Below are 72089 nucleotides of genomic sequence, written 5' to 3'. Positions count from 1 at the left end.
TGGTAGTTGACTTCCGAGATGCAGCACGACGCGACACTATTCGTGATTACGACAGTACTAGCCCACGAGAGTAGAAATGTAAGGGCTTATATAGCCCTGCAATGACGGGTGGTACTTGTCAGTACCCTTCAAGTGAACATTCGTATTTTGTCAACGACCAGTTGGTCGTGCGTACGTTTGGGCCCTAAACTAACCTAAACAATTATGTAGATTTATCTAGGGAAAAACTCTGTTCGTTTATCTAGGACGGTTCCTGCCAGAGATGATATTGAACACCTGTTCGTCATCCGTAACATTATTGTATGATAAATTTAATGAAAAGAAGTTAGATAAGATTTTAGGGGTTAGTTATAATAAAATATTGTATTTACAAAAAATATACCCTTTAATAAATAAATGATTTTTTAATATACATATAATAAAATTAATAAAATTATATATAATTATATTAATTTATTTATTGTTAATTAATAAAGTAAATTATTATTTAAATAGCTTAAAAAAAGTTTAATATTGAAAATATTAAGATAATTAAAAATTTTTAAATAAATTTATAAATTTATAATTAATTTTATATTGAAAATATAATGTTTTTATTAAACTATATAAATTAAAGAAATACAAATTTAAAAATTTTTTTAAGAATTAGAAGTTCTTAACCTATATATTTCTTTAATTGGAAATGTAAATTTCAAAATAATTATTAACAATAATTTACCTAAGATTTGGTTTCAATTAAGATATAATAATTATTAATTTTAAAATGCAATTTTAATGTTATATTTTAACTAATATCCTTAATTTATATATGGTAATAGATACCCTAAGTTTAAGTCGAAATTAAATGTAAATTTTACTTTATATAATTTAATAAATTCATTTAAGTAAATTACAAAATCATTCGATTCAAAGTCTAATAATTAAAATTATTAAAAAAATGAATAAAGTGTAGATTGATGTTAATGAAAGATTATTTAATAAATTTAAAATAGGAAGAATTAAAATAATTTCTACATCAAAAATTAAAAATATTAAAGTTATAATATAAAAATGGATAGAAAAAGGTAGACGTGCTCTAGTAATAGGGTCAAATCCACATTCAAATGGTGTAATTTTTTCACGATCTTTTTTTAATGTTTTTGAAAGTAAAAAATTAATTAAAATAATTATTATTGAAATAATAAATGAAATAGAAATTATTAAAATTATATTATAAATTATATATATATGTAAGCCTGTGCGTAATCAAGCTTGGCTTCATCGCTTGTCGACACGCGCGTGAGAGTCAGTATGTAACAAGACTCCGAGCTGTTAGCATCGATGTTATTGTATCGATGTATACAAAGGTTTGCTATCGGCAATTGTATTGATTCAGGTTAGTTTTAAGCTTACTCGTTTACTGTAATATTTCTGGACTCCGCTAATTTGTACATATTATTAATATTACAGTTGTTTACTGCATCATATATGTGCTGAATCTTACCCAAAACTTCGCTCTAAATTGTAACTCACAATCAATACAATGGAGTTTAAGGCAAAGTTTTATTTTGTCTCGGAGGCCGGTGCAGATACGAAAAGCACCGTAGTTAAAGTGAAAAGAATTCAGCTGCTTGGTCGAGAGGAAAGTTTTTTGTTTCCAGCAGATAAGCAGACGAGTGTTCAGCATGGAAGGCTTTTTGAAAATCCTATCGTTAAAAACGTAGTTAAAAGTTTGAAGGTTCGCAATAAATTTCGCAATGTGGTGTTGACTTTATCTGGAGACCTTCAGAAAATTTACTTGGATACAGAAGGCAACGTTGTGTTGTATGACGAATATCTGGAAGAGGCTAATATCGAGCAAGAGTCAAGGCCAAACGAACAGTCAACAATCACAAGTGAAAGAAAAACAAGTGCCTTGGTAAAGGATATAGTGATCGAAAAGTTCGATAGTGAAAATATAAATGCGAGCGCTTGGATTAATTTATTTGTGCAGGAGTGTGACAGAGTGGGGATTGCCCAAAATAAATACGCTGAAGTAGTACGATTGTTTCTAGAGAAATCCGCATTAGATTGGTATAATGTTTTTGTAAAGCAGAACTCTTTGTTAAATTGGGAGGCATGGAATAACGCCTTTATTGACACCTTCTCTGCACAGTCCTGGACAGATATAGCGTATGCTTATAATTTTAAATTCTATAACGGCTCGCTACTAGAATACGCGTTAAAAAAAAGAAGATTATTGATAGAAGCGGATGATAGCTTGTCTACAAACACACAAATTAACATGATTGTAATTAGTTTACCAAAATTTATTCAAAATAAGTTAGATAGAAAATCCATCATAAATATAGAAAATTTAATGTCAAAATTAAAACAACTCGGTAAAATTAACGATTCGAAAAATGACAATGTAAATAAGAGAATGCTAAGTGAAAAAAGACCATGTAGCATTTGTGATAAGTTAGGTTTCAAAAATAGATTGCATTCAGAAAGTATATGCCGTAATAAAGATAGGCAAATTAAAAATTTTAAAAATGAAAATATCAAGGTTACAAATAATAACGAATTGCAGGAAGTAGTAGCAAGTTATGAGGAGGCAAAAAACGAATAGTTCTCCCACTTATAAAAATTAAGCTTTTTGCAAATGGTTGTCCAGCAATTGGTTTATATGATTCGGGATCCAACATCTCCATGGTTAATAGCACCTTTATAAACGATAATAAAAATATTAAACAAATAATAGGTGGGAGAGATACTATTAAATGCGTAGCTGGAACGGCGAAAACGGAGGGGATTGCAATAATACGTACTAAAATTGGTAACTTAGAAGAGGACTTTCCGTTTTTCATAGTTAAGGAAAGTATTGATTGTGAATTTCTATTAGGACTAGATTCAATAACAAAATTCAAGCTCTGCCAGGATGAAAATTTGAAGATATCACAAAAACAACAGAAAAATAAAAATTTAGATAAGCAAAGTAACATGAGTGAAACAAGCACTAATAGTATAGAAGATATTATAAAAAAAAATGAAATAATTTTTGCCAAATCAAAGTTTGATATAGGAACAGTAAAGGATTATGAAGCCACAGTGAAACTGACAGAAAATAGATATATTTCAAAGAAACCTTATAGATGCTCTTTTCAAGATAAATTAGAAATTGAGAAACAAGTGGAGGATTTGTTGAATGCAGGTTTAATAGAAGAGTCAAGCAGTCCTTATGCAGCTCCTGTAACCATGGTTTTTAAGAGAGAAGAAGGGAAAAGATCACGCTTGTGTATCGATTTTAAAGAGCTCAACAAAATAGTAGTGCCAGAAAGTCAGCCTTTCCCAAGGATAGATGATCTTACGGTACGCGCCAGAAATAGTAAGTTTTTTTCAAAATTCGATGTGAACTCGGCGTTTTGGTCGATTCCGGTGCGTGCGAAAGACAGATATAAGCTGGCCTTTGTAACCCATCATGGCCACTGGCAGTGGAGATGTTTACCTTTTGGTTTGAAATCTGCTCCCGCTATCTTTCAAAGAGTCTTAGCAAGCGTGATAAGAAAAAATAAATTGGATTCTTTCACAGTAAATTATATAGATGATATATTGGTGTTCTCTAAAACTTACGAAGAACATTTATATCATGTAGAGCGGGTTCTGCAAGCATTATATGAACAAGGTTTCAAACTGAATAAAAAAAAATGTCAGTTCGTCCAAGAAAAGATAACATATTTGGGACACGAAATTGGAAACAATATGATTAAACCAATAAACGATAATTTAATGGCTATTAAGAAGTTTCCAATACCTACAACAAAAACACAAATCAGACAGTTTTTAGGCAAGATTAATTTTTATTTGGAGTTTATACCAAATCACGTAGCCTTACTGGATCCTCTAAGAAATTTGTTAAGGAAAAATGTATCCTTCGATTGGTCTGAAGAGTGTATGAATAGTTTTAATTTAACAAAAGAATATTTGTGCACAGTTCCTGCCTTGGCAATATTTGATCCAGAGGCCCCAATATTTATTTTCACTGACGCAAGTATCGAAGGAGTGGGAGCAATATTGAAACAGCCACAGGAAGATAACTCCTTGAAGTCGGTGTTTTTCTTTTCTAGAAAGTTGACAGACGCTCAGAAAAAGAAGAAAGCTATTTTTATAGAATGTTTAGCCATTAAAGAAGCCATTTTATACTGGCAATTTTATTTGATAGGAAAGAAATTCGTAGTATTTACGGACCATAGACCATTGGAAAATTTCAATATAAAAAAAAGTAATGATATGGAACTGGTTCAGATTTTGAATTATATTTCACATTTTGATTTTGAAATGGTATATAATCCGGGTAAAGAAAATACTGAAGCTGATTGTTTGTCTAGAAATCCGGTTTTGGACTCACATGAGGATACAAACAGTGATTCTGTGATTAAAACCTCAAATTTACTGAAATTGAACGATATCAAAGAAAATCAGAAATTGTTAAAAGTTGATGATAAATGCATTATTAAAGATGATATAATTTATAAAATTCTAAATAATAGAGAGAAAATATGGATTACTGAAGAATTCGGAAAGTTTCTTATCACCGAGGTACACGCTGATCAGGGTCATATAGGCACAAAACAGTTAATTTTAACCTTTGGCCAAAAATTTTATTTCAAAAATATGTATAAGCACATAAGATTGACTTGTAGATCTTGTGAAACTTGCATTAAAAATAAATCGAGAATAGGTATCTTTAAAGCCCCTTTATCTCAACTTGGTCCAGCAAAGGAACCTTTCGAAATAGTGTCGATTGACACAATAGGAGGTTTCAAAGGTAATAAAAGTACAAAAAAATATTTACATTTGGCGGTGGATCATTTTACAAGATTTGCATACATAATAACCTCAAAGACTCAAGTTGCAAAAGATTTTATAAATCTAATCAAGAAAGTAGAAAAAAATGGAAGTATTAAATTGGTTTTCGCAGATCAATATCCTGGTATAAATTCAGCACAGTTTAAGCAATATCTAAATAAACAGAAAGTAGCATTGGTTTTTACAGCAGTGGATTGTGCGTTTTCTAACGGATTGAACGAGAGGACAAATCAGACTTTGGTAAACAGAATACGATGTAAAATTTATGAAAATAAAAATAAATCATGGCCTCAGGTAGCAGAGGAATGTGTAAAGGATTACAACAACACAATTCACAGCTCGACCGGATTTACTCCTAATTATCTGCTGACAGGATTAAACCACTCATTTTTACCTGACGAAGTGAACGACAATAATTTGACAAATTTAGTCAACAATAGAGAAATAGCTTTTAAGAAATCAAAAGAAATTCACAATCAGAATAAAGAATATTATGATAAGAATGTAAAACAGATAAATTATAAGGTAGGAGATTTAGTTTATGTACAAAACGCTAATAAATTGAATAAAAATAAAATAGATCCAATTAGAGTAGGTCCTTTTAAAATTAAAGAGAAAATTTCTGATGTAATGTTCTTGTTAGATAGTAGATTAAGGAAAAATGAGTCAAATATTTTTCATGCTAGTAAGATTGTTCCTTTCACCGATGGAAGGGACCCTCGGTCTTAAAAAGGGGGGATGTAAGCCTGTGCGTAATCAAGCTTGGCTTCATCGCTTGTCGACACGCGCGTGAGAGTCAGTATGTAACAAGACTCCGAGCTGTTAGCATCGATGTTATTGTATCGATGTATACAAAGGTTTGCTATCGGCAATTGTATTGATTCAGGTTAGTTTTAAGCTTACTCGTTTACTGTAATATTTCTGGACTCCGCTAATTTGTACATATTATTAATATTACAGTTGTTTACTGCATCATATATGTGCTGAATCTTACCCAAAACTTCGCTCTAAATTGTAACTCACATATATTTTTAATTAAATCTTTTAATTGGAAATTAAATATATTTTTTATACTATATATATATATATATTGTGACGTTGCAACCTTTGCGACGTCCCTTCTCCGTTAATTCCGCGCATATTTGAGAGCGATAAGGGACCGGACCGCCCTCTAACGGGACACGTTACCGATACAGGATTCGAGAGCGCTCCTCTAAGAGATTCCGATATTATCGAGGACCTCCTAATGACATCTGTCGCGCGTGCCGAGAACGGCAAGTTTCAGGGCCGTATATGGAACGCGCAGAAGGAACCACCGATCGTCCGAATTGTCACGGGAAATGAACAATCGCCCCAAGGCCAGGAAGCTCCCGACGGAAAAGCGAATGGCCGTTTCGAGAAATTAGAGCTTGGTGCGAGGACACTCGGCCAACAAACCGGAGGCGCCGCCAGGACAGAAGCTCTCTTAAACATCTCGTCCAAGGTGACGCACTGGAAGACCTGACGCCGTCTCGCCCCGGCAAGGGAGAGCTACCCCGGGGTCGGTGCCCTCGTAGCCAAGAAGAGGAAGCCCCTCCGCTGGTCAAGTCGAGCGATAGGCTCCTTGACCAATTTCGTGATTGCCCGGGGCCCTAGGGCGCGAAGAGGGAACGCTCCTGTGCCGCAGAGTTACGCCGTGGAAACACGCCATAGGCAATTCGGAAAAGCGGTCGAGTGGGGGGAACCGAGTTCGATCCGCTAGATTGCCGAAAATCGATGGATCACTGTCGCGCTGGCTCTCGTTATCGCATGTCGTGCGTTCTGCACTCGCGTTGCGAACTAATTGTAACTTAGCGTCGGGAAACCGAGAAGTGCCCGTTGGAGGTTTTCGTGGTGTCTAGGATGAAGTCCACCTACGCTCCGGCCGTGCCTCACGCTCTATCGAGAGCAGTTCCGAAGAAGGGCATCGAAAACGAGAAACGGTAAGCCGCACTTGTGATCCATTCGGTATTTCGTTGCGCGACGGCTCGACCTTCGTCGCGAGAGGACGAATGCTTCCCATTCCGTCCTCGATAATTCGCTCGCGTTCGTTTCGGGAATGCTTTGAGATTTCGAGATTATTTTGAGAGTTTTCGTCTCTAAATTACGTGCGAAAGAGTGTCCTAAGAGGAGTCGCGTTTCGTGAGAGTAAATCTTTTCGGTCTCTTCGTGTTTCTCGAATCCTGTGTCTCTCGCCGAACATCGTAGGGTTTTCGTCGGCGTTCGATCGCGTAATTGTTAGCGTACGCGTCGGGGCGAATCACGGGCGGAAGTCATCGCGACAGTCTCGCAGTTCGCCGGTCATCTGCGCCTCGCGTTTCCGAAGTTCGTTGCGAACGAAATCACGGTAATTGTCAGCGGTATCGTGCGAGCAAAATCGGTAAGACAACCGCGCGGCGAACGACCATCTTCTCGCTATCTGGTATGAAGAGCGCGGGCTCTCGGGTCGCGGTCACGTGGCCGCAGATTTTGTAATTTAACGACTGCTACAATAAATAGCTCGAGACCATATCGTAGTCGAATTACTCGATTCCCTGTGAGATCCGTCCTGCCGAGAGGGCTGTCCTAGTCATCCCGTGTTCGAGCCATCTGGCCCCGTCGCGACGTCGTTTTCGATCCGCGTATCTCGAAGATTCGACTCTCGACCTCGGCTTCTCCGAGCTCGAGCCTTGTTCCGCGTTTCGTGTGGCATCCTTGCGGTGCCTGGCGCCCGAACCTTTCGTTTGTCGTGAGGAAATCGTCGAATCCTCGAGTCTCGTTTGTCTCGGGCGGACCGCGTGTACTCGGCTTGCACGCGGCCTGGTCTCAGCGCCTGCAAGGCCCGAAGTTGACCGGCTTCCGCGAGTCAAACCGCTCGTCGGAAAAAGGTTAACGTGACAAATTGGCGCCCGAACAGGGACCTCTCTCTCGAAAGGGTTTTCCCTGAACACGGAGAGAGGCACGGGTTGACGAAAGACTCTCACAGGGCAGATCACGGTTCGATCTTCCGGCACGCCGTGATCGCTCGAGCGGGATTATAAAAATCGACGGGAATTGCGAGACACAGGATAAGCGATTAAGGGAAAATTAAAACGAAGCGCGAGATTGCTCTCACGAACGTAGCGAACGGAGGCCACGGACAACCACGTTCCGTTGCTTTGCGTGCTTTCCGTGCGTTCTTCGTAAAAGAGGAAGATTCCGGCGAGCCAGCATGATAGTAGCGGTTGTGGTGTTGTATTGTTTGAGATTATCTAAGATGGTAGAATTGGTTATATTCAATTAAGGAAGTACGTCTTCCGGTTTCGGAAACATTTTCTCGGGAATTTCAAACGTTGGTGACCGTTGGTAATTTCAACCGAGTAATCGTTACCCTGTTCCTCATCGGAAGGTCAGATTGATTTTGGAAATTTTTTTTTCGGAGGTAATTCCGTTTGTGTTCGAACGGAAGCGCGATCGCTCTCCGAAATGGTAGCCGTATTGTTGGCATTCCGCGACTTCTGTATTGTATGGTACGAATCAAAGTCGCGAACGATAAATACCGCGTAGGTAAAATATTTACGGTTGACAACGACGGTTTGGCCTTTCCAGTAACAGTTTTCGTACAGTAGCGAAACATTGGGGGGAAGGTAGCGCTCGGACGCCCGGCGTAAACACCGCGCGGTCGAGAGACCTTGGGGTCGAGAAGTCTCGTAGTAACGTCTCGTTAGCGAAAACAAATTCGAAATTCAGGCCGACATAACGGGTGTCGCAGAAATTGATAAGTCGACGCAGTCGGAGGAGGACGGGTCGAATAACAGCGCCTACGAAACGGACCCGGGGGTGGAGGACGATGGGTCCGGCCTAACAACCGACCCTGACCCCTCCTACCGATCCAAACGTAGAGACCTTGCAAGTATCGACGGGACTAACACCCCCGAAATTAAGAAGACCAGATACGGTAACGACGGAAAACGATCCTCCTCCGGACTATTATTTCGGACCAACATCGGCGTACGAGGGCATGCGGAAATGACGTGCGTTTTCGGCCACTTGGTCAATCCGGTGTTACGGCGCATTTCGTTGCGCATACAATACCGCGTACCATACAATACTGCAAGCTTCGCTCGCGTTTTGAACTTCGGACGAGAACCGAGCCCGGCACGGGGCCGCTATGCGAATCGAGACCCGCCAGTTGACCTTACGGTAACACCTCTCGGGGGGTGAAAAACGAAACGGTACGACCTCCGTCAGAAGGAGACACGCTTATTAGAGGGGGATTTCGTTCTTAGGCGGCAAAGCGTAGTAAATCCGCCGCACGAAAAACCGCGGCGGAAAAGTGTCGTCGATCGGATACCAGTCGAGTGCCCCGGAGGGGAAGGACGTCGAAGGTAACTGTCACCGATACCGCCGCAGGAGGTGACGACCGATTGCTAAACCCCGCTACCACCAAGGGGGGAGACAGGGTAGGAACCAGCGGAGCTGCCCGTCGACCGCCTAACCCCGGTTCCGCCGCAGGAGAGGACGGCTGACCAGCCGACTCGCTATCGCCGCGAGAAGAACCGCCAAGCGACCCCCGACGAGGGCAGTGACGCTCAGGGTCTATCGTAGACCCTTGACGAGTACACCCTCGTGACCGGAATACACGAGCATTCGAGTCCCGTTTGCGAGAACTGAAAAGGTCAACTGACGCTCGCGCCTCTCGTCCGAAACCCAGACCGGGTCTGAACAATTTGATTTTTCGATTGCAGGAGTTGGGTATTTGTAGGGCGTGTTTGTCACTTCGTGGTGAAGGCTCCGTTTTGTAAAGGACATCTCTTAGGGAGGAACGCTCTCTCACCTGTCGAGCCGCGGATCACGGGGGCGACGAAACCGTGTCGGTCCGGTCCATTTTAAGGGGGGGGGAGTTGTGACGTTGCAACCTTTGCGACGTCCCTTCTCCGTTAATTCCGCGCATATTTGAGAGCGATAAGGGACCGGACCGCCCTCTAACGGGACACGTTACCGATACAGGATTCGAGAGCGCTCCTCTAAGAGATTCCGATATTATCGAGGACCTCCTAATGACATCTGTCGCGCGTGCCGAGAACGGCAAGTTTCAGGGCCGTATATGGAACGCGCAGAAGGAACCACCGATCGTCCGAATTGTCACGGGAAATGAACAATCGCCCCAAGGCCAGGAAGCTCCCGACGGAAAAGCGAATGGCCGTTTCGAGAAATTAGAGCTTGGTGCGAGGACACTCGGCCAACAAACCGGAGGCGCCGCCAGGACAGAAGCTCTCTTAAACATCTCGTCCAAGGTGACGCACTGGAAGACCTGACGCCGTCTCGCCCCGGCAAGGGAGAGCTACCCCGGGGTCGGTGCCCTCGTAGCCAAGAAGAGGAAGCCCCTCCGCTGGTCAAGTCGAGCGATAGGCTCCTTGACCAATTTCGTGATTGCCCGGGGCCCTAGGGCGCGAAGAGGGAACGCTCCTGTGCCGCAGAGTTACGCCGTGGAAACACGCCATAGGCAATTCGGAAAAGCGGTCGAGTGGGGGGAACCGAGTTCGATCCGCTAGATTGCCGAAAATCGATGGATCACTGTCGCGCTGGCTCTCGTTATCGCATGTCGTGCGTTCTGCACTCGCGTTGCGAACTAATTGTAACTTAGCGTCGGGAAACCGAGAAGTGCCCGTTGGAGGTTTTCGTGGTGTCTAGGATGAAGTCCACCTACGCTCCGGCCGTGCCTCACGCTCTATCGAGAGCAGTTCCGAAGAAGGGCATCGAAAACGAGAAACGGTAAGCCGCACTTGTGATCCATTCGGTATTTCGTTGCGCGACGGCTCGACCTTCGTCGCGAGAGGACGAATGCTTCCCATTCCGTCCTCGATAATTCGCTCGCGTTCGTTTCGGGAATGCTTTGAGATTTCGAGATTATTTTGAGAGTTTTCGTCTCTAAATTACGTGCGAAAGAGTGTCCTAAGAGGAGTCGCGTTTCGTGAGAGTAAATCTTTTCGGTCTCTTCGTGTTTCTCGAATCCTGTGTCTCTCGCCGAACATCGTAGGGTTTTCGTCGGCGTTCGATCGCGTAATTGTTAGCGTACGCGTCGGGGCGAATCACGGGCGGAAGTCATCGCGACAGTCTCGCAGTTCGCCGGTCATCTGCGCCTCGCGTTTCCGAAGTTCGTTGCGAACGAAATCACGGTAATTGTCAGCGGTATCGTGCGAGCAAAATCGGTAAGACAACCGCGCGGCGAACGACCATCTTCTCGCTATCTGGTATGAAGAGCGCGGGCTCTCGGGTCGCGGTCACGTGGCCGCAGATTTTGTAATTTAACGACTGCTACAATAAATAGCTCGAGACCATATCGTAGTCGAATTACTCGATTCCCTGTGAGATCCGTCCTGCCGAGAGGGCTGTCCTAGTCATCCCGTGTTCGAGCCATCTGGCCCCGTCGCGACGTCGTTTTCGATCCGCGTATCTCGAAGATTCGACTCTCGACCTCGGCTTCTCCGAGCTCGAGCCTTGTTCCGCGTTTCGTGTGGCATCCTTGCGGTGCCTGGCGCCCGAACCTTTCGTTTGTCGTGAGGAAATCGTCGAATCCTCGAGTCTCGTTTGTCTCGGGCGGACCGCGTGTACTCGGCTTGCACGCGGCCTGGTCTCAGCGCCTGCAAGGCCCGAAGTTGACCGGCTTCCGCGAGTCAAACCGCTCGTCGGAAAAAGGTTAACGTGACAATATATATATATATTAATATATTCATCAATAAATTAAGATATATAAAATAAGTCAAATAATATCTACAAAATGTCAATATCAAGTTGCAGCTTCAAAATTAAAATGATGGATTTTAGAAAAATGATTTATATTTATACGAATTAAGCTTGTTATTAAAAATATAATTCCTAATATTACATGAAGTCCATGAAATCCAGTAGTTATAAAAAAAATTGATCCAAAAATTCTATCATTAAATGTAAATGGGGCTTCTGAATATTCAATTATTTGAATAAATGAAAAATAAGTCCCTAAAATAATGGTTAGGGTAAGAGGAGTAATGGAATTATTTTTGTTATTGGTTAATAAATTGTGACTCCATGTAATTGTAAAACCAGATGAAATTAAAATAATAGAATTTAATAAAGGGATGTCATAAGGGTTAAATATAATAATATTTTTAGGGGGTCATATTATACCAATTTCAATATTTGGGGCAATAGCACAATGTAAGTAAGTTCAAAAAAAAGAGATAAAAAAAAATAATTCTGAAATAATAAATAAAATTATACCAAATTTTAATAGTTTTAAAATATTTAATGAATGACATCCTTGTATAGTTCTTTCACGAATTACATCTCGTCATCATTGAAATAAAATTATAAATAAAATTATAAGATTGAATAGTGTTAAGTAAAAATTTTTAGAATTAAATCAGTAAATTATACTTAATAAAATATTTAAAATTCTTCAAGAAGATATTAATGGTCAAGGACTAATTGTAACTATGTGGAAAGGATGATTATGAGAAATTTTCATTAATTAGATTCATTAAAATAAAGTAAGGTTAAAATTGCAAATACATAAGCTTGAATAATGGATACAGAAATTTCTAAAATAACTAATAAATTTTGAATTAAAAATAATAAAATTATATAAGGTATTGATTCTAAAGTAGACCCTAATAGTGATAAAAGAAGATGTCCTGCTAATATATTTGCAGATAGTCGAATAGCTAGAGTTCATGGGCGAATAAAATTTCTAACAGTTTCAATTATAATTATAAAAATTATTAATATATTGGGGGTGTTTATTGGGAGTAAATGAATAAATATTTTATTAGTATTAATTATTCATCCATATAATATAAATCTTGTTCATAATGTTAAAGATAATGAAAGGTTGATAGAGAGATGCCTGGAAGGAGTAAAAATATATGGTATTAATCTTAATAAATTTATTATTATTATTAATATTATAATTGTTAAAAAAATAATAATATTAGAAGCAATTTTTTTTTTTGTAAGTTTAATAAATTCTTGAAAAATTATATTATATATTAAAAATCAAAATGTTCTTAATCGTGAAGGGTAAAGTCAATAAGATCAATTAAATAAAAATAAAGGGGTAAATATAGCTAATCAATTTAAAGATATAAAATTATTTGTTGAAGGATCAAAAATTGAAAACAAATTTAATATCATATTATTAATTTTAAAATGTTATTTTTTTTTTAATTTTAGGATATTTTTTTAAATAAGATTTATTATAATAATTTAATATGGGGGTAAAATATAATATTGACATATAAATATAAATAATTATTAAAGTATAAATTAATAGGAAGGTTCAGTTTATGGGTCTTATTTGAGGGATAAAAGAATACATATATATATATATATATATATATAATCATTAGAAGTAGTTGATAAATTACTATATTTTGGTTTAAGAGACCATTTCTTTCTTTCAGACATCTAATGAAAGAGTATTATTATATAATAATTTTAAAATGACAATTTAATGTTATTTTTTAACTAATTCTTTAAATTATTTTATTAGTTCAATTGATAAAATTTTTAAAGTTAGTTCTTTCAATTACAATAGGCATAAATCTATGGTATGCTCCACAAATTTCTGAACATTGACCAAAATATAAACCAGGTCGTAAAGAAATTAAAGATATTTGGTTAATTCGTCCGGGGGATGCATCTATTTTAATCCCTAAAGAAGGAATTGTTCATGAGTGAATTACATCTATAGAAGTTACTAAGAGGCGAATTGGGGTTTTGAATGGGATAATAATTCGATTATCAACATCTAATAATCGAAATTGATTTAAAGTTTCAATAGATTTAATTATGTAAGAGTCAAAAATAATGTTAGAAAATTCAGGATATTCATAACTTCAGTATCATTGGTGACCAATAGATTTAATAGTAAAATAAGTAGGGTTTCATAATTCATCAATAAAATATAAAGTTTTTAATGAAGGGATAGAAATAATTAATAATATAATTATGGGGGTGATAGTTCATAAAATTTCAATATTATGATTTTTTAATAGTTTTAAATTTAAAAATTTATTATTTAAAATAAAAATTAATATATATAAAGTAGATATAGTAATTATTATTAAAATAATTATAGTAAAATTATAAAAATAATATAGGTTATCTGCAAATGGGGAGTTGGGGTCTTGAAAGGAATATATATTTCATGTAGCAATATTTTATATTATTTAAATAAATAAGTGTATGGTTTATAAACCAATAATAAATTAATTTTATAAAATAGTTTAGGTATTAATTAAAATAGTGATAGGTTAATTTATTAATAAATAAAATAAAGTATTAAATTTTAATAAAAATTAAAAATTTTTTAAATGAATCTTAATTTCATTGCACTATTCTGCCATATTAAAATTTAATTATAATAATAGGTAATTCATTATATGAATGATATAATGGTGGGTAATTTTGAAGTCATTCTAATGATGATTGATAATATTTAAATATAATTATACGTTTTGAAATTAAACTTTCTAGAATAATATAAATTAATATAATTATTCTATTAAAGGAAATTAATGATCCAATTGATGAAATAATATTTCAACAATAATATGCATCAGGGTAATCTGAGTATCGTCGTGGTATTCCTATTAAACCTAAAAAATGTTGAGGGAAAAAAGTTAAATTTACTCCTGAAAATATTATAATAAATTGAATGTTTAATATTTTTTTATTTAAAGTTAACCCAGTAAAAATTGGGTATCAATGAATTAATCTAGCAATAATGGCAAATACTGCTCCTATAGATAAAACATAGTGGAAATGTCCAATTACATAATAAGTATCATGAAGTATAATATCAATTGAAGAGTTTGATAATATAATTCCTGTTAATCCTCCTATGGTGAATAGAAAAATAAATCCAAGAGATCAAATAATAGAAGGGGTTAAAATAATTTTTGACCCACAATATGTGGCAAGTCATCTAAATACTTTAATTCCTGTGGGGATAGCAATAATTATTGTGGCAGATGTAAAGTATGCACGTGTATCTACATCTATCCCTACAGTAAATATATGATGAGCTCAAACAATAAATCCTAAAAATCCAATCCCTAATATGGCGTAAATTATACCTAAGTTCCCAAAAATTTCTTTTTTCCCTCTTTCATTAAAAATAATATGTGAAATTAATCCGAACCCAGGTAAAATTAAAATATATACTTCTGGGTGTCCAAAAAATCAAAATAAATGTTGGTATAAAATAGGGTCTCCTCCTAGGGGTCAAAAAATGATGTATTTAAATTTCGGTCAGTAAGAAGTATAGTGATAGCTCCTGCTAGGATGGGTAAAGATAATAATAATAAGATAGCAGTAATTTTTACTGATCATGGGAATAAAGGAATTTGATCATAATTAATAGAAATATTTTTTATTAATATAATTGATACAATAAAATTAATAGCTCCTATAATAGATGAAATACCTGCTATATGTAATGAAAAAATTGTACAATCTATAGAGATAGATGGATGAAATGTTGAGGTTGATAATGGAGGGTAAATAGTTCAACCAGTACCTGAACCTGACGCTATAACTCTTCTTATTAATAATATAAATAATGATGGAATAAGTAATCAAAATCTTATATTATTTATTCGAGGGAATGCCATATCTGGGGCTCCAATTATTAGTGGAATTAATCAATTTCCAAATCCTCCAATTATAAAAGGTATTACTATAAAAAAAATTATAATAAATGCATGAGAAGTAATAATAGTATTATAAATTTGATCATTATTAATTCATTTTCCTGGAGCACTTAATTCTATTCGAATAATTATTCTTAGGGAAGCTCCAATTATTCCAGCTCATATAGCAAAGATAAAATAAAGTATTCCAATATTTTTATGGTTAGTGGAATAAAATCATTTTTTGAAATAAATATTATGCCTGATTTAAAGGAGTAAATTGTAAATTTATAAATGGAATTAATTTTTCTAATATTATATATATATATATATATATATATATATATAATATTAGTAAGATATTAAGATTTAAATAATTATTTAATAATTAGTATATATATATAAAACTTTGAAGGTTTCAAGTTTAATTAACTTAAAATCTTATTTATATAGTTTAATTTAAAATATTAAATTGCAAATTTAAAGATAATATATATATATATATATAAATTATTAATCTATAAGAATATAAGAAAAAATTATTAAAAAATTAATAAATATTAAATTGAAAATTGAATAATAATTAATTTTTTTTTTAAAATTAATTTTATGATTAATTTTTATAAAATTTAAATAATAATTGTAATTATTAAAATTTAAATAATTAAAAGTTATTATTAATCTATATAAAATTAATAAAATTATAATAAAAATTAAGTTATTATTTAATTTTATAACATAATTAATTAAATTTCATTTTATAATAAATGTTGAAAAAGGGGGTAATTGAGCGTAAATAAATATTAATAAATTAAAAAAATTATTTTTAGAAATATTTAAATTTAATGAATTTTTATAATATACAGAGGATGAATTTAATATTAATATTACGTATAATGTAATCATTATATATATAATTAAGTAATGTATTATTAGTGAAATATTAAAGAATCTAAAAATAATTATTAAGGGTATATTATATATAGATGAATAATTTAATAATATTGGGTAAGATGAGGTATTGAATCTAAAAATAATAGGGGGTAATGTTATAATTATTAAAATATTTATAATATAAAAATTAAATTTAATAAAATAGATAAAAATTAATATTGGGATAATTTTTATAATAGTAAGTAAAGGGATTAAGGAAATATAATTAATATTTTTTATTATAAAATTTATTCAGTTATTTAAGGGGAATATTCCTAGTTTCATTCAAAGTCTAAAAATTAATAAATAATTAATGGGGGATATATAAGATAAGTTTAAAATTGAAAATATAATTAAAATTGATGAAATTCTAGAAATAAGAAAATATAAAATTCTATAAATTTTAATTGAGTTAATATTTAAGTAAATTACAAATGATATTGATGAAATTTCTAGAAATATTCATATAAGGAATAAATTAGGGGTATTTATTGATAAAATAGATATAATTATCAATAATAAATAAATTATTAAGTTAATTTATAATTAATAATAATATTTATTTAATTTTGAAATTAATAATATATATATATATATATATTTATTTAAATTATATATATATATATATATATATATATATATATATATATTTAAGTGTATATAGCATTTAAAATTTTGAGTTTTAAGGGTTTAAATGAATTAAAAAATATAAATTTTAGTAAAAGTGTTTAATATCACATATTTATTACATCAAAATAATCCTTTATTCAGGCATTTTACTTATATAAGAGATTTTTTTTCTATATTTAGGGTATGAACCTAAAAGCTTAAATTTAGCTTATTTATATAAGTGATAATTTTAAATTTATAATATTGAATGGTAAATATTTAATTTAAGGTAAATTATAAAATTAATATTTATTAATAATATAATAATAATTAAAAATAAAATTTGTGTAAGATTGATATTTATTAATAATAAAAGTAAAGAAAGTTAAATTAAAATTTTTTAAAATTTATGTTTATAAATTTATGAGAAAAAAATTTAAAATAAGTTATAAGTAAATTTAATATCTTGAATAATTAAGAATTAATTAAAATTGAATTTTATATAAAATTAATATTTATTAATAATTATTTTAAGGTAAAATTAAATTTAAATAGTTTTTTGTACTTTGTAAGAATTTATTAAAATAAATTTTATTTAGTATCAATAATTAAAATAGAAATAGTTAAAATTAAATTTATATAAATTAAAATTTATTAATAATAAAAAGTTATATTAAAGAAATTTTTATAAGTAAATATTTATTAATTAATTAGGGTAGAAATTTTATTTATTATAAATAAATTTTATGAAAAATAAATATTGTTTATAATTAAAATATAATATTAAATTAAAAAGAATTTTTTATAAAATTAATTTTATTAATAATAAAGATGTTAGCGCGAAGAATTTAAACACTCTCGGCTTTTACCAGTTCATTTATTTTAGCGAAGAAGTTGTAAGTTTCTTCACTATTATACTTTGCAAACATCAAGTTTGTACAGACGGTGTATTACACGTGGTGCTCTCTTCGTATTAGACGACACTTGCTCTCTCGTAGTCGCATTAGGCGAGACTGAAATTTTCGGCGTAGTGATCGGTTATGAATGATCGAGCGCTATAATCGAGACGGTCGAACTTGTAACATACATAGGTAATTTGTCTTCTCCTAGATGGAGCGTCTAGTACAAATTGATAGTAACTTGAATACGAAACATACCGCCCGCCTCGCGGTATCATGTACCGCGAAGAAAAGAAAGAGGAGTAAAGATTACTTATAGAATTAATCGCAATTAACACATAACGACTTATTAACTAACAGGTAGTTTACAAAGGTTCGTAACAGAACGTACATACTGAGAGTGCGCGGTTTTGACGGTTACTACACGAGTGAGCCCGTCTTTTCCTGGGTGACATTTGGTCACACGACCTAACTCCCATTTAGCAGGGGGAAGCGTTGCGCTTTTCAGCAGTACCAGATCTCCAATTTGCAAATTAGGAGCTTGAGAATGCCACTTCGTTCTAGTTTGCAGATTTCGTAGATACTCGTTGCTCCATATCTTCCAAAATTGCTCGTGCATCTTATGGATCGTTTGCCATCGAGACAATCGATTTTCATTAAGGTCTAAGACAGAAGGAGTGGGAACAGACTTTATGGGTCCGCCCACTAAAAAATGGCCTGGAGTTAAAGCCTCGCAGGACTCGAGATCGTCGCTCAACGGAGCTAGGGGGCGCGAATTTAAGCACGCCTCAATCTTACACAATAGCGTGTTTAATTCTTCGATCGAAGGAGTATGAGCAGCGAGTATCAATTTTAGGTGAGTTTTCACACTTTTGACTCCGGCTTCCCAAATCCCACCAAAGTGAGGAGCAGCAGGTGGTATAAAATGCCAATTGATGCTATCACCTGCCAAGCGAGAGCGGAGGGCGGGATCTGAGATGACTTGCTGAAATGCGACACTTAATTCTTTGTCCGCTCCTTGAAAATTAGTGCCATTATCGCTATACATCTCGGAAGGTAATGAGCGACGCGATACAAAACGATCGAACGCGCTTAAGAACGCAGCGGTTGAATAATCGAGCACTAATTCGAGATGAATAGCTCGCGTGGCTAAACATATAAAGAGCGCTATATAAACTTTATGCGATTTGTAACCTCGACCGGAAAGTACGCGCGCTTGTAGCGGACCCGCGTAGTCCAGCCCACAGTGAGAAAACGGACGCGAAGGCGTGACTCTAACCTTGGGTAAGTCACCCATCTGTTGTTGTGCAGTGGTAGCACGAGCTCTCACGCACTTAACGCATTTATGAATTAAACGACGTACAATTCGTCGCGAGTTAATTATCCAAAATACTTGACGCACGATGCTCAAGGTCAACTGCGTACCGCCATGTAGTATATTCTGGTGACAATCGGCTATAATCAATTCAGATATTCGATGATTCGGTAAAACGATCGGAAAACGTTGAGAATATGACAGTTCAGAGTGGCGGAGCCGCCCGCCAACGCGAACAATAGCATCTGTGTCTAAAAACGGATTAAGTCGTAATAAAGGACTAGATTTAGGCAACGATTTACATTTTGTCAAGACCTTAATTTCCTCCTGGAAGTGAAGGGACTGAACGTACTTAATCCAAAATTTACGCGCTTCGTTAATTTCTCTTGCATTTATGACGTAGTCTAGAAATACCGTATCCTTTGCTTGACATCGCGATACAAAGCGAAATATGTAAGCGGTAACGCGTAACAATTTTACCCAAGAAGAGACTCGTGTAGGCAGATCCCATTCAACGTGAGTTTGAGCATGCAACGCTTCAAGTGAGATCTTTATTTCTTCTTTGACCTCATTGGGAGGACTAGGCATTAAATTCGGCCACTCATTAGGTGGTTTTATTAGCCAAGAAGGACCACACCACCAGAGTTGGTGGGTCGATAATTGAGATACGGTTAGACCACGCGAGGCACAGTCCGCGGGGTTAAATTCCGAAGGTACATGTCGCCAAGTAGCATTCGGCACGCGACCTTGTATTTCCGCGACTCTATGCGCGGTAAACGTCTTTAACCGGCTCGGATGCTTGTGAATCCATGCTAAGGCCACCGCGGAATCCGTCCAGCAGTAAACTGGACAGTTTATAAATTTTAAAGTTACTTGAACGTATTCAATGAGTCGAACCATTATGACGGCAGCTAACAGCTCCAGTCGTGGGATCGTAAGCGGTTTTAATGGCGCAACTTTAGTCTTTGCGATCAGTAAATGCAGACTTGTTTGTTCCGGAATGGTGACTACGCGTAAAAAGATTACTGCCGCATATGCATGTTGAGAAGCATCAGCGAACCCATGAATTTCGTAATTTAATGTCGAAGTTCCTAACCCGATCCATCGCGGGATGGTCATAAGTGGCAATTCTTTTAACTCTGCCGAATAAATATTCCACGATTGTTGTAAATCGACAGGCAACGGATCGTCCCAATTCAGTTTGGCACTCCATAATTTTTGCATAAAGATCTTAGCAGTGATAATTACAGGAGAAATCCATCCAAGAGGATCGAACATTCGAGCGATAGTCGACAAGACAGTTCGCTTCGTGTCGGTTTGATCAGAGTGAAAGTGAACTTTAAATTGGAACTGAAATTCATCTTTGGAAGGCACCCAGAATAAACCTAGCATTTTCACGCCTTCTATTTCCTGAAAAGGTCGACTAGAAGCTAATTCATGCTCCTGATCAGAAATGTCTGCGAGGAGACGAGGACAATTGCTTGACCATTTTCTTAAATGAAAACCGCCACGACTAAGAAGTTCGGTCACTTGGTGACGTAATTGTAAAGCTAGTATCCGATCATCGGCGCCAAAGAGCACGTCATCGACGTAAATTTGTTCGTTTAGAACTGGAGTTGCCAGGGGGAAATTCGTTCCTTCGTCTATTGCGAGCTGTTTGATTACTCGATTCGCGAGATACGGAGCAGAAGCGGTTCCATAAGTTACTGTACGTAATGCGTAATTTTTAAGAGAATGATTAGGATCAGAGCGCCACACTATAAGTTGAAAGTGGGTATCACGAGGATCCACCCAAATTTGCCGAAACATTTTAGCTATGTCGGCAGCGAAAACAAAACGAGACTTTCTCCACTTTAATATGATCGCGACAATGTCGGCTTGTAATTTTGGACCGACAAAAAGAAAGTCGTTTAATGTAGAACCGTTGCTAGTTCGCATTGAAGCATTGAAAACAACACGCAATCGCGTCGTTTTGCTGTCATGACGAATGACAGGATGATGAGATAAGAAGACATTTTGAGTTGACTGAGAATCAATTGCCGATTCTTCTCTCATGTGATTAAGATCCAAGTATTCTTGCAAGAATCCGTGATAAGAAGAGGCTTGTACAGGATTATTTTTCAGCCGTTTTTCTAAATTGTAAAAGGATTTTACAGCGATGTTATGTGTAAATCCGATATCGATAGGCGACTCGGTGTTAATAGGTAACCGTACCACGTATTTACCATCCGATTCGCGTGAATGGGTTTTTACGAAATGTTCTTCGCATTTTTTATCTTCCTCTGAAAGGAAATTTATTTGTGGAGTAGCTTCCACTTCCCAAAACTTATGCAATATTTCATTAATTTCGTTGTGAACCTCAGCATGCAGAGCGTGCAGATGAGTTACATGTTCATTGCTTGGTTGAATGGGACCAGTCAACACCCATCCAAAAATAGTGTTTTGCGCTATTAGAGCGCCTTGTTCGCCTTTACGAACACCGGTTAATAAGATCGAACTATAATAGTCGGCACCGATAATCAATTCTATCGGGGCATGACGCGAAATGAATGGATCAGCCCATTGCATATTTTGCCAATGAGTCCAACGATCTTGATTAGCCGTCGGAGAGACTTGATAAGCGGTGAGGCGTTTTAATATAAGAGCTTGAATGGTTATAACGGGTCCTGTTTCGTGACAGGATTCGATCAGCAGATTCGCTGCTGAGTTTACGGTAGCCGTTCGATTCGCGCCAATTCCCGACACTGTAGTATGAGTACGTTGGCGAGAGACGCGTAAAACTTGAGCCACATTTTCACTGACAAATGTAGCTTCAGAACCAGGATCGATTAAAGCACGAACCTGTACACTGCGTCCCGCGTGAGAGCTAATTTTGATCCACGCGGTAGCTAGGAGTATTTGTTTTGAATGGGTCCGCGTCGACCCTAGATGTGTTTGTACATTAGGCGTTTGTACGCTTGAATTACTGTTGATACTCGGAACTAGAGTGTCGTTCGTCGGAGCGAGAGAATTGGAATTTCGAGACAATCTAAAGTCGTTCCCGTTTACCGATTCGCGGTTAGTACTGACTGATTGACCTTGATTTGGTCTGCGATCGGAATGCAAAAGGGTATGATGTTTTCCCTGACATTTTAAGCAGACCCGTTTGCTAGAACAGTTCGACGGAAAATGACCGCTTCGCAAACAATTAAAACAATGCTGATGAGAACGAGTGAGCGCAAGTCGCTGATCGACGGATTTGCTGCGAAATTCGTCACATTGATACAACGCATGATTTGCGCCGCACGTGATACATTTAGAATCACGAGCGTTCAAGTGCGCCTTTACATTTTGACTTTGTTTACTCTTGACGGGTTTGTTCGCTTGAATAGTAGAATCCTCGAATTCTTCGAGTGAGCGAATACGAATGTCTACAAACGAATTCCATTGCGCGAAGGACGGAAACTGAAGCTCTTCTCCCAAACGGAATTCCCATTCTTGTTTTGACTGTTTGTCTAACTTTTTCAGAAAATGGAATACTAGAATATCATCCCAATACTTGACTTTACGACCTAAATTCTTTAACGCAAGGAGCGCAGCATTAGATCTATCCCGTAAACTCTTTAAATCAGTTAATACGTTGACTCCGATAGGCGGAGAATCAAATAACATCTTTAAATGAGCCTTTACAAGAGAACGTTCATTAGTAAAGCGGTTTTTTAACTTTTCCCAAGCGGGTTTATAATTTGCCTTGGACGTGGCAATGTTTTTTAGAACGAACGCAGCTTCGCCCTCCAAGCTAGTTTTCAAATAATATAGTTTTTGAACGTCGCTTAACGACTTATTTTTGTCGACTAAAGCTATGAATAAATCATGAAAGCCTTCCCACTCGGTATAATCACCAGAGAATTTTGGTAACTCAACTTTTGGTGGCTTCATCGGTGCAGCTTCGTCTTGATCTTTCCCCGACGTTGTACCGTCGTCGTCGACCGAGGGTGGCAATTCGGACAGCGTAGCCAAAGCAGACGTCAGAAAGTCCAATGCCGTGAGGTAGGCAGACTCCGTTTGGTTGTAGATGTCATCTTTGAAATACGGAAGCGTCGTCCTCTCCTGGTCGGTGGCCGTCGTTTCGATTCGAATATTGGTAGCCCCAAATTTCTCCCAATACTCTTTCAGCAAGACAATTCTATTGTTTATTGCCTGGTAGGTTTGGTTCACTTTCCCCATTTTGTGGTAATTGGAGAGAGTGTTATTAATCAAGCGCGAATGCACTTCCGCTTCTTTATGGAGAGAGTTCATGTTGCTTGTAAAGAATTACAAGGTTTAAATAAATTCAACTGTTAATTTTGAAACAGAATAGAACACAGAGAGCACGCGTAAGAGCACACAGCAACAAGCCAGAACGTCCTTGTTTGTTTTGAAGTCCTTGACTTTGAAACTGTCGGTTTCACGTAACGAACTTGCTTATAACATTCGCCACAAAATGTATTCTACAACTTACTGCGTGTTATAGAATAAGTTAACTAACGCACTTTATTGCTTCCATTCGCCACAGAAAGACGATGAATTCTATAACTTAATTGATGTTATAGATTGCATAGAAAACCGCACTGTAGACTCCCTTTTCGTTTGCACTTCGAACACTATTCGAGCATCCGATCCGGTTCGAAGGACCATATGTTAGCGCGAAGAATTTAAACACTCTCGGCTTTTACCAGTTCATTTATTTTAGCGAAGAAGTTGTAAGTTTCTTCACTATTATACTTTGCAAACATCAAGTTTGTACAGACGGTGTATTACACGTGGTGCTCTCTTCGTATTAGACGACACTTGCTCTCTCGTAGTCGCATTAGGCGAGACTGAAATTTTCGGCGTAGTGATCGGTTATGAATGATCGAGCGCTATAATCGAGACGGTCGAACTTGTAACATACATAGGTAATTTGTCTTCTCCTAGATGGAGCGTCTAGTACAAATTGATAGTAACTTGAATACGAAACAAAAGATAATTAAATAAATTAAAAAAATTTTATTTAAAATTAATATTTTATTATTAGTTAAAGTAAAGGAGTTAATTAATAATAAATTTTGTAAAAATTAATATTGAAAATTAGAGGGGGTAAATAGAAAATTATAAAATTAATATTTATTAATTATTAAATGAGATATTTTTTAATAATAAAAATAAAAAAAATTAAATAAAAGCAATTTTTTATCTAAAATTAAAATAAACAAAAAAAAATTAAATTAAAATAAAATTTTAATATAAAATTAATATATATATATATATATATAAAGAAATTTATTAAAAATAAATTTATTTAAAATTAATATTTATTAATAACTAAAATAGAGGGGGGGTTAAAAGTAAGTTTATTTGAAATTAATACTTATTAATAATAAAATAAAGGAAAATTAGGGTTAAATAAAATTTTTATGTAAAATATTATTAATAATTAAAGTAGAGGTTAATTAAAAATAAATTTAGTATAAAATTAAATATTGAAAGATTAAATTAAAAGAAAAATTATATAAAATTGGTATTTTAATTATTATAATATTTATTAAAAATAAATTTTATATAAAAATTGATATTAATAATTAAAATAGAAAGGTTAATTTTTAAAATTTTATATAAAATTAGATTAAAGAAAATTAAATTAAAATATTTTGTATAAAATTAATATTTATTAATAATTAAAGTAGAGGGGCCAATTAAAAATAAATTTAATATAAAATTAATTTGGGAGGGAGGAGAAAATTTAAAAGAAAATTTTTATAAAATTAATAATAATAATTATTAGAGGAAATATTAAAAATAAATTTTATAAAAATTAATAGTGAAAAGTAGGAGATTATAAAAAGAAAGTTTAAAATTAATATTTATTAATTATTAGAGGGGAAATTAATATTTATTAATAATTAAAGTAAAAAAGGGGGAATTAAATTTATTTAGGGTTAATATTTATTAATAATAGAATTTAAAAAAATTAAATTTAAATAAAATTTTATAAAAAATATTATTAATAATTTAAATAGAGGGGTTAGTTAAAAATAAATTTTGTAAAAATTAATATTTAAAAGTAAAGGAGGTAAATATAAAATTATAAAATTAATCTCTTTAGATTATTAGAGGAGATTATTTATTTTAATAACAAAAATTAAGAAAAATTAAATTAAAGAAAAATTTTTATGTAAAATTTATATTAAATAAAAACAAAAAAAAATTAAATTAAAATAAAATTTTAATATAAAATTAATATATATATATATATAAAGAAATTTATTAAAAATAAATTTATTTAAAATTAATATTTATAAATAACTAAAATAGAGGGGGGTTAAAAGTAAGTTTATTTGAAATTAATATTTATTAATAATAAAATAAAAGAAAATTAGGGTTAAATAAAATTTTTATATAAAATATTATTAATAATTAAAGTAGAGGTTAATTAAAAATAAATTTAGTATAAAATTAAATATTGAAAGGTTAAATTAAAAGAAAAATTATATAAAATTGGTATTTTAATTATTATAATATTTATTAAAAATAAATTTTATATAAAATTAATTTAGGAGGGAGGAGAAAATTTAAAAGAAAATTTTTATAAAATTAATAATAATAATTATTAGAGGAAATATTAAAAATAAATTTTATAAAAATTAATAGTGAAAAGTAGGAGGTTATAAAAAGAAAGTTTAAAATTAATATTTATTAATTATTAGAGGGGAAATTAATATTTATTAATAATTAAATTTATTTAGGGCTAATATTTATTAATAACATAATTAAAAAAAATTAAATTTAAATAAAATTTTATATAAAATATTATTAATAATTAAAATAGAAGGGTTGGTTAAAAATAAATTTTGTGAAAATTAATATTTAAAAGTAAAGGAGGTAAATATAAAATTATAAAATTAATCTTTAAATTATTAGAGGAGATATTTATTTTAATAATAAAAATTAAGAAAAATTAAATTAAAGAAAATTTTTATGTAAAATTAATATTAAAATAAAAATAAAAAAAATTAAATTAAAATAAAATTTTGGTATAAAATTAATATATATATATATATAATTTATTAAAAATAAATTTATTTAAAATTAATATTTATTAATAACTAAAATAGAGGGGGGTTAAAAGTAAGTTTATTTGAAATTAATATTTATTGAAATTAATTTTATATAAAAATTTTATTGAAAATAAATTTTTTATACTATTTAAGATTAAGGGGTATTAATATTATATAAATCAATATAATTTTAGAGGGGGTATTGTCAAGACGTATCACCGAGTGGCACGTCTATGTGTGCAATCGCATGCCCCATGCCTCTAGCGGGGGATCGGCGAGTCGAGGAGTCTGGTTCGGTTAAGCGTTACGACAACACGCGGTTTTTCGGTATAGCAATAAGTGAGGTTAGGGCGTTGCGGACACGTTCATTTTGTATTTTGTATCACACATATCTTATAATAAAGATATATATATTTACAGTATTCCACTGAGGTGAAACCTAAATATCCAACAGGTTATGGGCCCAGTGTACTAAAAATACAAAGAAAGTAAATTAAAAGTAAAGCACGTGGTGAAAAAAAAAAAAAAAAAAAGACGAACAATGGCAACGTTGAACCCGATACAAATTACCAAGCTGGGAGAAAAGAATTACGAGTCCTGGAAACTAAAAGTAAAAGGATTGCTAATCTACGATGATTTGTGGGCCTACACAAGCGGCACAGAATTAAAAACAGAAGCAAATGCTGCCGCGTGGACGAAGAAAGACCAAAAGGCGTTAGCGCTAATTTTCTTAACCGTTGAAGATGGTCAGCTAAATCATATCAAGAAAGCTGTAACTTCGATGGAAGCGTGGAGAAAGCTGGAAGGTATACACGAATCCAAGGGTCCCATACGAAGGGCAGCACTCTGTAAGCAATTACAAAGGCTGAAAAAGGAACCCGGCCAAACGATGACGCAATACCTCGGTGAATTTCAGCATAAGGCCGAACAATTGGAAGAAGTCGGTATGAAAGTACCCGAAGACCTACTGTCGGTAATGCTGCTCGCTTCTCTGCCGACAGAGTATGAAAGTTTCACGATCGTGATCGAATCACGCGACGCGTTGCCCAGTTTTGAAACCTTAAAATCGAAGCTTATAGAAGAAGAAGCTAGACGAGAACCGAGCGGGAACACGGACACAGAAAGAGATAATGCACTAGCGACAAAACCCAAGTTCAACAGATTCTCGAAAAATAGAGAACAGCCACAGAAGTTCAAAGGTAACTGTCACATATGTAAGAAGTACGGACATGCTGCAAAGAATTGTCGTTACAGATCAAACGATGTAAACAAAAGAAGTGAAGCAATGAGAGCAGCAGCATTCAGTAGTTATCACGTGGAAGAAAACACGTGGGTTTTAGACAGTGGTTCAACAAAACATGCAACTCCACTGAAGAACAAGTTTTACGAAATTGAAGATCATCAGAGCAAAATATACACAGCTACAGATGAAGGTGTTGATGTGAAAGGAAGTGGAAGTGTTGAAATGTCTGTTAAACTGTTTAACGCGAAAACAAACAATATAAAACTAGGGAAAGTAGCGTACATACCAACTTTTAAAAATAATTTACTGTCAGTGTCTCAAATAACAAAAAAGGGGTTTACGGTGACATTTGATGCAAGAGGTGCTAAAGTGTTACGTGAAAATGGAACTGTAGCGATGACAGCTACAGAAAGAGACGGTTTGTACATTGTAGAAGATAGTGTTAAACAAAGAGCAATGATCCAGAAGCAAGAAAACAGTGCGTTAGTGAAATGGCATGAAAGGTTGGGGCATGTGAACTTTGCAGATGTTAAGAAATTAAAAACAGAACAGATGGTAGTTGGTATGAAGGACAATCTTAACAGTGTTACCCCAGTGTGTGAGATATGCGACAAGTGTAAAATTCACACGTTACCTTTCAAAGCATCTACTCATAGAAGTAAAGAAAAGCTTGAATTAGTGCACAGTGATGTTTGTGGTCCATTCAGTGTCCCATCGTTAGGGGGAGCACGTTTTTTTGTAACCTTTATTGACGATAAGACCAGATATGGTTACGTAAAGCTAATTAAACACAAATCGGAGGTGTTCAGTGCGTTTAAAGAATACAAGGCGTATGCTGAAAAGTCAACTGGGTGCAATATCAAGAAATTAAGGTCTGACAATGGTGGAGAGTATCTGTCAAATGAGTTCAACCAATTCTTGAAGCAAGAGGGAATAACGAGACAATTAACGGTAGACCATACACCACAACAGAACGGTGTGGCTGAAAGAGCAAATCGTACTCTGATTGAGATGGCTCGGTGTATGATCTTACAAGGAAAACTACCAATCTCACTGTGGGCAGAAGCTATTAATACTGCAACATACATAAGAAACCGATGCCCAACAAAAGCCCATGAAAACAGCACTCCGGAAGAAGAATGGACCGGTCGTAAACCTTATATAGGTTTTATGAGAAAAATAGGAAGCAGAGTAACAGCACTAACAAAGGGTTACAGAAGAAATAAGTTTGAACCAAAAGGAAAAGAATATGTTTTGGTAGGCTATTCGACAGAAGCAAAAGCTTATCGCCTATGGGAACGTGGCACCCGTACAGTGGTCAACAAAAGAGATGTTCGCTTCGTTGAAGAACAGGAGACAACCCTAACCGATGGAAAGCCAATAGAGCAGCTGCTCGAATTACAACTCCAAAATAAGTGTACAAATAAAATGGAAGAACCATTGGTCGAGAAAGAAGAAAACAACGATACACTGCTACAAGAACCATTGGCCGAGAAAGAAGAAAACAATGATACACTGCTACAAGAAATGGTTGAAGAAGAAGAATCAGTAGATGCAGATACCAGAACCAACGCCAGAGCAAGGGGTCGACCTCGGTTGGAAAAAACAGGACGTCCAGGGAGGCCTAAGAAGATCTACAAAACCAAACCTCCAAATCAGCAACGAGATCCTGCAACTGTGATGGAAGCTCTGGAAGGTCCCGATCAACAATCCTGACTAGAAGCAATGCAGGAAGAATACGATTCGTTACTACAAAACAACACTTGGGAGCTGGTGAGTAAACCACAAAATACTAAAATTATAAAGAATAAATGGGTGTTCAAGGTCAAAAAGGATCAAGATGGTATAGTCGAAAAACACAAGGCCAGATTGGTGGCCAGAGGTGATTTACAAAGGGAAGGAATCGACTACGATGAGGTATTTGCACCAGTAACCAGGATGGAAACCATAAGGACATTGCTAGCAATCAGCGTAATAAAAGGAATGCATGTGCATCAAATGGATGTTGTCGCAGCGTACGTACAGGGAAATTTAACTGACGAAATTTACATGGAGCAGCCAAAATTCTTTGAAAACCTTGATGCGAGAAATATGGTATGTAAGTTAAATAAACCTTTATACGGGTTGAAACAAGCAGGCCGCGAGTGGTATAGAAAATTGGACAGCTATTTACTTAGTTTAGAATTTAATAGAACAGCGGTGAATCCTTGCGTATACGTAAAAAGCGATATAATAATTACAATTTATGTTGATGATTTGTTGATTGCGTCCGCGGATATAGATAAAATTAACCACATCAAAGAATTATTGAAACGCGAATTCAAAATTAAGGATTTAGGAATTGTTAAAGATATTCTCGGTATGCGCGTTAAAAGAAACGGTACCGTCGGTAGTATCAAGTTATCTCAGAAGAAATACATACAAGATGTGTTAGAGAAATTTTCAATGACTGAGTGCAACCCTTTGAGTACGCCGTTAGAAATAAATTTAGATATGACAAAGATTAAGTCGGAAGCTGAAAATGTAAAGTGTGAACCGTTTGACAAACCATACAGGGAACTAACAGGGTGTTTAGTTTACTTAGCGAACGCGAGTAGGCCTGATATAGCCTTTGCGGCAAGTGTATTATGTCGGTTCAACGACAGTGCAACGGAAGTACATTGGAAAATGGCAAAGCGTGTGCTTCGTTACCTAAAGGGAACTATAGACTATAGCATAAACTATGATAATAAGAACGAATATTTATCTGCTTTCGTGGACTCCGATTGGGCTGGAGATAACAGTGATAGAAAGTCATGTACTGGATTTGTTTTAAAGTTGGCCGGTGGTCCAGTCAGTTGGAACAGTCGGAAGCAAAAGTCAGTAGCTCTCTCAACCATGGAAGCTGAGTACATGGCCCTGTCGGAGGTCACGAAGGAAGTCATATACATGCGAAATTTGTTACAGCATATGAAAATTTGCAAAATTGTTGATGAGCCTACAGTGGTTCACTGCGATAACCAAAGTTGTATTCAATTATGTAAGAATAGTGTGCACCACGCTCGTAGCAAGCATATCGATATACGTTTTCACTTTAGCAAAGAAGCACAAGAGCGTGGAGAAATACAGGTAAAATACCTGCGTTCAATCGAAATGACCGCCGATATACTGACAAAGAGCTTATCTAAGGAAAAGCATGTTGCGTGTGTTCAACTATTAAATTTAAAATAAATCGGCGGGCATTAGTGGACATGCGTTTGAGGGGGAGTGTCAAGACGTATCACCGAGTGGCACGTCTATGTGTGCAATCGCATGCCCCATGCCTCTAGCGGGGGATCGGCGAGTCGAGGAGTCTGGTTCGGTTAAGCGTTACGACAACACGCGGTTTTTCGGTATAGCAATAAGTGAGGTTAGGGCGTTGCGGACACGTTCATTTTGTATTTTGTATCACACATATCTTATAATAAAGATATATATATTTACAGTATTCCACTGAGGTGAAACCTAAATATCCAACAGGTATATTATTTATATAAATTTAATATTATTTTAAAAAGGAGTACAAATTAAGAAAGTATTATAAATGTTATTAAGGTTTTATTTTAAAATTATAGAAAATTAGGGAAATTCATACATACCTAGTAAAATTAAAAAATGAGGAATTTTTATTAATAAAAAAATTACTTACAGAATTAATAATATATGTATATATATATATTAAAATATTAAGTAATAAAATGAAGTTTTTAAAAATTGAAAATTAATTTTATATAAAAATTTTATTGAAAATAAATTTTTTTATTATTTAAGATTAAGATATATTAATATTATATAAATCAATATAATTTTGGAGGGGTTACATTATTTATACAAATTTAATATTATTTTAAAAAAGGGGTATAAATTTATTATAAATGGTATTAAGGTTTAATTTAAAAATTATAGAAAATTAGGGGAGTTTATATATATATATATATATATATATTTAGTAAAATTAAAAAAAAGTTTTTTAAAAAATTAATTTTATATAAAAATTTTATTAAAAATGAATTTTTTTATACTATTTAAGATTAAGGTATAATTAATATTGTATAAATCAATATAATTTTAAGGGGGTATATTATTTATACAAATTTAATATTATTTTAAAAAAGGTATATAAATTTATTATAAATGGTATTAAGGTTTTATTTTAAAATTATAGAAAATTAGGGGGTTCATATATATATATATATATATATATTAAATAATAAAATGAAGTTTTTTTTAAAAAATTGAAAATTAATTTTATATTAAAATTTTATTAAAAATGAATTTTTTTATATTATTTAATATTAATATTAATATATATATATAATTTAGAGGGGTTATTAAATTTGGTGTAATTAATATTATTTTAGAGGGTTTATTATATTAGTAAAGATTTATAAAAATATTATTAATTAATTTTAATTAAATTTATTTAAAATTAATATTATTTTATTTGTAAATAAATGTTATTAATAAAATTTAATTAAATTAAATAATAAATAATTTTTATCTTTATAATATATATATATATATATATATAAATTTAATTATAGTTTTATAATTAGTTATTGAAATTTATTTATAAATAAAAATTATTAAAAGTGTATAATTTAAAAAATTATACATTTATATATATATATATATATATATATATATATATATATATATGAATTAGTGAAAATTAAATTTATAAATAAATGAAAGTTTGAATAAGAAATTTAAATTAAATAATGGTAAATTTAGTGCCAGCATCAGCGGTTAAACTATTATTATAAATTAATTTTTAGAATTAGTAGAAATTTTTAATTTAAATTAAATATATATTAATTTTTTTAGTGAAATATAAAATTATAATATTTTTAATATTGAGTAAATTAATTTTTAGTAAATTTTGTTTATAAACTAGGATTAGATACCCTATTATTAATTTAATTAAATTGATAATTAAATATTAAATGTTGATCATTAAAATTAAATATTATGGCGGCTTTATATACTTTTTAGGGGAACTTGTTTATTAAATTGATATCCCACGTTAAGAATTACTTAAATTTAAAATTTATGTATTGTTGTTTGAAAATTTTATAAAAATTTTATTTTTAAAATATTATATATATATATATATACATATATATATATATATAATTATTTATATAAAATATTTTATTGGGGTGATATTTAAATTTAAAAAACTTTAAAAATTATAATCATAGATTTATGTAAAATAAATGAAATTTTTATAAAAATTATTAGATAAATTACCTTAGGGATAACAGCATTATATCTTTAAGAAGATCTTATTTATAAAGATGTTTGTGACCTCGATGTTGAATTAAGATAAATTTTAAATGCAGAAGTTTAAAAATTAAGTTTGTTCAACTTTTTAAATCTTACATGATTTGAGTTCAGATCGGTGTAAACCAGATCGGTTTCTATCTTTAAATAATTAAAATATTTTTGTACGAAAGGACTAGATATTTTTAAAATTTAAAATTAAAATTAATAAATAATTAAAATTATTATTTTGGCAGAATTAGTGCGTTAAATTTAGAATTTAAATACATATATATAATTTTTATATAGATAATAATTTATATAATAAGGTTTAATTTATTAATAAATTTAATTTATTTAATTATTTTAATTTTAATAATAATAATTAGTATAGCTTTTTTAACTTTATTTGAACGAAAGGTATTAGGGTATATTCAAAATCGTAAGGGGCCTACAAAAGTTATATTTTTAGGGTTATTTCAACCTTTTAGAGATGTAATTAAATTATTAAATAAAGAAATATTTTTTTTGGATAAAATTAATTGAAATTATTATATATTGATACCTATAGTGTCTTTAATATTGTCAATGATATTATGGTTAGTTTACCCTTTTTATGTTAATATTTATCATATAAATATAGGAATTATTATTATTTTATTAATTATAAGAGTAGGGGTGTTTCCTATTATATTGGGGGGGTGGGCATCTAATTCAAATTATTCTATATTAGGGTCTATACGTTCTGTAGCTCAATCAATTTCTTATGAGGTAAGGTTATTTTTAATTATTTTTAATTTAATTTTATTGGTTGAAAGGTTTTCTTTATTAAGATTTTTAAAATTTCAAGATAGAGTTAAATTTTTATATATAGTTTGCCCAATTTATTTAATATTTATGGTAAGTATATTAATTGAATTGAATCGAACTCCTTTTGATTTAGTTGAAGGGGAATCTGAATTGGTTTCTGGGTTTAATACTGAATATTTTAGAGGGTTATTTACATTAATTTTTATATCAGAATATTTAAATATTATTTTTATGAGGTTTTTAATAACTATTATATTTTTAGGGGTACATTTGTTAAGAATAAAATTTATATTCTTTATATTATTACATATATTTTTTATTATTTGAATTCGTGGTGTTTTACCTCGAATTCGTTATGATGAATTAATATATATATGTTGAAAGAAATTTTTATCTTTATCTTTAATATATATATTAATTATTTTAAGTATAAAAGAATTGATAATTTATATTACTTTAAGTTAATAGATAAATTTATATCTTAAGAATATTTTCAAAATATTTGCCTTGGGCTTATTAACTTAATAAATTAATTTATCTCACATAAAATTAAGTAAAGGGGAAATAATGAAAAATAAAAAATAAATAATTGTAAATAAAATTCTTAAATTAATAAATGGTATTTCAATTAATTGCCCTCCTAATCAAGTTAGTATAATAAATGATAAAATGAAAATTCAAAATGAAATTTTTCTTAAAAAGTAAAATTTTCTTGACGTTATATTGTTGTAATTTAAAAATGGTATAATTAATAAAATTAAAATAGATGAAAATAATCCTAATACCCCCCCAAATTTATTGGGGATAATTCGAAGAATTGTGTAGGCAAATATAAAATATCATTCAGGTTTAATATGTTCAGGGGTAATTATTGGATTAGCTATAATGAAGTTATCTGGGTCTCTAAGAGTGTATGGTGAAATTAAAGTTATTAATAAAAAAATAAAAATAATTAAAGTGTATCCAAAAATATCTTTAATTAAGAAGTAAGGAGTAAAATATGTTACGTAGTATTTATTTATTGATCCTATAGGGTTGTTAGATCCTGAATTATGGAGAAAATATAAATGAATGATAACAAAAATTAAAATAATAAATGGGAGAATAAAATGAAATGTATAAAAGCGATTTAAAGTTGCATTATTAATTGAGAACCCCCCTCAAATTCATTCAACTAAAATTTTTCCAAAATATGGGATAGCTGACAATAAATTTGTAATTACTGTCGCCCCTCAAAATGATATTTGTCCTCAAGGTAGAACATACCCTAAAAAAGCGGTTGCTATAGATATAATAAAAATAATTACCCCAATTGATCATACTTGAATTAATTTAAATGAATGATAATAAATACCTCGGGCGATATGAATAAATATTATACTAAAAAAAAATGATGCCCCATTTATATGAATTAATCGAATTCATCAACCTAATTTTACATTTTTTATAATATGGATTGTACTATGAAATGCATAATTAATGTTGGGGCAGTAGTGTATAGATAAAAATAATCCAGAAATAATTTGAATAATTAAAAAAAGACCTAAAATTGAACCAAAATTTCATCATGAATTAATATTTATTGGTGTTGGTAATTTATTAAGGGAATTATTGAAAATTATTAGTAAATTATTAGATTTTAATAATTTAGCGAATTTCATTTAGTTGTAAATTTTTCGTAAGGGTTTGTATTTAAATAAACAAATTTTTATTGAAAATAAGAGAGTTAATAATAAATATAAAATTATTATTAGAGTAATAGAATATAATGGGTAAGTATAAATTTTGTAAATAATTAAATTAGGAATTGGGTTATGTTTGAATTTTAAATTAGGGGTAATATAATAGGCTAATAATGTTAAAATTAATAATATAAATATAAATAAATAGTTTACAATGGTATATTTAAATAACTTATTATAATAATTATTAATTAATCTTGTAAAATATAGAAATATAACTATATTTCCACTAATTATAGAAATGAAAATTATTAATAAATATAAGGGTTTTTGATTAATTAAATAATTTATAATTAAAGTAATAATAGTAAATATTAATAAGATTATTATTATATTTAAAGGTGGAATATTGTTATTAAGAATAATTAAAATAATAATAAATATAATTAATAAAAAAAGAAATTTTAAAATAATTTCATGAGAACTGATCATTTAAAATCAAGATATAGTTTATTAAAATATTAATTTTGGGAATTAAAGTTATTAAGATTTAATTATCTTGAAATTTAAGCTAAAAAAATATTTTATATTTAATTTACAAAATTAATGTTTTTATTTAAACTATTTAGCTAAATTTATTTATTTATATAATTATTTTTTAATTATAATTTTGTTAATTATATTAATAATTTTTATTTTTATAGAAAATTTTTTAATATTATTAATTAGATTAGAATGTATATTAATATTTTATTTATTTATAGTTTTATATATTAATGTTGAATTTTATTTTGAGTGAATATTTTTATATATATTAGTAATAGGGGTTTATGAAAGTGTTATTGGAATTTCTTTAATAATTAGTATAGTTCATAATTATGGATCTCAAAGGATAAAGATTTTAAATTTAAAATGATAACAGAAGTTTTATTAATATTATTTATATTAATTATTTTATTTATTGACTTTAGAATAATAAATTTAATAAAAAATTTTATTAGTTGTTTTATAATATTAATAATTATTAAATTATTTTTAAAATATTATTTAGTAGTTGATTATAATATAATTAGGATGAGGTTTGGTTTAAGAATTTATTCATTTATAATATTAATTTTAATTTTATGAATTTTTAGTTTAATTATTTTGTTTTTAAATGAAAAAAATAATTTATTATGTTTAAAGATATTAATATTTTGATTAATTAATTTAATTATATTTTTTTTAAGTATACAGTTATTTTTATTTTATTTTATGTTTGAAGTTAGATTAATTATAATTTTTTATTTTATTATTAAGTGAGGTAGAGGGGAGAAACGGGTGGAAGCTGCTTATTACATAATATTTTACACTTTATTTTTTTCTTTACCTTTTTTAATTTTTTTATTTATAGTTATTTATAATTTAATAGTTGATTTAATAATATTAATAGAATTAAAATATTTTTTAATAAATGAATATTTTTTTATTTTTATAATAGGCACTTTTTTTGTTAAAATTCCAATTTATATATTACATGGATGGTTATTAAAGGCTCATGTAGAAGCTCCTGTATTTGGTTCTATAATTTTAGCTTCTATTTTATTAAAGTTAGGAACTTATGGGTTATTACAGATAATAATAATTTTTATGCCTTTATTTATAAAATTAAAATTTTATATTATTATTATAAGATTATTAGGGAGAGTAATTTTAAGTGGAGTATGTTTACGTCAAATAGATATAAAAATTTTAGTAGCTTATTCATCAGTTGTCCATATAGGGGTATTAATTAGGAGTATATTAACTTTATTTAAAATTAGAGTGGTGGGAGGTTATCTTATTATAGTAGCTCATGGAGTGTGTTCTTCAAGATTATTTTTTTTAGTTAATATTTGTTATCGGGAAACTAATAGACGATTAATGCTTGTTAATAAGGGGTTAATAAATTTTATACCTAAAATAAGATTAATATGATTTTTAATATGTATTTCTAATATATCAGCTCCTTTATCATTAAATTTAATTGGGGAGATTATATTATTAATTGGGTTAATAATATGAATGGAATATATAATGTTTTTAATAACATTATTTTGTTTTTTAGGAGTTATTTATTCTTTATATTTATTTTGTTATTTGCAACATGGGGAAATAAATTATTATTTAAGGATTAATAGAAGAAAAATAATTGATTATATTGTATTAATTTTACATTGATTTCCATTAAATCTAATATTTTTAAATTTGGTTTTTTTTTATTTAAATAGTTTAACAGAAAATATTGAATTGTGAATTCAAAGATGTTTATTAACTTTAAATTATGTTTAGTTTAATTATCTATGGGGTATTCATATTATTAATAGGGGTATTGATTATATTAATAGGGATATATATATATTTATATAAATTAATATTAGTGTTAGAGTGAATAATTTTTATAAATAGGAGGATAAGATTTAATTATATAATTTATTTAGATTATATAGGGTTATTATATATAAGAGTGGTTTTAATTATTTCTTTTTTTATTATAATTTATAGTATAGATTATATAGAAGGAGATATTTACATTAATCGATTTAAATTTTTATTAATTTTATTTATTATTTCAATATGTTTAATAATTATAAGGCCTAATATCTTAAGTATTTTATTAGGTTGGGATGGGTTAGGATTAATTTCATATTGTTTAGTAATTTATTACCAAAATGTAAAAGCTTATAATTCTGGAATATTAACAATTCTTTGTAATCGTTTAGGAGATGTGGGGTTATTATTATTAATTAGAATAAGATCTTACTTAGGCTCATGAAATTTAATATTATATAATTTAAGATTTATTATAATATTTTGTATATTAATTTCAATTATTACTAAAAGAGCTCAAATACCATTTTCTAGTTGATTACCTGCTGCTATGACTGCTCCTACTCCTATTTCTTCTTTAGTTCATTCTTCTACTTTAGTTACTGCAGGGGTTTATTTATTAATTCGTTATAATAAATTTTTATTAATAGGGGTAAAGAGATACATTATTATTAGTAGTAAATAGATTTATTTTGTTTGCCTTTCGGCCTTAAAATGGGGGGTACATGTGTGTTTGTGTCAGTGTATGTTTATTTGAATATTTTCTAACTTATTCTTCCTTTTTTCTAAAACTCTCCTCATCCACTCTGTGCCCTCTTTGTCTCCTTTCAGAATTCCTCGCACTCCTATGTCTACTCTTTTCAGCTCCTTACATTCTCTTACCATGTGGATTAGGGTCTCTGGCTTCTCTTTACATAGTCTGCAGACTCTATCCTTCTCCTTAGTCCAGTACTTGTTGTTCTGTTCCTCATTCCCACATCTGAATCTGGCAATCATTCTTTGGTCTCTGCCCTCGTATGCTTTGCATAGGTATCCAGCCATCTGAGCCTCCCTGATTTCTCTATACTGTTTGTTGTATCTGCTTTCTGTTATTTTGTCATATTGCCATTGTAACTGCTCCGCTCTATCGGTTTGTATCAGAAATTCTTCGTACTTTTTACCTTCTCTTCTTTCCGCTTCCATTGTTTCCATGTCTATTCCTTTGTTGAAATAATATGAGTCTCTTGTTTTTTCCCATTTTGACTTCCTCTTTTCTTGTTTCCTGTCTATCTCTTTCCAACTTTCTCTTATAATTGCGTTGCTACTCTGACTTTTGGTTTTCTCCTCGTATCTTAATGCTCTTCTTCCTGCTTCTATTCTTATTTTGTCCGTTTTTGTTTCTTCTAGTATTAGATATGCAGGTGTGTTAAAATCTAGTCCTAAGGTCCAGCGTATATACTTCTCCTGTATTTTTTCCATTTTCTCAGCCTCCATCCATCCCCATATCTCTGAAGCGTACAGTAAAATACTTTTAACTAAACTGTTAAACATCTTCATTCGCCTCTCATAGTTGTTTCTAAACTTTCTTTGACCTATTCCCCATACTTGTGCCATAGCTATTCTTGCTTTTTTCGTTGTTTCTCTTACATGTGCTTCGCTGCTTCCGTTTTTCTGGAAATGGTATCCTAGATATTTAAACTCCTTCACTTCCTCTAGTTTTTGTCCTTGGTATTCCCATTCCTCTTTTTTCTTCTTCCCCCTCCCTTTATGGAATATCATAATTTTGGTTTTATCCGTATTCAGCTGTAGTTCTTTGTCATCGAAGTATTTTGCGACTCTTTTTATCATATCTTTCAGATCTTGAGGGTCTTTCGCTAGTAACGCCATATCGTCAGCATACGCTAACGTCCAAATTTTTTCTCTCCGTATTACAATACCTCCCGCTTGGTTTTTCCTCATTGTCTCTTCTAGGTCCGCTATGTACAAGTTAAATAGAGTCGGACTCAGTGGGCAACCTTGTCTTACACCCTTTGTTGTCCAGAATTTTGATGTCGTTTGTCCGTTGATTCTTACTATGTTCCTTGTTTCCTCATAGATTTCTCCGATTCTTATCCTTAGCCGTCTACTGATGTCTTGTTTTTCCATAGTTTTCTTTAATTTTTCTCTATTTATTTTATCGAAGGCTGCACTCAAATCTATAAAGCATGTATACAATTTCCCTCCTTTGGTCTGTATCTCCCTGTTTACTATGTAATTTAGAATAAAAATGTTGTCTATTGTTGATCTACCGCTTCTAAAACCTGCTTGGGTGTCAGGGATTATATTCTTCATTTCCAATTCGTCCTTTAGTCGTTTCTCTAAGACCATTGCGTATATCTTGTAAGCAGTGTTGAGAATTGTTATTCCTCGATAATTACTTATTTTCTCTCTGTCACCCTTCTTAAAAATGGGTGAAATCACCCCTTCTTTCCATCTCTCTGGAAACCCTTTACCTTTCCATACCTCATTGAAAATTTCTGTTAGCCTTCTTATTATTTTTGCATTTCCGAAAATCCAGGCTTCGTTTTCAATTCTATCCTCTCCGGCTGCCTTTTTCTTTTTCAATTTCTTTATTTGATCCCTTACTTCTAGTTCTGTTATTTCCTCCTCTCTGCTAGTCTCGATTTCTTCTTCCTCCTTTTCTTTTCTGTTGTAGTCATCTTCCCCTTCTAATAACTCTTTAAAGTATTCTTTCCATTCCTCCATTCCTATTTTTTCTGTGATTCCTATTCTCTTTCTTCTTTCTTTGTTTATGAAATCCCAGATTTGATTCTCGTCTTTGATCTGGCTTATCTCTTTCTCCATGTTCTCCTGTAGTTCTCTTTTTCTTTCTTCGCATACTTTCTTGAATTCCCTTTTCTTTTCCTGGTAATTTTCTTTTTCACCATTTCCTTTCTTCCATTTTCTCAGGGCTTTTCTCGCCTCCCTTTTCTTATTTGTACATTCCGCGTTCCACCATTTAAAGCTTCCTATTCTCCATTTCTTTATCTGGATTACTTTTCTCTGCACTGCTTTATTTATACTATCTGTTAATTCTTCGACCATGTCGTCAATGTGTGACTTGTTAAAGTTTCTTTTTTCTAGTTCCTTTTGGAACTCCCGTATGCTATCTTCTGTCCAGACACTCTTTATTCTATTGCTTTTTTCGCTTTGCTCTTTTTGTCTTTCCATTTTCTTGTACAGTTCTACTATAACGGGCATATGGTCTGACTCGATTCTTTCTTCTACTGTTAGTTTCTTGATATTTTCAGTCGTCTCTGCGTTCGCTATTACATAGTCTATCACCGTGCTTCCTCTTGGGCCGACATACGTGAATTCTCCTGCCTCATCTCCTTCCGTGTTACCATTTAGTATGTTCCACCCTCTCTCCTCCGTTAATTCCAATAATAGTTTGCCTTCCGAATTTATCTTTTTGTCTTTAGAATTCCTTGTCTTGTTTTTTCTCCGAATTGGTAGATATTACCTTCCCGGCCTGTTCTCGCATTGAAATCCCCTCCCACTATCAATTTTCCTTCCTCTATTTCCCTTATCCCCCGTTGTATTTCTTCCTTTGTGCTTCCCATATCTTTGCTATATACTGTTATTATTCTCCATCTTTCGTCTTCTATCCTTATTCTTCTCTCTTCTCGATACATTATTATTATTTCTAGCGTAACAATATTTATGGCAGGGTTAATAGCAAATTATGAATATAATTTAAAAAAAATTATTGCATTATCAACATTGAGACAATTAGGGTTTATAATAAGAGTTTTAGGGATGGGCATAGTAGATTTAGGATTTTGTCATTTATTAATTCATGCATTTTTTAAATCATTAATATTTATGTGTGTGGGAGGGTTTATTCATTCAACTTTAAATAATCAAAATTTACGGAAGTTTAGTGGGGTAATATTTATAACTCCTGTAAAAAGAATAATTTTTATATTTACTTTACTAAATTTAAGAGGATTTCCTTTTATTTCAGGGTTTTATTCAAAAGATTTAATTTTAGAATTTATGAGAGTAAGGGGCACAAATAAGTTAATAATTTATATTTTAATAATTTCGACAATTTTTACATTAAATTATTCTGTACGAATTATTAAATTAATTTATAATAATTATTTAAGGGTATTTAATTATCAATTTATAGGAGATAGAATTTATATAATTTTTTTTTTGTAAATTATTTATAATATTTATTGTAATTATTTTAGGTTATTTATATATAAAATTATTTAATTATTATGTTTATATAATTACTGCATATGAAAAATTTATATTAATAATATTTTATTTATGTAGATGAAGAATTTCTTTTAGTTATCATTATAGACGTAAAATAAAAATAAATTTTTATTATTTAAATTTTATTATAAATATATTTTATTCTATATATATATATATAATATTATTTATTTAAATTTTTTAAATTTTATATTATTGTATGATAAATTTAATGAAAAGAAGTTAGATAAGATTTTAGGGGTTAGTTATAATAAAATATTGTATTTACAAAAAATATACCCTTTAATAAATAAATGATTTTTTAATATACATATAATAAAATTAATAAAATTATATATAATTATATTAATTTATTTATTGTTAATTAATAAAGTAAATTATTATTTAAATAGCTTAAAAAAAGTTTAATATTGAAAATATTAAGATAATTAAAAATTTTTAAATAAATTTATAAATTTATAATTAATTTTATATTGAAAATATAATGTTTTTATTAAACTATATAAATTAAAGAAATACAAATTTAAAAATTTTTTTAAGAATTAGAAGTTCTTAACCTATATATTTCTTTAATTGGAAATGTAAATTTCAAAATAATTATTAACAATAATTTACCTAAGATTTGGTTTCAATTAAGATATAATAATTATTAATTTTAAAATGCAATTTTAATGTTATATTTTAACTAATATCCTTAATTTATATATGGTAATAGATACCCTAAGTTTAAGTCGAAATTAAATGTAAATTTTACTTTATATAATTTAATAAATTCATTTAAGTAAATTACAAAATCATTCGATTCAAAGTCTAATAATTAAAATTATTAAAAAAATGAATAAAGTGTAGATTGATGTTAATGAAAGATTATTTAATAAATTTAAAATAGGAAGAATTAAAATAATTTCTACATCAAAAATTAAAAATATTAAAGTTATAATATAAAAATGGATAGAAAAAGGTAGACGTGCTCTAGTAATAGGGTCAAATCCACATTCAAATGGTGTAATTTTTTCACGATCTTTTTTTAATGTTTTTGAAAGTAAAAAATTAATTAAAATAATTATTATTGAAATAATAAATGAAATAGAAATTATTAAAATTATATTATAAATTATATATATATTTTTAATTAAATCTTTTAATTGGAAATTAAATATATTTTTTATACTATATATATATATATATATATATATATATATATATATATATATATATTAATATATTCATCAATAAATTAAGATATATAAAATAAGTCAAATAATATCTACAAAATGTCAATATCAAGTTGCAGCTTCAAAATTAAAATGATGGATTTTAGAAAAATGATTTATATTTATACGAATTAAGCTTGTTATTAAAAATATAATTCCTAATATTACATGAAGTCCATGAAATCCAGTAGTTATAAAAAAAATTGATCCAAAAATTCTATCATTAAATGTAAATGGGGCTTCTGAATATTCAATTATTTGAATAAATGAAAAATAAGTCCCTAAAATAATGGTTAGGGTAAGAGGAGTAATGGAATTATTTTTGTTATTGGTTAATAAATTGTGACTCCATGTAATTGTAAAACCAGATGAAATTAAAATAATAGAATTTAATAAAGGGATGTCATAAGGGTTAAATATAATAATATTTTTAGGGGGTCATATTATACCAATTTCAATATTTGGGGCAATAGCACAATGTAAGTAAGTTCAAAAAAAAGAGATAAAAAAAAATAATTCTGAAATAATAAATAAAATTATACCAAATTTTAATAGTTTTAAAATATTTAATGAATGACATCCTTGTATAGTTCTTTCACGAATTACATCTCGTCATCATTGAAATAAAATTATAAATAAAATTATAAGATTGAATAGTGTTAAGTAAAAATTTTTAGAATTGAATCAGTAAATTATACTTAATAAAATATTTAAAATTCTTCAAGAAGATATTAATGGTCAAGGACTAATTGTAACTATGTGGAAAGGATGATTATGAGAAATTTTCATTAATTAGATTCATTAAAATAAAGTAAGGTTAAAATTGCAAATACATAAGCTTGAATAATGGATACAGAAATTTCTAAAATAACTAATAAATTTTGAATTAAAAATAATAAAATTATATAAGGTATTGATTCTAAAGTAGACCCTAATAGTGATAAAAGAAGATGTCCTGCTAATATATTTGCAGATAGTCGAATAGCTAGAGTTCATGGGCGAATAAAATTTCTAACAGTTTCAATTATAATTATAAAAATTATTAATATATTGGGGGTGTTTATTGGGAGTAAATGAATAAATATTTTATTAGTATTAATTATTCATCCATATAATATAAATCTTGTTCATAATGTTAAAGATAATGAAAGGTTGATAGAGAGATGCCTGGAAGGAGTAAAAATATATGGTATTAATCTTAATAAATTTAATATTATTATTAATATTATAATTGTTAAAAAAATAATAATATTAGAAGCAATTTTTTTTTTTGTAAGTTTAATAAATTCTTGAAAAATTATATTATATATTAAAAATCAAAATGTTCTTAATCGTGAAGGGTAAAGTCAATAAGATCAATTAAATAAAAATAAAGGGGTAAATATAGCTAATCAATTTAAAGATATAAAATTATTTGTTGAAGGGTCAAAAATTGAAAACAAATTTAATATCATATTATTAATTTTAAAATGTTATTTTTTTTTTAATTTTAGGATATTTTTTTAAATAAGATTTATTATAATAATTTAATATGGGGGTAAAATATAACATTGACATATAAATATAAATAATTATTAAAGTATAAATTAGTAGGAAGGTTCAGTTTATGGGTCTTATTTGAGGGATAAAAGAATACATATATATATATATATATATAATCATTAGAAGTAGTTGATAAATTACTATATTTTGGTTTAAGAGACCATTTCTTTCTTTCAGACATCTAATGAAAGAGTATTATTATATAATAATTTTAAAATGACAATTTAATGTTATTTTTTAACTAATTCTTTAAATTATTTTATTAGTTCAATTGATAAAATTTTTAAAGTTAGTTCTTTCAATTACAATAGGCATAAATCTATGGTATGCTCCACAAATTTCTGAACATTGACCAAAATATAAACCAGGTCGTAAAGAAATTAAAGATATTTGGTTAATTCGTCCGGGGGATGCATCTATTTTAATCCCTAAAGAAGGAATTGTTCATGAGTGAATTACATCTATAGAAGTTACTAAGAGGCGAATTGGGGTTTTGAATGGGATAATAATTCGATTATCAACATCTAATAATCGAAATTGATTTAAAGTTTCAATAGATTTAATTATGTAAGAGTCAAAAATAATGTTAGAAAATTCAGGATATTCATAACTTCAGTATCATTGGTGACCAATAGATTTAATAGTAAAATAAGTAGGGTTTCATAATTCATCAATAAAATATAAAGTTTTTAATGAAGGGATAGAAATAATTAATAATATAATTATGGGGGTGATAGTTCATAAAATTTCAATATTATGATTTTTTAATAGTTTTAAATTTAAAAATTTATTATTTAAAATAAAAATTAATATATATAAAGTAGATATAGTAATTATTATTAAAATAATTATAGTAAAATTATAAAAATAATATAGGTTATCTGCAAATGGGGAGTTGGGGTCTTGAAAGGAATATATATTTCATGTAGCAATATTTTATATTATTTAAATAAATAAGTGTATGGTTTATAAACCAATAATAAATTAATTTTATAAAATAGTTTAGGTATTAATTAAAATAGTGATAGGTTAATTTATTAATAAATAAAATAAAGTATTAAATTTTAATAAAAATTAAAAATTTTTTAAATGAATCTTAATTTCATCGCACTATTCTGCCATATTAAAATTTAATTATAATAATAGGTAACTCATTATATGAATGATATAATGGTGGGTAATTTTGAAGTCATTCTAATGATGATTGATAATATTTAAATATAATTATACGTTTTGAAATTAAACTTTCTAGAATAATATAAATTAATATAATTATTCTATTAAAGGAAATTAATGATCCAATTGATGAAATAATATTTCAACAATAATATGCATCAGGGTAATCTGAGTATCGTCGTGGTATTCCTATTAAACCTAAAAAATGTTGAGGAAAAAAAGTTAAATTTACTCCTGAAAATATTATAATAAATTGAATGTTTAATATTTTTTTATTTAAAGTTAATCCAGTAAAAATTGGGTATCAATGAATTAATCTAGCAATAATGGCAAATACTGCTCCTATAGATAAAACATAGTGGAAATGTCCAATTACATAATAAGTATCATGAAGTATAATATCAATTGAAGAGTTTGATAATATAATTCCTGTTAATCCTCCTATGGTGAATAGAAAAATAAATCCAAGAGATCAAATAATAGAAGGGGTTAAAATAATTTTTGACCCACAATATGTGGTAAGTCATCTAAATACTTTAATTCCTGTGGGGATAGCAATAATTATTGTGGCAGATGTAAAGTATGCACGTGTATCTACATCTATCCCTACAGTAAATATATGATGAGCTCAAACAATAAATCCTAAAAATCCAATCCCTAATATGGCGTAAATTATACCTAAGTTTCCAAAAATTTCTTTTTTCCCTCTTTCATTAAAAATAATATGTGAAATTAATCCGAACCCAGGTAAAATTAAAATATATACTTCTGGGTGTCCAAAAAATCAAAATAAATGTTGGTATAAAATAGGGTCTCCTCCTCCTGAGGGGTCAAAAAATGATGTATTTAAATTTCGGTCAGTAAGAAGTATAGTGATAGCTCCTGCTAGGATGGGTAAAGATAATAATAATAAAATAGCAGTAATTTTTACTGATCATGGGAATAAAGGAATTTGATCATAATTAATAGAAATATTTTTTATTAATATAATTGATACAATAAAATTAATAGCTCCTATAATAGATGAAATACCTGCTATATGTAATGAAAAAATTGTACAATCTATAGAGATAGATGGATGAAATGTTGAGGTTGATAATGGAGGGTAAATAGTTCAACCAGTACCTGAACCTGACGCTATAATCCTTCTTATTAATAATATAAATAATGATGGAATAAGTAATCAAAATCTTATATTATTTATTCGAGGGAATGCCATATCTGGGGCCCCAATTATTAGTGGAATTAATCAATTTCCAAATCCTCCAATTATAAAAGGTATTACTATAAAAAAAATTATAATAAATGCATGAGAAGTAATAATAGTATTATAAATTTGATCATTATTAATTCATTTTCCTGGAGCACTTAATTCTATTCGAATAATTATTCTTAGGGAAGCTCCAATTATTCCAGCTCATATAGCAAAGATAAAATAAAGTATTCCAATATTTTTATGGTTAGTGGAATAAAATCATTTTTTGAAATAAATATTATGCCTGATTTAAAGGAGTAAATTGTAAATTTATAAATGGAATTAATTTTTCTAATATTATATATATATATAATATTAGTAAGATATTAAGATTTAAATAATTATTTAATAATTAGTATATATATATAAAACTTTGAAGGTTTTAAGTTTAATTAACTTAAAATCTTATTTATATAGTTTAATTTAAAATATTAAATTGCAAATTTAAACATAATATATATATATATATATAAATTATTAATCTATAAGAATATAAGAAAAAATTATTAAAAAATTAATAAATATTAAATTGAAAATTGAATAATAATTAATTTTTTTTTTTAAATTAATTTTATGATTAATTTTTATAAAATTTAAATAATAATTGTAATTATTAAAATTTAAATAATTAAAAGTTATTATTAATCTATATAAAATTAATAAAATTATAATAAAAATTAAGTTATTATTTAATTTTATAACATAATTAATTAAATTTCATTTTATAATAAATGTTGAAAAAGGGGGTAATTGAGCGTAAATAAATATTAATAAATTAAAAAAATTATTTTTAGAAATATTTAAATTTAATGAATTTTTATAATATACAGAGGATGAATTTAATATTAATATTACGTATAATGTAATCATTATATATATAATTAAGTAATGTATTATTAGTGAAATATTAAAGAATCTAAAAATAATTATTAAGGGTATATTATATATAGATGAATAATTTAATAATATTGGGTAAGATGAGGTATTGAATCTAAAAATAATAGGGGGTAATGTTATAATTATTAAAATATTTATAATATAAAAATTAAATTTAATAAAATAGATAAAAATTAATATTGGGATAATTTTTATAATAGTAAGTAAAGGGATTAAGGAAATATAATTAATATTTTTTATTATAAAATTTATTCAGTTATTTAAGGGGAATATTCCTAGTTTCATTCAAAGTCTAAAAATTAATAAATAATTAATGGGGGATATATAAGATAAGTTTAAAATTGAAAATATAATTAAAATTGATGAAATTCTAGAAATAAGAAAATATAAAATTCTATAAATTTTAATTGAGTTAATATTTAAGTAAATTACAAATGATATTGATGAAATTTCTAGAAATATTCATATAAGGAATAAATTAGGGGTATTTATTGATAAAATAGATATAATTATCAATAATAAATAAATTATTAAGTTAATTTATAATTAATAATAATATTTATTTAATTTTGAAATTAATAATATATATATATATATATATATATATATACAGGGTGTCTCAAAATTAGGTCCGGAGCCGAAAATGGGAGGTTCCTGAGATCATTTCAAGCGACATTTTCCTTTGAAAAAATGTCGTCCGCGGCTTCGTTAACGAGTTATTAACGAAAAACACGGACCAATCAGAGCGCGAGCTAGACGCGTGCAGCCCGGCGCGCCGGCAGCCGAGTGTCGGTGGCACGCCGCGATGTCGTAACGAACAAAAGTTTCTCGATGATGTGAATCCTCGCCAATTTCGATAAGCTTTGGATATGTTATCAATACCATGATTCTGAACAACATTTCCCTTTACAGTTTCTGTCGATCGGCTTTAGTTTACGATATTATTGTAAAAATTTGTAATTGTAAATCGATCGATGTACATACTATTTCCTCGCCGATGTCGATGAGCTTCATTTCAAAGGAAAAAGATATTTAAAACATCGAATTTATAACATATTTCAAAGTCATCGAAATCGGTGAGGACCCACATCATCGGCAACTTTACCCGAACGATAGAAGAAGCACAAACTTATTGAATTAAAAACTCACTTATTCAGCCGTAAATCCATTTGACTACCACATAAAACCACCACACTTTTACATAATCTTCGAATCGGTGTTTTCGAGAATCATATGATTCTCGAAAAATCAATATCTCCTTGGGAACGATTTCATTTGTTTTAAACGACGCCTTCATCGAATACATTGTACGCTGGGAGAGCACAGTTTCGCGCGGCATCGCGAAGAGCATCGAACTCTTTCCGCGTCGGAGTAAGTAATTTCGTTCGATATCGATACGAGTTATAAAAGTGTGCTACGAGTTCAACAATTATGTAAAAGTGTGGTGGTTGTATGTGGTAGTCAAATGGATTTACGGCTGAATAAGTGAGTTTTTGATTCAATAAGTTTGTGCTTCTTCTATCGTTCGGGTAAAGTTGCCGATGATGTGGGTCCTCACCGATTTCGATGACTTTGAAATATGTTATAAATTCGATGTTTTAAATATCTTTTTCCTTTGAAATGAAGCTCATCGACATCGGCGAGGAAATAGTATGTACATCGATCGATTTACAATTACAAATTTTTACAATAATATCGTAAACTAAAGCCGATCGACAAAAACCGTCAAGGGAAATGTTGTTCAGAATCATGGTCTTGACAACATATCCAAAGCTTATCGAAATCGGACAGGAAATAGTACATCGATTGATTTACAATTACAAATTTTTACAATAATATCGTAAACTAAAGCCGATCGGCAGAAACTGTAAAGGGAAATGTTGTTCAGAATCATGGTATTGACAACATATCCAAAAATTATCGAAATCGGATAGGAAATAGTACATCGATCGATTTACAATTATAAATTTTTACAATAATATCGTAAACTAAAGCCGATCGACAGAAACTGTAAAGGGAAATGTTGTTCAGAATTATGGTATTGACAACATATCCAAAGATTATCGAAATCGGATAGGAAATAGTACATCGATCGATTTACAATTACAAATTTTTACAATAATGTCGTAAACTAAAGCCGATCGACAGAAACTGTAAAGGGAAATGTTGTTCAGAATCATGGTATTGACAACATATCCAAAGCTTATCGAAATTGGCGAGGATTCACATCATCGAGAAACTTTTGTTCGTTACGACATCGCGGCGTGCCACCGACACTCGGCTGCCGGCGCGCCGGGCTGCACGCGTCTAGCTCGCGCTCTGATTGGTCCGTGTTTTTCGTTAATAACTCGTTAACGAAGCCGCGGACGACATTTTTTCAAAGGAAAATGTCGCTTGAAATGATCTCAGGAACCTCCCATTTTCGGCTCCGGACCTAATTTTGAGACACCCTGTATATATTTAAGTGTATATAGCATTTAAAATTTTGAGTTTTAAGGGTTTAAATGAATTAAAAAATATAAATTTTAGTAAAAGTGTTTAATATCACATATTTATTACATCAAAATAATCCTTTATTCAGGCATTTTACTTATATAAAAGATTTTTTTTCTATATTTAGGGTATGAACCTAAAAGCTTAAATTTAGCTTATTTATATAAGTGATAATTTTAAATTTATAATATTGAATGGTAAATATTTAATTTAAGGTAAATTATAAAATTAATATTTATTAATAATATAATAATAATTAAAAATAAAATTTGTGTAAGATTGATATTTATTAATAATAAAAGTAAAGAAAGTTAAATTAAAATTTTTTAAAATTTATGTTTATAAATTTATGAGAAAAAAATTTAAAATAAGTTATAAGTAAATTTAATATCTTGAATAATTAAGAATTAATTAAAATTGAATTTTATATAAAATTAATATTTATTAATAATTATTTTAAGGTAAAATTAAATTTAAATAGTTTTTTGTACTTTGTTAGAATTTATTAAAATAAATTTTATTTAGTATCAATAATTAAAATAGAAATAGTTAAAATTAAATTTATATAAATTAAAATTTATTAATAATAAAAAGTTATATTAAAGAAATTTTTATAAGTAAATATTTATTAATTAATTAGAGTAGAAATTTTATTTATTATAAATAAATTTTATGAAAAATAAATATTGTTTATAATTAAAATATAATATTAAATTAAAAAGAATTTTTTATAAAATTAATTTTATTAATAATAAAGATAATTAAATAAATTAAAAAAATTTTATTTAAAATTAATATTTTATTATTAGTTAAAGTGAAGGAGTTAATTAATAATAAATTTTATAAAAATTAACATTGGAAAGTAGAGGGGGGGTAAATAAAAGAATTATAAAATTAATATTTATTAATTATTAAATGAGATATTTGTTTTAATAATAAAAATAAAAAAAAATTAAATTAAAGCAATTTTTTACCTAAAATTAAAATAAAAATAAAAAAAATTAAATTAAAATAAAATTTTAATATAAAATTAATATATATATATATATATATATATATATAAATATAAAGAAATTTATTAAAAATAAATTTATTTAAAATTAATATTTATTAATAACTAAAATAGAGGGGGGGTTAAAAGTAAGTTTATTTGAAATTAATACTTATTAATAATAAAATAAAGGAAAATTAGGGTTAAATAAAATTTTTATATAAAATATTATTAATAATTAAAGTAGAGGTTAATTAAAAATAAATTTAGTATAAAATTAAATATTGAAAGATTAAATTAAAAGAAAAATTATATAAAATTGGTATTTTAATTATTATAATATTTATTAAAAATAAATTTTATATAAAAATTGATATTAATAATTAAAATAGAAAGGTTAATTTTTAAAATTTTATATAAAATTAGATTAAAGAAAATTAAACTAAAATATTTTATATAAAATTAATATTTATTAATAATTAAAGTAGAGGGGCTAATTAAAAATAAATTTAATATAAAATTAATTTGGGAGGGAGGAGAAAATTTAAAAGAAAATTTTTATAAAATTAATAATAATAATTATTAGAGGAAATATTAAAAATAAATTTTATAAAAATTAATAGTGAAAAGTAGGAGGTTATAAAAAGAAAGTTTAAAATTAATATTTATTAATTATTAGAGGGGAAATTAATATTTATTAATAATTAAATTTATTTAGGACTAATATTTATTAATAATAGAATTAAAAAAATTAAATTTAAATAAAATTTTACATAAAATATTATTAATAATTAAAATAGAAGGGTTGGTTAAAAATAAATTTTGTGAAAATTAATATTTAAAAGTAAAGGAGGTAAATATAAAATTATAAAATTAATCTCTTTAAATTATTAGAGGAGATTATTTATTTTAATAACAAAAATTAAGAAAAATTAAATTAAAGAAAAATTTTTATGTAAAATTAATATTAAAATAAAAACAAAAAAAATTAAATTAAAATAAAATTTTAATATAAAATTAATATATATATATATATATATATATATAAAGAAATTTATTAAAAATAAATTTATTTAAAATTAATATTTATTAATAACTAAAATAGAGGGGGTTAAAAGTAAGTTTATTTGAAATTAATATTTATTAATAATAAAATAAAGGAAAATCAGGGTTAAATAAAATTTTTATACAAAATATTATTAATAATTAAAGTAGAGGCTAATTAAAAATAAATTTAGTATAAAATTAAATATTGAAAGATTAAATTAAAAGAAAAATTATATAAAGTATTTTAATTATTATAATATTTATTAAAAATAAATTTTATATAAAAATTGATATTAATAATTAAAACAGAAAGGTTAATTTTTAAAATTTTATATAAAATTAGATTAAAGAAAATTAAACTAAAATATTTTATATAAAATTAATATTTATTAATAATTAAAGTAGAGGGGCTAATTAAAAATAAATTTAATATAAAATTAATTTGGTAGGGAGGAGAAAATTTAAAAGAAAATTTTTATAAAATTAATAATAATAATTATTAGAGGAAATATTAAAAATAAATTTTATAAAAATTAATATTGAAAAGTAGGAGGTTATAAAAAGAAAGTTTAAAATTAATATTTATTAATTATTAGAGGGGAAATTAATATTTATTAATAATTAAAGTAAAAAAGGGGGAATTAAATTTATTTAGGGTTAATATTTATTAATAATAGAATTAAAAAAAATTAAATTTAAATAAAATTTTATAAAAAATATTATTAATAATTTAAATAGAGGGATTAGTTAAAAATAAATTTTGTAAAAATTAATATTGAAAATTAGAGGGGGTAAATAGAAAATTATAAAATTAATATTTATTAATTATTAAATGAGATATTTTTTAATAATAAAAATAAAAAAAATTAAATAAAAGCAATTTTTTATCTAAAATTAAAATAAAAACAAAAAAAATTAAATTAAAATAAAATTTTAATATAAAATTAATATTTATTAATTATTATAGAAATTTATTAAGAATAAATTTATTTAAAATTAATATTTATTAATAATTGAATAGAGTAGGTATTAAAAATATTATTAAAAATTAATATTTATTAATAATAAAATAAAGGAAAATTTTTATACAAAATATTTATTAATAATTAAAGTAGAGGGGTTAATTAAAAATAAATTTAATATAAAATTAATTTGGGGGGGGGAGGAGAAAATTTAAAAGAAAATTTTTATAAAATTAATAATAATAATTATTAGAGGAAATATTAAAAATAAATTTTATAAAAATTAATATTGAAAAGTAGGAGGTTATAAAAAGAAAGTTTAAAATTAATATTTATTAATTATTAGAGGGGAAATTAATATTTATTAATAATTAAAGTAAAAAGGGGGAATTAAATTTATTTAGGGTTAATATTTATTAATAATAGAATTAAAAAAATTAAATTTAAATTAAATTTTACATTAAATATTATTAATAATTAAAATAGAAGGGTTGGTTAAAAATAAATTTTGTGAAAATTAATATTTAAAAGTAAAGGAGTTAAATATAAAATTATAAAATTAATCTTTAAATTATTAGAGGAGATATTTATTTTAATAACAAAAATTAAGAAAAATTAAATTAAAGAAAAATTTTTATATAAAAGTGATATTAAAATAAAAACAAAAAAAATTAAATTAAAATAAAATTTTAATATAAAATTAATATATATATATAAAGAAATTTATTAAAAATAAATTTATTTAAAATTAATATTTATTAATAACTAAAATAGAGGGGGGTTAAAAGTAAGTTTATTTGAAATTAATACTTATTAATAATAAAATAAAGGAAAATTAGGGTTAAATAAAATTTTTATATAAAATATTATTAATAATTAAAATAGAGGTTAATTAAAAATAAATTTAGTATAAAATTAAATATTGAAAGATTAAATTAAAAGAAAAATTATATAAAGTATTTTAATTATTATAATATTTATTAAAAATAAATTTTATATAAAAATTGATATTAATAATTAAAATAGAAAGGTTAATTTTTAAAATTTTATATAAAATTAGATTAAAGAAAATTAAACTAAAATATTTTATATAAAATTAATATTTATTAATAATTAAAGTAGAGGGGCTAATTAAAAATAAATTTAATATAAAATTAATTTGGGAGGGAGGAGAAAATTTAAAAGAAAATTTTTATAAAATTAATAATAATAATTATTAGAGGAAATATTAAAAATAAATTTTATAAAAATTAATATTGAAAAGTAGGAGGTTATAAAAAGAAAGTTTAAAATTAATATTTATTAATTATTAGAGGGGAAATTAATATTTATTAATAATTAAATTTATTTAGGGCTAATATTTATTAATAATAGAATTAAAAAAATTAAATTTAAATAAAATTTTACATAAAATATTATTAATAATTAAAATAGAAGGGTTGGTTAAAAATAAATTTTGTGAAAATTAATATTTAAAAGTAAAGGAGGTAAATATAAAATTATAAAATTAATCTTTAAATTATTAGAGGAGATATTTATTTTAATAACAAAAATTAAGAAAAATTAAATTAAAGAAAATTTTTATATAAAATTAATATTAAAATAAAAATAAAAAAAATTAAATTAAAATAAAATTTTGGTATAAAATTAATATATATATTGTCACGTTAACCTTTTTCCGACGAGCGGCTTGACTCGCGGAAGCCGGTCAACTTCGGGCCTTGCAGGCGCTGAGACCAGGCCGCGTGCAAGCCGAGTACACGCGGTCCGCCCGAGACAAACGAGACTCGAGGATTCGACGATTTCCTCACGACAAACGAAAGGTTCGGGCGCCAGGCACCGCAAGGATGCCACACGAAACGCGGAACAAGGCTCGAGCTCGGAGAAGCCGAGGTCGAGAGTCGAATCTTCGAGATACGCGGATCGAAAACGACGTCGCGACTGGGCCAGATGGTTCGAACACGGGGTGACTAGGACAGCCCTCTCGGCAGGACGGATCTCACAGGGAATCGAATAATTCGACTACGATATGGTCTCGAGCTATTTATTGTAGCAGTCGTTGATTTACAAAATCAGCGGCCACGTGGCCGCGACCCGAGAGCCCGCGCTCTTCGTACAAGATAGCGAAAAGATGGCCGTTCGCCGCGCGGTTGTCCTACCGATTTCGCTCGCAACGATACCGCTGACAATGATCGTCGTTCCGTTCGCAACGAACTTCGGAAACGCGAGGCGCAGATGACCGGCGAACTGCGAGACTGTCGCGATGACTTCCGCCCGTGATTCGCCCCGACGCGTACGCTAACAATTACGCGATCGAACGCCGACGAAAACCCTACGATGTTCGGCGAGAGACACAGGATTCGAGAAACACGAAGAGACCGAAAAGATTTACTCTCACGAAACGCGACTCCTCTTAGGACACTCTTTCGCACGTAATTTAGAGACGAAAACTCTCAAAATAATCTCGAAATCTCAAAGCATTCCCGAAACGAACGCGAGCGAATTATCGAGGACGGAATGGGAAGCATTCGTCCTCTCGCGACGAAGGTCGAGCCGTCGCGCAACGAAATACCGAATGGATCACAAGTGCGGCTTACCGTTTCTCGTTTTCGATGCCCTTTTTCGGAACTGCTCTCGATAGAGCGTGAGGCACGGCCGGAGCGTAGGTGGACTTCATCCTAGACACCACGAAAACCTCCAACGGGCACTTCTCGGTTTCCCGACGCTAAGTTACAATTAGTTCGCAACGCGAGTGCAGAACGCACGACATGCGATAACGAGAGCCAGCGCGACAGTGATCCATCGATTTTCGGCAATCTAGCGGATCGAACTCGGTTCCCCCCACTCGACCGCTTTTCCGAATTGCCTATGGCGTGTTTCCACGGCGTAACTCTGCGGCACAGGAGCGTTCCCTCTTCGCGCCCTAGGGCCCCGGGCAATCACGAAATTGGTCAAGGAGCCTATCGCTCGACTTGACCAGCGGAGGGGCTTCCTCTTCTTGGCTACGAGGGCACCGACCCCGGGGTAGCTCTCCCTTGCCGGGGCGAGACGGCGTCAGGTCTTCCAGTGCGTCACCTTGGACGAGATGTTTAAGAGAGCTTCTGTCCTGGCGGCGCCTCCGGTTTGTTGGCCGAGTGTCCTCGCACCAAGCTCTAATTTCTCGAAACGGCCATTCGCTTTTCCGTCGGGAGCTTCCTGGCCTTGGGGCGATTGTTCATTTCCCGTGACAATTCGGACGATCGGTGGTTCCTTCTGCGCGTTCCATATACGGCCCTGAAACTTGCCGTTCTCGGCACGCGCGACAGATGTCATTAGGAGGTCCTCGATAATATCGGAATCTCTTAGAGGAGCGCTCTCGAATCCTGTATCGGTAACGTGTCCCGTTAGAGGGCGGTCCGGTCCCTTATCGCTCTCAAATATGCGCGGAATTAACGGAGAAGGGACGTCGCAAAGGTTGCAACGTCACAATATATATATATATATATATATATATATATAATTTATTAAAAATAAATTTATTAATAACTAAAATAGAGGGGGGTTAAAAGTAAGTTTATTTGAAATTAATATTTATTAATAATAAAATAAAAGAAAATTAGGGTTAAATAAAATTTTTATACAAAATATTATTAATAATTAAAGTAGAGGTTAATTAAAAATAAATTTAGTATAAAATTAAATATTGAAAGGTTAAATTAAAAGAAAAATTATATAAAATTGGTATTTTAATTATTATAATAATTATTAAAAATAAATTTTATATAAAAATTGATATTAATAATTAAAATAGAAAGGTTAATTTTTAAAATTTTATATAAAATTAGATTAAAGAAAATTAAACTAAAATATTTTATATAAAATTAATATTTATTAATAATTAAAGTAGAGGGGCTAATTAAAAATAAATTTAATATAAAATTAATTTGGGAGGGAGGAGAAAATTTAAAAGAAAATTTTTATAAAATTAATAATAATAATTATTAGAGGAAATATTAAAAATAAATTTTATAAAAATTAATAGTGAAAAGTAGGAGGTTATAAAAAGAAAGTTTAAAATTAATATTTATTAATTATTAGAGGGGGGGGCGCCAGGAGGCACTGAGAGAGTAAAGACGTGTGTTAGAGTGTTAAGCGATTTTTTGGAGTTTTAAGTGGGAAAACTAACGGAGAAAAATCAGAGAGCAAAGGTAGAGGAGGCGGAAGCATCAAGGGAAGGAGCCAGATGTAAGAGAAAGTAAGGAGAAACAACGTTTAGGCAGAAATAGGAGGAAAAACCTCTCCATAACACGTGGCAAGTAAGAAACAGTCGGTATAGTGACGTGTGACAAGCAATTAAGCAGCGAGATAATAGGTGGAGCCAGGTGAGAGGATCAAGAGGAGTAGAAATATTGACCGATAAGGCATCGATCGGTCGATAAGGTGGGTAGCCGGAAAAGATTTAGGATAACTAAAAATAGCACCTGCTAATGAGCTCCACAGATAAAAACAACAACGATAAACTAAGAAAGAAAGGAAGACCAACGTTGGCGGTACAGCTAGGACGTCAAAGAGCTGGGAGCGTGGGAAGTATAGAGGAATCTTTCAAAAGAAAAAGAGAGGGGGATAGAGAGAGAGAAAAGGCAGAAAAGGAAATATTAGAAAACTTCCAAAAACAAAGAAAGATAGGAAGATCACCACCTAAGAAAGAAAAAGAGGGGGAAGGAACCAAAGAAGAGAGAGATACGTGTACCGCGGCAGAAGACAAAGACAAAAATATGGAAGAATTAACTGAATTAATAAAATCAATAAAGAAAGACACAATGGAAATAAAACAAGAGAACAGTGAGATAAAACAAGAATTGAAAAACCTAAAAGAAGATTGGATCCGTAGACAAGCAGAATGGGAAAAAGAAAAAAGAGAAATAGAAGAAAGAATAAAAGGCTTGGAATCGAAGGAAAAAGAACATCAAGATCTGCTGGAAAGAATAAAAAGAATAGAAAAAGGTGAAGAGGAGAGAGAAAAAAGAGTGAGAAAAAACAACATAATAATTAAAGGGGAAGACCTGAAAATAGAGGCAACCCCAAAGCAAACAGCGGAGAAGTTAATAAAGGACGAATTACAAGAGGAGGTAGAAATAGAAGATGCATCCTGGATAAAGAAGAACCAAGGAGAAAACATACTGTTAGCGAAAGCAAAGAACTGGCAACAGAAAAAGATGATAATGCTGAAGAAAAATAAACTCAAAGGTAAAAAAATCTATATAGAGAACGATCTAACTAAAAGGGAGAGAGAAATTCAGAGAGAAATCTACGAAATAGCAAGAACAGAAAAAAATAAAGGAGAGAAAGTTAAAATAGGCTACAAAAAACTGCAAATCGGAGAAAAATTTTTTCACTGGAAAGAAGACGAAACAGGAGTCGAAGAAAAAAAATTCTGGAGCAGACAGCACACGAGGAATCTCTAAACAACGGGAGAACATCGAGCCAGGGCAGACAAACATGAACACGTCCACACCCGGAATGCACATGACAATTTACAACCAAGGTGAAGTGGCTAAGGAAATCAGATCAAATGATGTAAATAAGGAGAAAACAAAAGCCAAATACGAGTATAGTACAGTTAAAATAGGATTCTGGAATATAGCTGGTCTAACAAATAAAGATAAGAATTTTTGGGATTTTGTTAAGCAATGGGATTTTATTGGACTAATAGAGACATGGATAGAAGAAAAACAATGGGAAAAAATAAAAGGAATCTTACCACACGAATTTAATTGGAATTGTAAATATGCAACCAGAGAAAACAAGAAAGGTAGAGCGAGCGGAGGAATTATTACCGGCCTAAGGAAAAGCATACAAGAAGAGGAAACAGGAAAAGAATTAAACTTTGGAGAAGAGAGAAGAATAAGGATAGAAGACGAAAGATGGAGAATAATAACAGTATATAGCAAAGATATGGGAAGCACAAAGGAAGAAATACAACGGGGGATAAGGGAAATAGAGGAAGGAAAATTGATAGTGGGAGGGGATTTCAATGCGAGAACAGGCCGGGAAGGTAATATCTACCAATTCGGAGAAAAAAACAAGACAAGGAATTCTAAAGACAAAAAGATAAATTCGGAAGGCAAACTATTATTGGAATTAACGGAGGAGAGAGGGTGGAACATACTAAATGGTAACACGGAAGGAGATGAGGCAGGAGAATTCACGTATGTCGGCCCAAGAGGAAGCACGGTGATAGACTATGTAATAGCGAACGCAGAGACGACTGAAAATATCAAGAAACTAACAGTAGAAGAAAGAATCGAGTCAGACCATATGCCCGTTATAGTAGAACTGTACAAGAAAATGGAAAGACAAAAAGAGCAAAGCGAAAAAAGCAATAGAATAAAGAGTGTCTGGACAGAAGATAGCATACGGGAGTTCCAAAAGGAACTAGAAAAAAGAAACTTTAACAAGTCACACATTGACGACATGGTCGAAGAATTAACAGATAGTATAAATAAAGCAGTGCAGAGAAAAGTAATCCAGATAAAGAAATGGAGAATAGGAAGCTTTAAATGGTGGAACGCGGAATGTACAAATAAGAAAAGGGAGGCGAGAAAAGCCCTGAGAAAATGGAAGAAAGGAAATGGTGAAAAAGAAAATTACCAGGAAAAGAAAAGGGAATTCAAGAAAGTATGCGAAGAAAGAAAAAGAGAACTACAGGAGAACATGGAGAAAGAGATAAGCCAGATCAAAGACGAGAATCAAATCTGGGATTTCATAAACAAAGAAAGAAGAAAGAGAATAGGAATCACAGAAAAAAATAGGAATGGAGGAATGGAAAGAATACTTTAAAGAGTTATTAGAAGGGGAAGATGACTACAACAGAAAAGAAAAGGAGGAAGAAGAAATCGAGACTAGCAGAGAGGAGGAAATAACAGAACTAGAAGTAAGGGATCAAATAAAGAAATTGAAAAAGAAAAAGGCAGCCGGAGAGGATAGAATTGAAAACGAAGCCTGGATTTTCGGAAATGCAAAAATAATAAGAAGGCTAACAGAAATTTTCAATGAGGTATGGAAAGGTAAAGGGTTTCCAGAGAGATGGAAAGAAGGGGTGATTTCACCCATTTTTAAGAAGGGTGACAGAGAGAAAATAAGTAATTATCGAGGAATAACAATTCTCAACACTGCTTACAAGATATACGCAATGGTCTTAGAGAAACGACTAAAGGACGAATTGGAAATGAAGAATATAATCCCTGACACCCAAGCAGGTTTTAGAAGCGGTAGATCAACAATAGACAACATTTTTATTCTAAATTACATAGTAAACAGGGAGATACAGACCAAAGGAGGGAAATTGTATACATGCTTTATAGATTTGAGTGCAGCCTTCGATAAAATAAATAGAGAAAAATTAAAGAAAACTATGGAAAAACAAGACATCAGTAGACGGCTAAGGATAAGAATCGGAGAAATCTATGAGGAAACAAGGAACATAGTAAGAATCAACGGACAAACGACATCAAAATTCTGGACAACAAAGGGTGTAAGACAAGGTTGCCCACTGAGTCCGACTCTATTTAACTTGTACATAGCGGACCTAGAAGAGACAATGAGGAAAAACCAAGCGGGAGGTATTGTAATACGGAGAGAAAAATTTGGACGTTAGCGTATGCTGACGATATGGCGTTACTAGCGAAAGACCCTCAAGATCTGAAAGATATGATAAAAAGAGTCGCAAAATACTTCGATGACAAAGAACTACAGCTGAATACGGATAAAACCAAAATTATGATATTCCATAAAGGGAGGGGGAAGAAGAAAAAAGAGGAATGGGAATACCAAGGACAAAAACTAGAGGAAGTGAAGGAGTTTAAATATCTAGGATACCATTTCCAGAAAAACGGAAGCAGCGAAGCACATGTAAGAGAAACAACGAAAAAAGCAAGAATAGCTATGGCACAAGTATGGGGAATAGGTCAAAGAAAGTTTAGAAACAACTATGAGAGGCGAATGAAGATGTTTAACAGTTTAGTTAAAAGTATTTTACTGTACGCTTCAGAGATATGGGGATGGATGGAGGCTGAGAAAATGGAAAAAATACAGGAGAAGTATATACGCTGGACCTTAGGACTAGATTTTAACACACCTGCATATCTAATACTAGAAGAAACAAAAACGGACAAAATAAGAATAGAAGCAGGAAGAAGAGCATTAAGATACGAGGAGAAAACCAAAAGTCAGAGTAGCAACGCAATTATAAGAGAAAGTTGGAAAGAGATAGACAGGAAACAAGAAAAGAGGAAGTCAAAATGGGAAAAAACAAGAGACTCATATTATTTCAACAAAGGAATAGACATGGAAACAATGGAAGCGGAAAGAAGAGAAGGTAAAAAGTACGAAGAATTTCTGATACAAACCGATAGAGCGGAGCAGTTACAATGGCAATATGACAAAATAACAGGAAGCAGATACAACAAACAGTATAGAGAAATCAGGGAGGCTCAGATGGCTGGATACCTATGCAAAGCATACGAGGGCAGAGACCAAAGAATGATTGCCAGATTCAGATGTGGGAATGAGGAACAGAACAACAAGTACTGGACTAAGGAGAAGGATAGAGTCTGCAGACTATGTAAAGAGAAGCCAGAGACCCTAATCCACATGGTAAGAGAATGTAAGGAGCTGAAAAGAGTAGACATAGGAGTGCGAGGAATTCTGAAAGGAGACAAAGAGGGCACAGAGTGGATGAGGAGAGTTTTAGAAAAAAGGAAGAATAAGTTAGAAAATATTCAAATAAACATACACTGACACAAACACACATGTACCCCCCATTTTAAGGCCGAAAGGCAAACAAAATAAATCTATTTACTACTAATTATTAGAGGGGAAATTAATATTTATTAATAATTAAATTTATTTAGGACTAATATTTATTAATAATAGAATTAAAAAAATTAAATTTAAATAAAATTTTACATAAAATATTATTAATAATTAAAATAGAAGGGTTGGTTAAAAATAAATTTTGTGAAAATTAATATTTAAAAGTAAAGGAGGTAAATATAAAATTATAAAATTAATCTCTTTAAATTATTAGAGGAGATTATTTATTTTAATTGTAACAGACCTACAGAACGTAGGCCTGTTACGAACAAACCCCTAGCAAACCTCCACCGGTTAGACACGACGACGCGATCTAGTAACGTACCACCGGCCTCCTGTCACAACAACAACACCGCCTGTACCGCACGTACCCCGCGCCCAGGCCCGTATTCCAACGGGAATCCAAATCAAATTTCCAAAATACTGTTCGAAAGACGGTATACGTCACCAGCAAAATACCGCACCGCACCACCATCCCTTACCTCCAAACCATCCCTATAAAAGCCGGCACGAACAGACTAGAATCACCTGAGTCTGCCAGCAGTTATCCAGGAACAACCACGTGCGATATTCCAGTGCTGTGAGTATTCTACCTGTAACCGTTGTCCACGTCTCCGCCGTTATCGGCATCCTGGTTCCGCTGGTACGAGCCGTGCTCTACCTCGAACACTCGGTGTGTCACCGGTCTCTTTCGCTAGGCGCGTCGCCTCCGAGAGTCGACGATTAAGAAGCGGTGTGTCACCCTTCGACCTCGTCGAAACCCTGTCGTCCTGCCAGTCCGCTGGTGCGAGCCGTGCTCCACCTCGAACACCCGGTGCGTCACCGGTCACTTTCGCTAGGCGCGTCGCCTCCGAGAGCCGACGAACAAGAAGCGGTGCGTCACCCTTTGACTTCGTCGGAGAACCTCCTGTCCAGTTATCCCGTCGCTCCGCTGGTGCGAGTTGTACTCCACCTCGAACATACCCGGTGCGTCACCGGTATATTTCGTGATACGCGTCGTCCACGAAATCGGCCGAACTAGAAGCGGTGCGTCACCCTTCGACGTCGCCTAAGAACCGCCTAGAAAGTCACCCTCGTGAGGCGAGTCGCCCCCGAGGCCAGTCGAGCCAGACAAGGTGCGTCACCTTGATCGAACTCCCTGAACGACTGTCCGGAGGGACTTCGATGACCCGTGCGTCACGGCCATCGAAGGACCACGACAACCCGGCCTAGGTAGGGAGATCACGACGACAGTCGTGATCTAACTCTACCCCTGTCCATCCTGCCCGCGTCCTACGCCACATACAGGTTCGGGTAGCACTCGCACGGTCACACGTTCTAAAGTCACGGGCACCGTAGTATTTCCACCGCGCACTGTATCCTGAGGCACCGTAACATACGCGACCGAAAGGCAGCGAGTATAATTTGTTTAACCGCAACCGAATCGTCTCAGTTATTTCACCCGCATCGACTCCGTTCCTCGCGTCGACACTCCACTTGTCGTTTAGAACCCTGGGTCGGCGAGCTGTTCAACACCAAGGAGCCCGAACGCGAGGAAGCCGAACGACGACGAAACACACCTGTTACATGGCGCCCGAACAGGGACTGACGGAAAGGCATCCGCGTCGCGAATAGCTTTTCAAAATAAACAATCACCGGTTCAACACGGTAACGCGCGCGTAACCAGAGGACCAGTACGCCGCGTAACATTCCTGAGCCGCGTTGAACCGTGACCGCGCCGGCACACACACGCGTTTCGTACCCCAGACGCCATCTCTGGATGCGCACCGGTATTACCCGCCCTGAGAGTCGAAATTTCAAACACGCCGTCGCAAACCCCGGCCGAGGAAATCGGCCAACCACCAGGACTACGGACGAACGCCGACAACAGTGGGCCGATCTAATTAAACTAGAGACCACCAACCTCTTCAACATGACCGAACCAAAGACCCCGCAATTTGTAAACACCATGCAACCAGGCACGTCCCACCAAGCCGACACAATGGCCGGCGCCAATAGAGCGGCCGCAAACGAGCAAGACGACACCGGAAAGAGAATGGACCGGATGCGCAAGTGGGGATGCACGACGGACGGCAAGGACCCTTTCCGGTTTCTCGAACGGATAGGGGAACTAGCCCATTCATATCACATCTCCGACGCAGAATTATTAGAGGGGGTACCGGAACTTTTGCGAGGAGACGCCCAAGACTGGTACCGGGATAACCGCTACCAGATCAACACATGGGAGGAATTCACCGCAGACTTCCTGATGGTCTACTCCGGACACAAGACCCCGGTGCAACGGGCCCGCGAAGCACGAGCACGCGTACAGAAACCCGGAGAACCGTTCCATGAGTATATGAACGCGCTCACCACCCTCATGAGACGAGCGCTCATCCCGACGGACGAATATCTGGAAACCATCTATGAAAACATGCTACCAGATTACACGGCCATCATCGATCCAGAATCGATTTCCAGCATCCGAGACCTGCTCCGACACGCGCAACGCATCGAGAGAGCCATAGAGCGGAAAACCCAAATGCAACGGACCACCAGCCGGCCTCTCGCCGCCGCCATCAACGAGAACCAGGACCACACGCCAAGCCAGACACGCGCCGATCCAATCGAGGCACGACTCGCCCGACTGAGCAACACACCCCGTGGGGAAGGGGAAGCCAGTGCGATTCAAGGTGACAACACCAACAGCTACAGTCGAATGACACACTGCTGGCGGTGTAAACAAAGGGGCCACACCCGTTTCGAGTGCAGAAACGCCTACCGGAAATTCTGTTCGCGATGTGGTCGAGACGGAATACTCACGAAGGAGTGTCATCCACCGGGACTCGTCGCACCCGATCGCTCGGGAAACGACGCACGGGGCTCGACGCGAACGGGCGAACGCCAGCCCCAGACATAAAGTATACGCCCCGCCCCTTCCTACCGATTCGAATATTAGGAAGGGAAATCGACGCCTTGCTCGACACCGGTGCCCAATTGTCTTGTATCAACGCCGAAGCGTACGAATGGGCGCTCGAACAAGGCATGCAAGCATCCGAACCGAGCACGCTAGTCAGCCTAGCCGACGGCACGAGCGTGCAACCCGCCGGCCGCATACGACTGTCATTCACCGCACTAGGCACCGAAAACCAGCAGGACTTTACCATACTGCCGAATATGGGTCCGCCAGTACTACTGGGCATTCAAGCTATCGCGGCACTCCGAATGAACCTGAAGCCGCCATACGACATAGCAACCTGGCCCACCGCCTGCCTGTCCGAACCATGCCAGCAAATGGGCCTCCGCGTACCAGATGAAGGTGCCCGCCGACAGTTCGACGACTTCCTACAAACGGAAATGGAACTGTTTGAAACGGTCCCGGGACGAACAAATCTCATCGAGCACCGTATCAAATTGCTCGATGAAACACCGCTCAAACAGCGCTACCAACCCAGAAATCCGGCAATGCAAGCAATAATAAACGACGAAATTGAGAAAATGCTCAATGACCGAATAATAGAGCCGTCCAGCAGCCCGTGGAGCTCGCCGGTGGTAGTTGTGAAGAAAAAAGACGGAAAGCCCAGGTTCTGCGTCGACTTCCGTCGACTAAACGACCGATCCGAGAAGGACGCGTACCCATTGCCACATATCCAGGCAACTCTCGACAAATTACGAGGGGCGAAGTATCTGACTACCCTCGATTTAAAAAATGGGTATTGGCAGGTCCCACTCGAAAATGCCAGCCGACCGCTCACCGCCTTCACGGTACCGGGAAAGGGTTTATTCCAGTTTCGAGTCATGCCGTTCGGTCTACATTCGGCACCCGCCACATTTCAACGGCTGCTCGACCGAATAATCGGTCCTGAACTCGAACCATACGCGTTCGCGTACCTGGATGACATAATCATCGCCAGTAAGACCCTCGAGGAACACCAGCGACATTTGCGAGAAGTCTTTCGACGCCTCCGCGCAGCCGGACTCCGCCTGAATCCCGATAAATGTCGATTCTGCGTTAGCAGCCTCCGCTACCTCGGACACATTGTCGACCAGCAGGGGATTCGAACCGACCCAGAGAAAACGAGCGCGATCGCAAAGATAGCTGCACCGAAAAACATACGGGAAGTTCGACGTTTTCACGGCATGGCCTCATGGTACCGGCGGTTCGTACCAAACTTTGCGGAAATAGTAGAGCCGCTCACTCAGCTTACACGGAAAAACGCAAAGTGGAAATGGACCGAAGCCGAGGAGAATGCATTCCAGACACTGAAGGAGAAACTGGTCACCGCACCAGTGCTCGCCTGCCCGGACTTCGAACAGCCGTTCACCCTCCAGACCGACGCCAGTGACCACGGCCTGGGAGTCGTGCTCACACAGGGCCCCGCCAACGAAGAAAGAGTTATCGCATATGCCAGCCACACGCTGAGCACCACAGAGCGAAACTACAGCGCAACGGAGAAGGAGTGTCTGGCCGTCGTCTGGGGAATTCGGAAAATGAAACCTTACCTAGAGGGTTACCATTTCACGGTTCTCACAGACCACCAGGCACTCCGTTGGTTGCAACAAATCGACAGTCCAACCGGACGACTGGCGAGATGGGCCCTCGAACTACAACAGTACGATTTCGGCATCCAGTATCGGCCAGGAAAGCTGAACCATGTAGCCGACGCATTATCCCGCATCGAACCTGTACCAGGCGTCAGTCTCCTCCGCACCAAACCGCGTATCGACTCCTGGTACGAAAAGAAGATGGAGGCCGTGCAACACGATCCCGCCTCAGTTCCCGATTTCCGGATTTACGAGGGAAAACTGCAACGACGAATACCGCATCAGCTCGATTATAACGAGCCAGATTCCGGAAACGCATGGAAAATATGCATACCGGCGACCGACCGAGAGGCAGTGCTACGGCAATTTCACGACGACCCCACCGCGGGACATCTAGGTATCGCCAAAACGAGCGTCCGCATTGCCCAGAGATACCACTGGCCAGGGATGTTCCGAGACATCGCGCGATACGTGCGCAGCTGCGTCAGCTGCCAACAATACAAGTCACCGCCCGTACCGCCACCAGGACGCCTCCACGCTAATCCCGGGACGCAACCGTGGCACACCGTGTCCGTAGATCTGGTTGGGCCACTGCCGCGATCACGCCGCGGACACATCTGGCTACTCGTCGCACTCGATCGCTTTTCGAAGTGGGTCGAACTTACACCCCTTCGAAAAGCCACCAGCACTGCTGTCGCCGCGGCGATCCAGAAGGATATTATCCTACGGCACGGAGCGCCACAGATCATTATATCTGACAACGGACGCCAATTCATTGGGGAGGCGTTTACCAGTCTACTACAGGCAGCCGGCATCACGCACCGCCGTACACCTCCGTATGCACCACAGTGCAACCCGGTCGAGAGAGCAAACAAAGTCGTGAAAACAATGCTAGCTCAGTACGTCGGGAAAAACCACGACCGCTGGGACGAAAAGTTAGACGAGGCAAGGTTTGCCATCAACACCGCATGGCATGAGGCGACCGGATACACGCCGGCATACCTGAATCAAGGCCGAGAGTTAAGAGTACCAGGACAGCAAGCAGCAGACGAGCCAACCGCCACCCCGCACCAACGCTGGAAAAATCTACGAGAAGCCCAGGAACTGGCCAAACTCCACTTAGCGCAAGCCTTCGGCAGACAAGAGAAATATTACAACCTACGACGCCGCGAGTGGAGACCGGCCATAGGGGATCGCGTTTGGAAAAAGGAACACACGCTGTCCGACAAGGGAGCGGGCATAGCTGCTAAGCTAGCCCCAAAATATAGCGGTCCCTACACGGTGCAACGCATAATATCGCCAGTTATCGTTGACCTCCAGGACGGAAGGAGAAAATGGATTCGACACATCCATATCCAGGATCTCAAACCGGAACACTCCCCCGAAAACGACGCGTGCCCGGAAAGCATCGAACCAGACGCCCCCGCGGAGCGAACCAGGATGCCCGCAACCGCCCCTGACCCGACGACTACCCCGGCCCCACGCGGCCGAGGCCGACCCCGGAAAATAATCAGTAGCCTTTATTCAATTTCCAGAATCATGCCAATGGACGATTTTTACGGGGAGCTGAACGATCTGTTCGGCGACCTATCAGACTTCGACGAGAGACCACGGACGCCAACCACCCCCGCTCACCTAATACGGGGAGGGGACCAGGCGACGGAGCTACCCCGGCAAGAAGCGATAACCCCGCAACCAGCCACGCCAGTCAACACCACCGTCTCGCGGTACCGCATCCCAAAACTCGCGGGAGCGCGAGGAGGGACAGCGCCACCAGCAACAACCCTGACCATAGCGGGCAACACAAAGGGCCCCTCAGGGACAGAGATCACGACGCGGAAAGCCACCCGCCCGCGACCAGTCGCTACATCGCGACGGGCACTAGGTGGCCCCGATAGGGAAAGGGATGACACCCCCACCCCACCGCAGAAGAAACAGAAGACGGTGATCCGGGCCGTAACATGGCGACCAGGGCCAGCATATGAGGGCAACCGGCCACGGTCCGAATCGACCTCCAGCTCCCGGTCCAGCTCATCCACGATCCCGCCCACAACCATCGAGGAGCACCGGAGAATGGCGGGACACGGGCCGTCCATTGGGCTCCCCGCAGGGCTCCCCGAACCACCCAACTGGTGGAAGGAGGAGGACACGGAGGCCCTGCGACCCCCGGTCAAAAAGCGAATCTCGCGGGTGAAAGGCAAACAACCAACCCCTCGAGAGTCGTACCACCGCGGGGAGGCTCGACCGGCAAAACCCGTCACCACCGCACAACGACCAGCGAGGCCAAACCAGGCAAAAGCACCGCCACCCCGAAAAGAAGGGGCCCAGCTGCCACAAGAGGCCCCACCGTCCGGGAACACGCTGCCAGGCTCCTCACGAACACAAGCAACGGGCCCAACAATCCTGACGGTCAGCAAGAAGGCGTCCTCGTCTCCAAAACACAGGAGCCGAACAACGCGGTACATGGCCACCGAAAGGGCACATGGGACGCCAAAGCTGGCACTAACACACCCGCCGACACAGCCGGCCAACCCAGCACCACCCACCCGGTCCAGAACAGCGACACCAGCCAGCTGCGAGAAACGCGCTGAAGAACAGCAGCCGGAGACACATACGGCCAAAGTACCAGCAAATGAGCAACCGGGAAATGAAGGCCTTCCCACTCCCCCAGGACACCGCGACGTCAAAACGCCGATCCCGTACTCGGGAAAGGAAGGAGCGTGCCCCTCAACTTGGTACTTGTTACCCAACGGACGACGGGTAGAAGTACCGCTACGACTGGTCACCTCCAAGCGGTTCCTAGCATCCATAGGGGACGAGAGGTGGGCCCTCCACTTCGACCGAAGTGGGCGACTGATACGCTGCCGACAACGTGAGGGGCGAAGCACATAATTGTATACCGGTGATTTTCTTCTGCGATACTTGTACCATTATGTACTACATTTCCACATTTACACAGTTTCTTTTGAATAAAACCAGTCTCACCGCCTTTCGCTCGCTTTCCCGAAGAAGGAGGGGGGTGTAACAGACCTACAGAACGTAGGCCTGTTACGAACAAACCCCTAGCAAACCTCCACCGGTTAGACACGACGACGCGATCTAGTAACGTACCACCGGCCTCCTGTCACAACAACAACACCGCCTGTACCGCACGTACCCCGCGCCCAGGCCCGTATTCCAACGGGAATCCAAATCAAATTTCCAAAATACTGTTCGAAAGACGGTATACGTCACCAGCAAAATACCGCACCGCACCACCATCCCTTACCTCCAAACCATCCCTATAAAAGCCGGCACGAACAGACTAGAATCACCTGAGTCTGCCAGCAGTTATCCAGGAACAACCACGTGCGATATTCCAGTGCTGTGAGTATTCTACCTGTAACCGTTGTCCACGTCTCCGCCGTTATCGGCATCCTGGTTCCGCTGGTACGAGCCGTGCTCTACCTCGAACACTCGGTGTGTCACCGGTCTCTTTCGCTAGGCGCGTCGCCTCCGAGAGTCGACGATTAAGAAGCGGTGTGTCACCCTTCGACCTCGTCGAAACCCTGTCGTCCTGCCAGTCCGCTGGTGCGAGCCGTGCTCCACCTCGAACACCCGGTGCGTCACCGGTCACTTTCGCTAGGCGCGTCGCCTCCGAGAGCCGACGAACAAGAAGCGGTGCGTCACCCTTTGACTTCGTCGGAGAACCTCCTGTCCAGTTATCCCGTCGCTCCGCTGGTGCGAGTTGTACTCCACCTCGAACATACCCGGTGCGTCACCGGTATATTTCGTGATACGCGTCGTCCACGAAATCGGCCGAACTAGAAGCGGTGCGTCACCCTTCGACGTCGCCTAAGAACCGCCTAGAAAGTCACCCTCGTGAGGCGAGTCGCCCCCGAGGCCAGTCGAGCCAGACAAGGTGCGTCACCTTGATCGAACTCCCTGAACGACTGTCCGGAGGGACTTCGATGACCCGTGCGTCACGGCCATCGAAGGACCACGACAACCCGGCCTAGGTAGGGAGATCACGACGACAGTCGTGATCTAACTCTACCCCTGTCCATCCTGCCCGCGTCCTACGCCACATACAGGTTCGGGTAGCACTCGCACGGTCACACGTTCTAAAGTCACGGGCACCGTAGTATTTCCACCGCGCACTGTATCCTGAGGCACCGTAACATACGCGACCGAAAGGCAGCGAGTATAATTTGTTTAACCGCAACCGAATCGTCTCAGTTATTTCACCCGCATCGACTCCGTTCCTCGCGTCGACACTCCACTTGTCGTTTAGAACCCTGGGTCGGCGAGCTGTTCAACACCAAGGAGCCCGAACGCGAGGAAGCCGAACGACGACGAAACACACCTGTTACATAATAACAAAAATTAAGAAAAATTAAATTAAAGAAAAATTTTTATGTAAAATTAATATTAAAATAAAAACAAAAAAAATTAAATTAAAATGAAATTTTAATATAAAATTAATATATATATATATATATATATATATATATATATATAAAGAAATTTATTAAAAATAAATTTATTTAAAATTAATATTTATTAATAACTAAAATAGAGGGGGTTAAAAGTAAGTTTATTTGAAATTAATATTTATTAATAATAAAATAAAGGAAAATCAGGGTAAAATAAAATTTTTATACAAAATATTATTAATAATTAAAGTAGAGGCTAATTAAAAATAAATTTAGTATAAAATTAAATATTGAAAGATTAAATTAAAAGAAAAATTATATAAAGTATTTTAATTATTATAATATTTATTAAAAATAAATTTTATATAAAAATTGATATTAATAATTAAAACAGAAAGGTTAATTTTTAAAATTTTATATAAAATTAGATTAAAGAAAATTAAACTAAAATATTTTATATAAAATTAATATTTATTAATAATTAAAGTAGAGGGGCTAATTAAAAATAAATTTAATATAAAATTAATTTGGGAGGGAGGAGAAAATTTAAAAGAAAATTTTTATAAAATTAATAATAATAATTATTAGAGGAAATATTAAAAATAAATTTTATAAAAATTAATATTGAAAAGTAGGAGGTTATAAAAAGAAAGTTTAAAATTAATATTTATTAATTATTAGAGGGGAAATTAATATTTATTACTAATTAAAGTAAAAAAGGGGGAATTAAATTTATTTAGGGTTAATATTTATTAATAATAGAATTAAAAAAAATTAAATTTAAATAAAATTTTATAAAAAATATTATTAATAAT

At 32.9% G+C, this 72089-nt stretch overlaps 1 protein-coding gene and 6 pseudogenes across 1 annotated transcript; 1 reads left to right on the top strand and 6 right to left on the bottom strand.

Annotated features, from left to right (window-relative positions):
* Nucleotides 1-11539: 11539 nt before the first annotated feature.
* Nucleotides 11540-12313, bottom strand: LOC143208460 (cytochrome c oxidase subunit 3-like; annotated as a pseudogene).
* On the bottom strand, nucleotides 12307-14003 carry LOC143208477 (cytochrome c oxidase subunit 2 pseudogene; annotated as a pseudogene).
* Nucleotides 14004-18269: 4266 nt separating this feature from the next.
* LOC143208476 (uncharacterized) lies at nucleotides 18270-23441 on the bottom strand. Its single transcript, XM_076422946.1, has one exon. The coding sequence runs from the start codon at nucleotides 23439-23441 to the stop codon at nucleotides 18270-18272; it is 5172 nt and encodes a 1723-aa protein (XP_076279061.1).
* A 10706-nt stretch (nucleotides 23442-34147) lies between these two features.
* On the bottom strand, nucleotides 34148-35440 carry LOC143208026 (cytochrome b pseudogene; annotated as a pseudogene).
* A 2284-nt stretch (nucleotides 35441-37724) lies between these two features.
* Nucleotides 37725-38342, top strand: LOC143208475 (NADH-ubiquinone oxidoreductase chain 5-like; annotated as a pseudogene).
* A 4748-nt stretch (nucleotides 38343-43090) lies between these two features.
* LOC143208029 (cytochrome c oxidase subunit 3-like) lies at nucleotides 43091-43908 on the bottom strand (annotated as a pseudogene).
* On the bottom strand, nucleotides 43902-45594 carry LOC143208474 (cytochrome c oxidase subunit 2 pseudogene; annotated as a pseudogene).
* Between the last annotated feature and the right edge of the window lie 26495 nt (nucleotides 45595-72089).

Source organism: Lasioglossum baleicum, chromosome 4 (genome assembly GCF_051020765.1).
Source record: "Lasioglossum baleicum chromosome 4, iyLasBale1, whole genome shotgun sequence".
Lineage (NCBI taxonomy): Eukaryota > Metazoa > Arthropoda > Insecta > Hymenoptera > Halictidae > Lasioglossum > Lasioglossum baleicum.
This window is presented reverse-complemented; position numbering and strand designations above follow the sequence as displayed.

Bases quoted from the DNA above. Each gene is read 5' to 3' on its own strand.
- LOC143208476 (XM_076422946.1), bottom strand. From the start codon at position 23,441: ATGGGGAAAGTGAACCAAACCTACCAGGCAATAAACAATAGAATTGTC.